At 38.1% G+C, this 72,089-nt stretch overlaps 1 protein-coding gene and 2 long non-coding RNA genes across 4 annotated transcripts; 2 read left to right on the top strand and 1 right to left on the bottom strand.

Annotated features, from left to right (window-relative positions):
• Window positions 1–24,569: 24,569 nt before the first annotated feature.
• LOC143261247 (uncharacterized) lies at window positions 24,570–28,525 on the bottom strand. Its single transcript, XR_013035423.1, has 2 exons — window positions 27,842–28,525; window positions 24,570–27,771 (listed from the first exon to the last, which is right to left on the bottom strand). It is a non-coding gene; the product is annotated as an uncharacterized LOC143261247 (long non-coding RNA).
• A 614-nt stretch (window positions 28,526–29,139) lies between these two features.
• Window positions 29,140–38,312, top strand: LOC143261246 (uncharacterized). Its single transcript, XR_013035422.1, has 2 exons — window positions 29,140–29,476; window positions 35,259–38,312. It is a non-coding gene; the product is annotated as an uncharacterized LOC143261246 (long non-coding RNA).
• An 11,457-nt stretch (window positions 38,313–49,769) lies between these two features.
• LOC143261244 (uncharacterized) lies at window positions 49,770–61,062 on the top strand. Of its 2 annotated transcripts, XM_076527831.1 has the most exons (6): window positions 49,770–57,766; window positions 59,729–60,045; window positions 60,111–60,217; window positions 60,288–60,398; window positions 60,463–60,809; window positions 60,883–61,062. In XM_076527831.1, the coding sequence occupies exon 1, from the start codon at window positions 51,285–51,287 to the stop codon at window positions 53,196–53,198; it is 1,914 nt and encodes a 637-aa protein (XP_076383946.1). In that variant the 5' UTR covers window positions 49,770–51,284; the 3' UTR covers window positions 53,199–57,766; window positions 59,729–60,045; window positions 60,111–60,217; window positions 60,288–60,398; window positions 60,463–60,809; window positions 60,883–61,062. The 2 variants fall into 2 exon arrangements, with proteins under 2 accessions (XP_076383946.1, XP_076383945.1); XM_076527830.1 differs by having other exon boundaries at window positions 49,770–60,045.
• The last annotated feature ends 11,027 nt before the right edge of the window (window positions 61,063–72,089 follow it).

Raw genomic sequence — 72,089 nt, 5'->3', positions numbered from 1 at the left:
ACATTTTTGGGACACCCTGTATAATAAATACATATTTAAATATATATTTACGCGTCTTATTATAATATATATTAATATCTATATAAAATATAAATCACAGGATTATTAAATTTATTAATATATATTTTTAATAGATCAACTATAAATTTAGAAATATTATCTGTCCTCATAGATATATTTAAATGGATCCATTAAACAAATAATTAATATTTAATAAATATCTTTATATATTCATAGATTAATTAACAATTCTACTTCAAAAGAAGTAATCTAAATTTATAAATCTTTACATCTTAACATTATTCTTAAATATAATTAACTTATGATATACTATTAATTATTTAATAACATACAAATATTTAACCAATAAACAACTACTCCAGGTATATCTTCAATTTTTCTTGCAAAAGTTACGAGGCATCCTATTCTATTCTATTCTATTCTATCATCTATTCTATTCATCCTATCCAATTTCTCCAAATCCTATCTTGGTTACTAGGTAGCCATCCGTGCTGAAAGAAGCATCGGCTGGTCCACGCAATCTCCCTTATAAAAAATCCCAATCGCATCGAACCTCTGACCACGCAAAGCTGCCTGGCCCTCGACTCGTAACATAGCAAATGTTCCTGCGTGGTTGCATGCATAGCACTCCTATTATCTCTTTTTACAATTCGCACGTCCAATAATTTCATTTCATTTACCCCCGTTCCTGACGCATTTCAAGCAACTTTAACCAACAAACTGCAGATCTTGTACACTCCCTCTGCTCAACAGAACACTCAACGTTGAAGTTCTTCACGTCATCTAGAGCAACAACCACTACAGGAGCTACAAGCTCAACAAAGTACAACAATCATAACAACGAACTCCTCTTTCCCTCCCTTCCTCCCAACTCTAATAATCTTGAAACCTACTAATTCTCGAGCCTTAACAAATAGTTCACTCCGACTCTCAGCACTTTTCCACGTACAATCCTAATTCAACTTGACTTGACCCCATCACACCCAAAGCAATAAATGATAATACACCACTACTCACTCAATCCAACACCCCCACTTCCTTGTCAAGCAGGACAACATTCCCAAGTCTCCGTCGCCTAATCTAATCGCACCGGATACGCTATTATAAACACTTACATGTATAAAAACGCGTGGACCTCCGAATAAAGCAGTCATTGACGAGTTCGATTCCAACCAAGCCACATCTCGTTCGTCTCATTAAAACCTTCATTATTCGCTCCGTGTTCTGAGCGTTACTTTTGGTATTTTTCGTTCAGACAAGATCTTTCGCGAACTTCAAGTAATAATTCTAAGTTTCGCGATTATTTGAACTTAACCTTCTTCATACGAATCGGTGAATTCGCCTGTACGATAGAAGAGTATAAAGGAGCATATGTCATTTCTTCGAGATCTGATACGGTCCCGTGACATATAATTGGCGATCCTGCGAGGATCCAATCAATTCAAGAGGAGGAAACAGCCTACGGTGCGATCTACGGAACAATTACCGCTGGGACTACGTGTGCCACACTCACTCTGGACGATTGGAACGAGTTATTCAAAGGTAAGGAGTTCACGATATATCGGAACCCTCATCCAATTCTATCCTCAGACGACGAACTATATCACACCACAATGAGCAACCCAAGAGCAAGCTCACCCACGTCAAGCTTGACGAATACCTTAGAATCCATAATGGCTCAATTAAAACGTATCCAAGATACGCAAACTCAAATGCAAGGAGCTCTACGGACACTGCAGGAGAGAATCGAAACCACCGATCGAACATTCGAAGTGCAAACGAGCGAATTTCGACGAGCATTCGCCTCGCTAGGAATCAACGCACTTTCTGATGGAGCAGCCGTCATCGAAGACGATGACGAAGAATATCGCGAGGTACGACCATCCGTACCGTTACCAAAGAACGGACCAGCAACCCAGCAAGAACAAAGCACGTTGAGCAGAGCCAACGAAATACTTCGCACCATCAAGATCCTACGAGGTAAGGACGACATGGGAGTGGAAGAATTTATCAAACAGGTAAAGTTCGCCCGTACCACCTGTAGTGAACCAGTCATCCTGCTAAAACTCATTTTGGCGGAAAAAATTACCGAAAATGCAGAACGATGTATTCGATACCACAATATCGGAACATACGAAGAATTGTACCAAGCTTTAAGAACACAGGTGTCTACACCAGTTACCACCAACGGCTGCCGCAACAAACTGCTTTCCACCAGACAAGGATTCGGAGAATCAGTAACGCAGTACAGTCTAAGATTCCGACAAGCACTGAGCGAACTTCTCTATGCAGTTCAAGCGAAGCATTCTAACGCCACCGCGCGATGCATTGCCATCGCAGAAGAAGAAGAAGAAGCAATCCGCACGTACACTATGAATCTTCAAGAAAAGATCGGAACTATAGTCATAGCGGCCAACCCAAAAACGTTAACCGAAGCACAATCAAAAGCAACCGACATCGAACTTTGGACTCATTAACCGCCCACCTCAACCGACTAGATATATCCCACGACCAAACTTTACCCTGAACAGACAATCGGAAAGATTAGACTAACCACGTACACTTACCTGCGACTTTTGCAAACGAAACGGACATACCAAAGACAACTGCTTTCAGTACAAAAACTTTCAGCAGCGACAGAACGGAAAAATTCCACCGCGCGTGAATCACCTAAACGAAGTAACACAGACCGACACGGTGACAGAAACAAAACAGTACGACGAGATACAGCAAGAATACACTACACACCAGGAAAATTACGACACATACCGAACGACTTCCCACTAATAGAAGACGGAATATTCGGACTGCCATTCCTCGAAAAATATCAGTTCAAAATTACTAACGAATCTCTAACATTAAACGGTACTACCATAAAATTACAGGAAACACCCGAGGAAATAGAGGTACAGCCAGGCAAACATGTACACCACATCAAAATTGTTGACGATCATCCTTGCCGCGTATTGTTCATCAACACTGGTAAGCAACCTTTGACCACGTCTACTATCGAATCAAAAGCTTCAAACTCTAATCGAATACCTCAACTTATCGATAAATTACGGCTTAACCATATCGATAAAAATTACCGCGACACGATCGAAAAAATTATAGCAACATATAACAAAGTTTTTACCTTAGACTCAGATCCCTTATCCTGTGCCTCCCTTACCCAACATGAGATCACTCTAAAAAATCCTCGGCCCATTAACATCAAATCCTACAGACCACCAGAATGCCATAAAACAGAAATCAACCGACAGATTCAGGAAATGTTAGACAAAAATATCATAGAACCGACAGACTCCCCTTTTAACTCTCCGATATGGGTAGTTCCCAAGAAACCAGACGCATCAGGCAAAAAGAAATGGAGAATAGTAATCGACTTTCGCAAGCTAAACGAACAAACCGAACAAAACGCATATCCTCTATCCAACGCCGACGAAATAATTCAGCACCTTGGTAATGCAAAATTCTTTTCCGCACTCGATCTATCCGCTGGATTCCACCAAATTCTTATGAACCCCGACTTGAAAAAGTATACCGCCTTTTCTACATCCGAAGGACATTTCCATTACAATCGTATGCCATTTGGTCTAAAAACGCACCCGCAACCTTCCAACGAATGATGAACACTGCTTTACGTGGACTAATAGACAAACACTGCTTCGTATACATGGACGATATTATTATTTTCGGACAGACGATTGAAGAACACAATAAGAATCTAGCCATCGTATTTCAAAGACTGCAAGACTTAGGACTGAAATTACAGATTGACAAATGCGAATTTCTAAAATCAGAACTCGAATATTTAGGACACATAGTAACTGCAGACAGAGTAAAGCCAAACCCCAATAAAATCAAAGCTATCAAAGATTTCCCTCAACCCATGACACCTACTCAAGTAAAAGCTTTCCTCGGACTAACCGGATACTACAGAAAATTTATTAGAAACTTCGCAAAAATCTCCAAACCCCTCACGATCCTAACGAAAAAGAGTGAACCATTTAGATGGACAATTGATCAGGAAACGGCATTCAAAGACCTCAAACAAAAATTGTGCTCAGCACCAATCCTCAAATATCCCGATTTTTCCAAACCTTTCACCTTAACCACAGACGCCAGTAACGAAGGCATAGGAGCCGCCTTGTCCCAAGACAACCTACCTTGTAATTTCATATCCCGAACACTCAATCCGGCCGAACGAAACTACTCAACAACGGGAAAAGAATTCCTAGCGATCGTATGGGCGACAAAACGTTTACGACAATATTTATTAGGGAGAAAATTTATGATCCAAACAGACCATCAGGCTTTAGTCTGGCTAAAAAACGTAAAGGACCCCTCTTCTAGACTCATGAGATGGAGATTGAGACTCGAAGAGTATGACTTTGAAGTAGAATATAAAAAAGGCAAAGAAAACGTGGTCGCCGATGCTCTATCGCGCTACCCAATATATCCCGTAACCATTAAATCCAACATCCCAGTAAAATTAAACGTAAAGGTCAAAAACCCAGATAATTCCCCAGAAACAATTAACGACATGTTACCCGACATCCTATACGATCTTTATAACGATTGGAAACTTGATCCTACACCGTCCCCTTTATGCTTAAAACCTAATCGAAAATCCTATACCCAACTATCGCCTACATTATTCGGAACGTATAACGAAAAAACATGGGGCTTAGCAGATTACACTTGATAATGCTCATGGAGGACAAAATAGAAAACAAAACCATTGATACAATTAAACGAGAACATACTTGGCCCAACCTAGAAACCGATGTTCAAAATTACATAAAACATTGCGATACCTGTCAACGCAACAAGCTCACGCGTATTAGACCTAGGGAAGAAACTATTATAACCGACACCCCCCTGAATCCCAACAACAAGATAGCAATGGACTTAATCGGACCCCTCCCACTAACGAATAAAGGAAACCAATTTATCCTCTCAATCCAAGACTACCTTACTAAATGCCTAATGCTAATCCCTTTACAAAACCAGAGAACAGAATCTATTATAGATAAACTGATATCCCATTATATTTACATCTTCTCCTCACCGAAACACATCCTCACTGATCAAGGGCAAAACTTTGTTAGTAAACTCATGGAACAATTCGAGAAAATATTCAAAATTCAGCATATTAAAACAACCAGTTTTTACCTGCAAAGCAATGGAGCTCTCGAAAGAACTCACGGCACAGTCAAAGATCTACTGCGGACCAGTATTGACGAAACACGGACCGATTGAGATGAACACCTCAATCTAATTTCAATGGCATTTAATACCTCTGTTCACTCAACCACAGGATACACACCCTTCGAGCTAACATTCGGCCGAAAAGCCAATCTACCCTCCTCGATCGCGTTAACACCCGCCCTATCCCATAACAAATTATTTAAACTTTGGAAGCAACGGCATAACGACTATCTTAATTACGCAAAAATCAATATCGAAGCCACTAAGAAACGCTTCAAACAAGACCAAGTCCGAAAAATCCGAATCCAAAGTTTATATAATATCGACGACTAAGTCCTCTTACACAACGACCACAAGCGAAACAAACTATCCCCAGAATTCCTAGGCCCTTACAAAATACTCGAGGTGCGAAAACCTAATTACCTCATACAAATCTCAGACAATAAAACCCTACTAACACATGGAAACCGATTAAAACCTTACCATTTACCTTCCAGGCTAAAACCCGCGGATTAGAAATCACCAACCTCAATCACTCACAAATCATAGACGAAAATATAGAAACGATCTACATGTACCATAATGAGATAAAGATTAACATGATTATTAACCTATCCGACATTAGCAGCGACCTAGACAAAGCAAATCAACTCACGACCGAAATAAAAAATACATGCAAAGTTTGTAACAATATCAACACGGCTTACCTCATAGAAAAACTGCGCAAGTTAAACATAGAATACAATCGCTTAAGTAACCTTTTACACCTACGCACCAAGCGAGGAATTTTGAACATAATAGGCTCAGCTTCCAAAGCACTTTTTGGAACTCTCGACGAAGATGATTTAATCCTAATAAATCAAAACATTGACAAATTATTCGACGAAAACACAAAACTTTCCAAGATCATACAGAATCAGACTGCTATGTTCAGAACCGTCCTCAATAGTCAAGCACTCCCACACTTTATACAGCGATACGAAGAATTCACTCGCAGCACGCACAATACCGAAAGAACACTTGGGTTACTTTTATTAGCCGAAATTATAGTTACAGACATTAGGGAAAACATCGACAACTTACAAGAAACAATCACTGTAGGAAAACACGACGTTATACGACAAGAAATTATTGACTCAGTACAATTTATGGACGCTTACGAGAAAATCTTAAAAACACATTCAATTATGTCACATATATCACCTAAATTGCATAATTTCCAAACATTGATCGACGTCAGCCAACTCAAAATCTATATAATTAACCGCCAAATTGTCTATTCGGTTATTATACCCATATTAGAAGAGAATGAATGGACACATGCCAAATTGTACACCATCCCTTACAAAAAGGGATCCACCTTCGTAGCACCCCTGCTTAAGCACGAACAGTTACTAAAATCGCGAGGGCAATTCATTCCAGTTGACATCACTTACCTAGACCATTACTGTAGATCCACCAGCCTCGCGAAAATCTGTAAACGTACACAACCCGCACAACACACTAATGCTTTAGAATGCGCAAATTATAACGAATGAACGCTAACCCTCTTCAAAATCCACGAACTTACGTTTTTACCGATGTACGCGCCTAACACATACATTGTCATACCGGAACACACGATCACGATTACCTCACTTTGTAACAGCGAAAAACAATTTGTAATTGACCAACCTGTCAAGATCACCAGCAACGAAGATTGTACCCTTTCAAACAATAATAATGTAATGAAACTTGGAGGTACTACGCATTCAGCCAATATAACAATTAGAAATTATATGCTTGGAACGGATTTGACCAATTTGGATCTAGATAAACTCAAGGCGTTACCAATAGTACCAAAAGTAACTCCAAATTTCAAAGCTTATACCAACAGCCTAGATAACATAGAATCACAACTCATTAGCATCTCACATAAACACAGAATCAAATCAGCCGGGGAAATATCCGTCTCAATCATCACGTACCTTAGTTATGGAACATTGGTTGCTACTGTCCTATTTGCATTATATAAATGTAAACTCTTCTCACTCCTAGGAAAATGCATACCTTCGACCATTTGCGTAAAAATATGCTGTCAGGAGAATGTTCAAACCCATAGACCTCAACAGTTCGAAAACGTACGGTACTCAACCGCCCCGGAAGACAACACTACACAAATCTCGTGGCCTAGCGATCCACCAGCCTATGAATCATACCAATGGACACCACCAACGCTCGGAAAAAGGAAGATTGTTCGATTTCTGGAACCAAATCGAATCTAACAACGGGGGTGTGAAGCAGGGCGACATTCCTAAGTCTCCGACGCCTAATCTAATCGCACCGGATACACTATTATAAACACTTACATGTATAAAAGCGCGTGGACCTCCGAATAAAGCAGTCATTGACGAGTTCGATTCCAACCAAGCCACATCTCGTTCGTCTCATTAAAACCTTCATTATTCGCTCCGTGTTCTGAGTGTTACTTTTCGTATTTTCTACGGAAATACTTAATTACTTTCGTTCAGACAAGATCTTTCGCGAACTTCAAGTAATAATTCTAAGTTTCGCGATTATTTGAACTTAACCTTCTTCATACGAATCGGTGAATTCGCCTGTACGATAGAAGAGTATAAAGGAGCATATGTCATTTCTTCGAGATCTGATATGGTCCCGTGACATCCTCATCACTGACTCACCCTACCCTCTTTTTCTCTCCACACCTATCCTCTACTTATCATATTGTTGCGAATCACTCCGTTTCTCTCGCGTCGTGACATTTTATTTACAATAAAGAATATAAACTATAATACAACTCAATACGATTATATTTCAGATCTTTCAATTTGAAATGTTGCTCGTTCGACGGACCGATTTCGACTCTCCGATTGTTCGTTGGTAACACTCTTCCGTGGCAACCTCTATCTTCTATTATTTTTTAAGGAGTTGTTCACAACAGGGCAGTTTCACATTACAGCGATTTGATTTGGACAAGTCACCGTAACAATATAATCATATTATTTACCATATTATTCAACGGCATCCTCTCAAGCCGGAGTTTTTTTGCAAATTTTCTCCTTCAGTCACTCATTAAAATGAATTTTTTACATCCTGCAACTAACCACAATCACGTAATTCACTTGATAAGTCTGGATTACAGGCAGCAACGGATCCAACATCACAGCATAAACCAAAAAAAAAACACTCGTCAGCGTTTCACCAGGAGCCTAGAAGCAAGGTGCTACTTGCAAAACCGGCTCCCGAAGAACACTACCCCGGTATATAGATTTCGTGGCGAGTTCACGAGTAACATGTAATATGTAATATACACTATATTTCTGAATATTTCTGGACCCAAAGTTTCGGGTTCTGACCAAAACTCAAAGAAAATTTTCGACCCGACTCTAACCTGAAATCTCAGATCCCTGCTTATCTCTAGTGTACAGAAAAGTGAACATTCTGACACCATATAGAGGGTGTCCCAAAATTATGTTACTTGCGGAAAATGGAGGGTTCCTGAAGTAAAATTCGCCCCAGGAGTTCACCCACATTGACTTATTTAATTATATCATCAAAAATAATTTATTTATGATTATAGAGAAATAAGATTTTTGAATATTCTAACAATTTAAATTACTGTCCCAAATAAAATATGTTTTTAATAACTGATGACGTTCGTCAAATTCGAAATTGTCAAGTTTACTGAGAAAGATATTGTCATTCCGAAACTAGTCTCGAACGCATCTCCGAAACTCGATCAAGCCCAAATTATGCAAATGACTTCATTTCACATAAAAACAATGTTAGCGAGAAGGATTTTTTGAAATTGGAATGATACGACCCAAAATATTGCGAGGAATGTATTGCACTGTTATATAAACACTATAAACGTTTACCATTTCTGTCTTTTTTAAAAACGTTTACAAAACCTCCAATAAGAATGAAAAATTTCTTTCCTGACCGAGAGTCTTTTCCGTACTTCAACCTAAACCAATGCAGTGTATCACAATCAGTGTAGGTTCGAAATACACAGCGTTCGTACTCAAACACATAATATACAATGCGATTCCATTTCACAAGAATAACTGCGCTAAATACTGTCCAATATAAATCATAGACCTATTTAAACCAATAACACTACTATGAAAAACCTCAGAAATAAGTTTATTAATTGCATTAACTCTGCAATGCTATAAATGCTTGAGTTTGCTCGAAAAGATTCGACGCACATATTTCTTAACTTTGCAGCTCACTTAATAGACAACAACAAGGTTTTGTCCACGCAAAAGTTGCTACAACTAGACAATCTGCATTATCAATTTCATCGAATGAATGTTCCAACTTGATCATTTTAAACATGGATTTTTATAAATCTAGAGTATTTGATTTAATCGTGTCAGAATAGGAAGCAGACAGTAAATTGATCAACGAACTCAAGAAAGCAATATCTCTAGTGGCAGTAGTATTTGAATGCAGAAATCAATCCTCTGAAGCTGTATTGCTTGTTATCCAAATATGATTGCAAGTTTTTAATTAATGGAAGGCAACAGCATATAATGACGAGTAAATAAAAATTACCGATCCAGATTTCAATGACTCTTGGTACCATTACTGCACAATTTGATTCATAGATAATATACACGGCTTCGCAGAAACACTTCCGGTCCTGTTCACCCCGAGAAGTAAATATTTCAGACTGTTAACCAAATTCAGGAAAGTTTGGTATGAAAGATCCAAAAGCAATTCTCAAAGCCTAGCTTCAAAAGTACGTCGAAATTCAGATCAATGTAGTCTTACTTTTCTTGTTGGTTACTTCCGCAATAGTCATCTGGATATCTGCTGAACACTGACGTGAATCTTGACATGAAAACTGCATCACTCAACTTCCATGTTGACCCAATCGGTTTTTGTTGACGGCAAAAACTGTAAGTCATCAAGCAAGCAAATTCCTGCTTTCTGTATTTCCACTTCAATATTTACTAGGAATCGTGCATTCTTGCTATTTTTCATTATGTGATTAATATTTGTTGCCAGTTTACCAAAAATGTATCCACTGCGCGTTACTTTTCTAGTTATGTACACTATCTGAAATTTTGTAACCCTGAATTAATCAGCACTTATTCCGAAATACTTTGGAAATTGAAGTCGATAGTTGTGAAGTTAACTTATCATTCTTTGAAAATGGCTATATTTGCCTGCAATTAATACTTAGGTAAGTATCGTTGTCGTATCCAGCCATAGTTGCCTTCGACTAATGAAACCAACGACTACTGTTACACTGCTTTTCTTCCTCCGTATTATAACCATTAAAGGAAAACATTTAGTTATTTCGGGCGCGTAGAGTACAAGAAATGTTCTGCAAACTACCAAGAATGCATAGCTCTGCAGTAATAAAAAATGGAGTATTCTCAATCTGAATGTTCCATTTAATGCAACTCTTCATTTGTGGTGAAATTAGATGTTGGCGATTCCGTTGCTGATTCCGAATATTGGAAATTTGTCAAGCAACAACCCGACCCAACTATAAATTTTTCAATACAGATTCAGTAGACTGAAGAAAATGGCCCCGTATCTCCAAAATCAAATCGATCAATTTTAGATCGCCAGTCCATTACCTCCTCTTTACTGGTATCACTTGGATCGATGCATAAGAACTCTAGCCAGACGTTAGTTTTTTTACATTAAGTCGAGCTCAGCTGTTCGAGTTCGACGCCCGTCAAGGTAGACAACCCGTAGTAAACACTTCAAACAATTTTTTTTTTGCACCGTCGCAATGTATTTATCACCTTCCAATAATCCCAATATCAAATCCGTTACCTATTTTTCGTTGTTTCCCATGCAGCGCTCTTCGTTAGGTCATTGCCTTCGTGCAGTGTAACGAACTTTCAGTGCTGCTTAGTTTTCAATATTCACAACGAAATAAATAGGCCCTCACACCGCGAACGTGGCATTAGTTATCAACTACTGTTACGTAGATACATATAGTTGCGCTAGTATATATAACTCTAAGTTCTCTGCTCTTGCAGTCCAGTGTCTGTATACTTTTGTGCTTGCAGACTAGCTTCGCTATAATCAATTGCACTTGCAAATTTCGCTACAGCTTTGTAATCATAAATTGATCGCTTGATCGTATAAATTCGTGATCTTCATGATACATCATTAGATTTTATCATTCTATTGTATATTATGCTGTTCTTTACAAATCTTATTGTTTAAAATATATTTAGTGTTATTACACTAGCGTTTTTTACTATACAGTCCACTATCCAATTCAACCTTCCAACACTACTAGAGTTCCCAACGAAAAGATATATTTGCAACATAAACTCTTATAAGAATAATGAACTAGTAATTTTGAAAATTGTCGAACATTTAACTTATTTTTGCACTTTATGAGCCTTCCTGAGTACTACATATTTCCAAAACTTCATACTCCAGTTACGTAAATACATACAACTGTAAGATGTAGATGGTTCATTCTACTATATATTTCACATAGAACATTATTATGATTCAGATTTTGATAATACTCTACATTCATGTTTAAACCCACGATTTAAAATAATGATGATAAAAGTGATGTCAATTTTGCAGGTTGTCTTCGCTATAGCATGCATGAAAGTAGTATAGTAATACTTTACTATCCACACTTTAATTATGCATGATTCGTACTCAAGCCGCTATCTGCATTATTCAGACTTGACGAGAAGGCGACTATATACAGTGCGGACACGTTGGTCGCAAAAGTCTTCCCGTTAGCTTTAAACGGCTTGGAGTTTATCACGGAATGTAATAGCTTATTAACGAAAAATGAATATAATAAACAATTTATTTTACAAGTATTAGAAGATTATCGGTGACGTCATCCAGATGCCAGCAAATCAATCTGAATAAAAGCCGTATATTGACCAGTATGTAACATTTTATAAGATATTTCAATTAATTTTATTATAACGTATAATTTTAAATTAAGTCACGATAATATTATATACATGTAAGATTACATTTACCTCATATCCGTGTCGGATGCTTATTCCAAGGCGTCGGATCGATATTTTTTGTGAAATGAGCCCAATATTGAGCTTGGAGTCGAAGAGGTGTTTAGATCTAGATTTTCCACGCATTTTGTAGTCCGGTAATTCGACAATTTGTAAAATTGCTTCTGCTATATTTATACCGTAATCAACATAAGTCTCCCTTTTTCAACTGTGAATAGCTTTATGCATAATGTAGGTATTGAACAGAGCCATATCTGACATGCAAAAGAAAAGTTTTCGGTATCCTTCGATGACTTTTTTCATGATTCGGAAACAGGCAAACATCTGATCTTGATGATCAACTGCACCCATAACCTTGTTATATTTCAGGATACATTTAGGCTTCATTACTTTCTGTAATTCTTTGTTTGATTACTCGACCATCTCTGCAGTTTCGTGTTTCATTGATATCATATACACGTCGCGCTTGTCCTTCCACCTCACAGCTATCAAATTATTGCAACATCTTCATATACATTCTCCTTTCTTCAAAATATGCTTTTGATTGGCGTTTGGCATATTTTTCCTGTTCTTGCGCACTGTCTCGATTACGTTAGTCTTTTTCTGATGTAATCTTTTAAAAAAGTTTTGGTGAAGAGTACCAGTTGTCCAGAGACAAAGTATATGGCGGCGCTTGCTCTGGCGGGAGAAATTCCCTTCGAGCTGCAGGCGGCGATGCGCGCCTATATTTATAGGCGCATATGCATCGCTGGCCGGGCTCGGGGGGACCCGCCGGAGCAGGAGGCGGTCCAGTGCTTCGAGCTCCAGGCCCGGGGACTTGCGCTCGCCAGATGGCATGCGGAGATTTGTTCCCATGCCGGCGAGCGCGTCGCTGGGGCTCTCCTGCCGCACTTCACCTCGTGGCGGGAGAGGCGGTTTGGCAGGCTCTCCTACCGTGCAACGCAGGTATTCACCGGGCATGGCTGCTTCGGTGTCTACCTGTGTCGCATCGGTCGGGAAGCGACGACGGTGTGCCACCACTGTGGCGCGGAGGAGGACTCGGCGCAGCATACACTGGAGGTATGCCCCGCCTTTTCAGTGCTGCGCCGAGTCCTAAGAAGGGAAGTTGGTCGCGACCTCGCTCTCTCCAGCTTGGTTGGGGCCATGCTGGAGAGCCCGAGAAAATGGGCGGCAGCCATCGCCTTCTGCGAACAGGTAATGTTGCAGAAGGAGGCTGCCGAGCGGGGTCGCCGTGAGCGGGGGGTGCGGCGTGTGCGCCCACGCCTAGAGCCCCCCCCCCCCGAACAGCTGAGAATAGGCGGGCGGCGGGTGTACCAGATTATGCTGGTTTAATTGCCCGCCGCCCGCCAATCGAAGATGTCCTCCCTACACCGGGAGTGGGGCGACGAACATCGTCGCCCCCGACGGCCGTCGTGCCCAGGGCGGGGGCCCTGGGCACCCTCATTGAAAAGCGCCCGTCGTGACGAGACGATGCGTGGAGCGGTCCCCCGCACCGCCGAACCAAGATTATTCATGGGGGAGGATAAATCTACCCCCGGGACGCGGCCGGCCACCGCCATTCCATCCTGGTGGCCGGCCAGGCGAGGGGGAGCCGCGGTTGTGTTCGTTAAGAGTTCCCGTGGCTCCCCCAGTAATCGCCAGCGCCCTAGGCCGCCGTGGGGGTTTTAGCGGGTCAAACCAGCATTTCCCCCCCGGGCGGGGCGGTGGTGTCTGGCCAGCAGATTTCCCCCACGTTAAAAAAAAAAAAAAAGAAAAAGACAAAGTATATTCCTTGTTTATTATACATTTTGACAGCTCTATCACAACGTTCTCTAACGCACTATCATTTCGATCAATTTTGTACTGGCCAGTATATATTTTAAATCCGTGACAGAAACCGGTACTTGCCTCGTATAATTTGTAAATTTTTAATGCAAATCAGGCTCTTTTGGATGGATTGAATTGTTTGTACGCTAAACGCGCTCTTTATATTTCATTAAGGATTCGTCTATACTGACATATTCATTGGGTGTGTAAATTTCTTTAAATTTTTCATTCCAAAGGTTGATGATAGCTTTTATCTTTCGAAGTCGGTCATTACTATCAGCAGTTTCATTATCAGAGAAATGTAAAAATCTCGAAATTTGCCGAAATCTCTCAAAAGGCATCGTTTGTCTAAATATTGGCGTTTCTACTACAGCTCTTCTAGTTCAATACAGTTAAATATTTGATTTTTTTCACTTGACCCATCAAAATTCACAGTGCATAATGGGCCTTTATTTCATCTAAGATAACAGGATACCAAGTGTCGTCCACATGCCGTCTTTTGGCTCGTCGTGAATTGTCTGATGTGCGAAGCGATTTGTTTTCATGGTCAGCATTTCCCAAAACTTGTTATCAAATGTAATAAAAAATAGGTCTAACATTGTTGGATTCTCGCTTAAATTATTTAAAATAGACGCTTTTATTCCATGATGTTCAGAATACTTCCAAACTATTGGTGTGTTTTTTACTTTCTGGCAAATCCATGATTGTCGTACCTTTCTCTTCACTACTCCTAACTATAATCAAACACCTTACACGCTTTGTGATTGGCACAAACACGTTACTATCATTGGATTCGTTATCATTGCTTTTATCTAACACTTTTGTATTTTGCATTTTGTAGGGATTTCTTAAATTTTAATAACTAAACTGCTTTGTAACAACAATTATAAGAATCGCGACTAACTCTCGTGGCATACTGATAGGAACTAACATTCATTTACTAGCTGTTCGCGAGCCTGGCTCGTGATATTCATTTTTGATAAGCGATGGTAATATACAACGAATTTGTACAAGAAAACTGTTGTGAAAAAGACCAAGAATCTTTTTTCAGGTTTAACGTCGCATCGACCTTCATGTCATTAGCAACGGTTTATTGTCCTGTTTCTTGTTTTTATTTCCTGGTAGATGTTGGTTTCCTTTAGGAATTTTACGACGGGTAGTATCTTGTATTTTTGTCTTGATATTTCGTATTTTCTGCATTCGAAAAGGATGTGGTTGGTCGACATAGTTTGGTTGCACGTGTTGCAAAAGGGTGGTTCTGTTCGTTTGATTAATATTTTTTTAATGTTATTGGAGCAGGAATCTTGAAATTTAAGTCGCTAATTTTATTGGGTTGATATGGCTTCCTTCTGATGTTATAGATAGCGGTCTCTTATTCTCCTCTTTGTTTGTGTTGAATTCTTCTGTCTCTATTTCCATTGTATTTGTCCTGCCTTCTTGATATTCGACAATACGTTGACCGATATGAATATATCATTGATGATTGATACTTTAATGCGGGGGGAGGGGATTTATATTCGGATCGGTTTGAGAACCGTTTTCGTTCGTGTTTGTATTGTTAGGACATTGCTTATAGCTTGATTGATTACAATTGAAGCAGATCTGTTTCTCTGAAGTGGTGAATATTCAGAGCCTTGTTATAAACAAGTTCGTAGACGTGTCTGCTTCTGAAACTTAACATGTGTGCAAAATCTGGGTCTGTACTGCTTTCAAGTACAGTGATTCACATTAATATTCGGTCACGATATTATTAGAAAAATTATTACTCTCTTTTATTATTTATGATAGTATTATTGAATCAATAGTTTTCTCATACAATAAAGCACTTCTTATAGTAAGTAGAAACATAAATTTTGTTTATTTATTGCGCATATTCTTTTGTATACTAAGCAAATCTGTTTGTCAGTAGAGGCAAAAATTCTGTGTAGGGTATCGTCAAAATTAATTAAGAATGTGCTTGGAAATTTGTTTAGGACGTCGATATCGACGTATACTTGACGTCTAAAGCTGCACAAATTCAGGGTCAGATATCTCTGCTCTCAGGTCGGTTATTCTAGAGCAGAGTTTGATGTTATTGGTTCTAAATGCATTTTCAATTACTGAATTTGGGATGATCGATGCTACATTTGACAGCTCGATACGTTGGGTCGGCAAAATCATAGGTTGGACTTCAATATTTGTGTTGCTGATGGTAATTGATTTGAATTTTGCTGTTATGTTGCTGACAGTTTCTTTGTTATCTAGGTATGTGCATACCCTACCGTTTGAAATTCTCGATATGTATTTGATAGATCTGGGGCCTATTATCTTTCCTATGGCTAATGCATAGTCCCTGACGGTAATACCATCTACAGCATGCAGTATTATGGCTTGGTCCTTGGTTGGGGCGTATTCTCGTTTGGCATTTTCGTAGGAGGTGACTGATATAGTTTTGTTGTTGGCTCGGTTTCTTGGACTATTGAGGAGTTGGAAAGGATTCCTGTAGTCAGGATCTCATCCCAGATCTGGTCGCTCTACATTTGTATCATGATACTGTAGGAAATGAATCGGCAAATTTATTATTCTGAGTCGAAGTTTTAAATTGTTTATTTCACAAAGGCTCGGCTCGAATAAACATCGTAATGTATTAAACAATCTTCTTATCGATCGCATCCCACAGCTAACACGATTCATTCTACAGTTCGGCCAATCCTGAACTGTAGAGTGACCATCCATGGTCACCAAAGAATCCCAACTTTATTCTCAAGAGTTAGATCTTAAAAAATATACAATTCATATTACACAAAACGTAAATAAGAAATAATAAAAATAAGTCTTACGGAATGCAACAAATACCCATACATTCACACACAAACTTAAACTTATTCACAATGCGGTATCGTTTCAGTTTTCGAACAATCTGACACAATGTTTCATTTCAAACTCTGTCAAATTTCGAATCACTTCTTCAGATCTTGTCGATCTACAAGCAAACAGTCTAACGAATTTGGTAAACCCATCCACTACTGCCAAAACATATTTAAAACCTTCTCCACACTTCTCCGTAATGATCCACATGAATTGTCTGAAATGGTAGGTCACCTTCAGGTAAACTATGCAAAAACCTCTCCTGTCTACCACTAATTAGCTAAAATTATATTGTTTAATCTTTTGTCGCATTTGCGGAAACCAGTATATTTGTCTTATGTCATCGATGACTTTGTCAATACCTACATGCCCCAAATTGTCATGATCCTAATAATTTATATATATTTATATATTATTTAATTTATATATATTTATATAATTGTCATTAGCCTAATAATATTATTTTCTAAACACGCGGGTACGTAAAATAACAATTTATCATTATTAATTTTTCTATTTTCCTATAAAATAACCGTCCCTTAATTCATAATGTTTTTCCTCGCTTGTTTCCAATTTATTTCTTAATCCACGAATCGTATGATCTTGATATTGTTTAATTGACAATGTCTCTTCTAAAGTATTAGGTTCCAATACTGCGTCAAGATATCTTAGCTCGCAACTCATTTGAGTCGCTCGAACGTCCCGGTGAAATGTCGGGTCGCACATTGTTGTTGTTAATCCTGAGCTCCTTAAACCAGTGGTACACGCAAACGTTCTTGAGTAATATCCTATCACTAAACTTGTTCGACCACGGACCGTAAGTCCACAATGTTGAATCCTTCGGCGATGATGGATCGTGCACGTGATTTCTTCTGCATCCCTGCCTCGATGATGAAATGCTTTCTGACAATGAATATGGGTTTGAGATTTTTCGGGCATTTCTTGCATAATCTTCATTTCGTCGACTCGTGCGTTGCGCATCATTTTTGTTCCTACAGCTTGTTTACTTCTGAAAAAATACAAACATGCAAAATATATAAACATGTGCTAGAAAAGAACTATGTATTGCGTAGCAGTTTTTAAAAAATGCGGATCTATCAGGGACGGTGGTGGATTGTTGTTATACTAATTTACCGCGAACTAATTCGTAGCACACGATCCATTTTTTTATTCGATTGGATTTCACACCTCGTACCCAATTCATAATCGATTCGATTTCATCAAAATTCAATTCATGGCCGATATAGGTGTATTCTATTATTATCACTTTTCTTTTACTCATTATATCATTACCAAGCGTATTCAGTTAATAGTACATATATTTATTAAAAGGACAACCAATAGTAGTAGTAGTAGTAATAGTTGTAATCTAAAATTGTTGAAAAAGTAACTGTAGCCTTGGACAAAAATTAATTTATAGTTTACTTGGGACTGAAGTTCGAAATTATCAGATTTCATTGCACCGGTGTCTTAAGCGCGCACAGGCGGTAATATAAACTGTAACTTGTAAATACACACCGCGATACACACATTATCGCCGGTGTCGTTAGAGCATACCAACGGTAGCATACAATGTAAAACGCGATGAATGACCGTCTTTAATTGGTGGAGAAGATCACATCAAAAAGATATATACGCGGACGATATTCAGTCGCAGTCTGTTAGTTGAATTTGGGCGCTCAGTCGTTCGTGCATAACGTACATATATCTTCTTGAAAATGAAAATTATAATAAAAGTTTTAGTAAAACTTTGTACAGTTTACTTTGTACGTTGTACAGTTTATTTGATAAATAATCCAAGCCATAATCCCAATAAAAATAAATAATTAAATAATGAATTTTTAAAAACAAAGTTACAATTTTCTTCCTCTGTCATAATTGTTCGTCATCCTTATTATACAATAAATAATCATCTTTTCAAAAAATTTGTGTTTCCTCCTCTAACATAGCCCTGCTTCATCCTTTTCATGTGTTATTCATTTCTGTTCGGGGCTGGAACTATCCCAAAATGGGAGACTGTTAGTCGGAATGGTTGAACCTAAATAAACGATTAAATACATGTAAACACGTCGAGTCTTTATTACAGAATCGCAGACGCGATCAACAAATAAATGGTTTTAAGTATACTTGATGAGAAAAATTCTCGGTCTACGTGGATGGCACAAGGTGGAAAAGAACAATTGATCCCAAATGGTAGTCGCTACTTTAGCATAAACGAAGTACATATAGGGGAGGGGGAGGATACTGGCCTAATTATTGGCACACGTGTATTGTGCTGTGATCAGCGAATTATGCCGAATCGCGACGTCGCTATTGTCACAAGGAAATTATCCGCGTATATTTTTAAAAATAAAAATACAGCACTTAAATAGGAACTTCGATTTAATTTATAAGACGGTTTTATTCAGTAATTTACGTATATTAGCCGTGGCGTAATAGTACAGAGCTGATAAGTAAGGTAAGGAATGTATTATGCTTGATTACCAATGAACGACTGTATTATTACTCTTTTATACCTTTTGTCATTGTGGCGTACGTGATCGAATGCATGTACAATTATAACGGCGTACATGGTAGCGCAGGTAAAAGGGATCGGATGTCCGAAAGATAGGCTGATCGAATGCGTCTCAGGTGGGCTCGCCTGGCACTCTACCCGAACGAATTTTCCTGCGTCATGAATCGAATTCCCGAATATCGTGCATTATGTCGGGTGGTCTGCCTAGGAGCCTGTAAAATCCCGGAGTTGGCCTCATTTTCCAGCTTAACCACCGGTCAAAACGGGGACAACGTCAAAGCATTTTTGTTTCATATTTAAAGTGCCTTATCATTTCGTCCACACAAAATTTCACTATTTTGCATAAATAACAAATGAATCGAACGATTTATTTCATTTCTGCATGTATTACGTCAAAAATACTACCATATTTTGACGTGTATTCATTTTCCATGTATATGAACAAATAGATGTTCATCCTCAAAAACATTGAGGTTCCTTATCATTTTGTCCGCCAGAGTATTTGTAGGATTGGGATGGGCGTATTCGAAGTATGACTTTAATGACGAAATAATTTAATAAAAATGTAAAAATGTAAAGATATAAAAATGGTACAATGGTCATGTGTACATTCACGATCGAAACTGATACATACCTGCGGTGTCTCCGCGATCTTCTTTTATTTCTTCCTGGACACGTTCCTGGAATGCTGGAGAATGATTGCGACGTTCTGTTTCTTTCGGTTCAATATTTCGGAAGCTCTCGATCCTCCGGGATGCTTCGTTGCAGCATCGGTATCGCCGGTCTCGTTAGCCAATATCAGCCGATTACGATGCATCTGAAACAATAGTGTAGGAATGCCCGTAAGGATGCCAAATGAAAGGTAACGTAACGACCTTTGAGATCCATTTATACAAACGTCACCGCGGGTACATCGTAAAACTCACACCAACAGATCAGTACGGTCCACAGACATAGCCTCACCGTAAGACGGCCGGACTGACGGAGAAGTGTTGTTCTGAACTACATCTGACCGTTACCAGACCGGATGACGAGGTCCTAACCTCGCTATTAAACTAAAAGAAGAATGGATTCTACTCAGCTACATCGGAAGCTAGGCTTCCGAATACGTGCGTTGTGATTACAGAGCCCTCTTATGACAAACTGCGTATTGCATTTAACGTTAATTTCTTGGTCTGTGAAATGTATGGACACTGCACGTAATTTTCTTTCCTTTTTTAAAATAATATTGCAAGTACTGAAACATGTATAATAAGTTATGATACCTAAAGCTCATACAATTTTCGAAGTTTAGTATTTACCTAGAACTGATTGCATCAAATTAGATCTAATTAGATCAGTGCACAGAAATCGACACACGGTAACTAGATGAGTGATCAGAAATTGGCACATGGTAATTAGAAAAGGCTCAGTTACTGACACATAGTAATTAACTTTTCATTTTTTAAGAGCGCAGTAATTCGATCGAAAACTGATTTTTATATTAGATTTTGTTAATTATTTTGTGTTCTTTATATATTTTGGTTATCATAAAATTTGTATTTATATTATATAATAGACATCAATGTTAGAGGTGTGCGAGTACGGATCAGGACGGGATCTTGAAACTTTCGGGTTTTCCGAAAATGTTTAGGACTTCTTAAAATACTGGGAGCGCGTCTTTTTTTTAATACGGTCCTAGTTAAAGATTTTTGATTTCCATTGTTGCAGTTTATTTTGCAAAATTTTATATTTTTTAACAAACCAGAAAAGTAAGATATGTATAGTTTGATTTAAAATCCTCTACGTATGACAGTATGTAATAGAGCTTGGTTCTCTCGATTGCAACGATATTTCCAATTGTTGAAAACATCTTTTCGCTAGTCAATTTTGTACTAGGTACGGCGATGTGTCGTTTTGTAATAATTGGTAGCATAGAAAATCGAATGTTTTCAGGAATCTTGAATATTGTCGTCCCGATCTCGTCCCGACCCGATACACATCTTCTCATCCCGTTCCAAGCATCGGGTTTCGGGAAATCCCGAGTTCACGCACACCTCTAATCAACATATATTTTAAATATTTTAAGAATTGCGATATGAGTTAAAAAAACCATTTAATTTGTCGAAAACTTAGGACGACACTTTAATGAACACAGTAAATAACCCATTTACCTTAGTAAATAAATATAGAAAAGAAAGAATATTGCACCGAGTGGCAGACCAAAAAAATTAACAGTACAAAAACATGAAATTCTTAGGATTATTAAAAAGAAGCCAGATATAAGTGCGTCTGAGATTGTATCAAAAGTCCAGGAACGAAATAAAAATCAAATGCATACAAGAACGATTCAAATTACATTGGGCAGGATTTAAAAGCAAAATTGTGAGGAAGCAACCGTACATCAGTGAAGTGAATAAAACAAAGAGAGTGGAATTTGCGAAGCAAATCTCTCTCTGAGTCGGAGAATTAGTGTTTATAGACGTAATAAAATGGGTAAACACTTGAATTTTGACATATGAAAAGAAAATTAGCAAAAAAGTGCGGGTTAATTAGGAATGGGAATGACATACTATTTTTAATGGGATAACGATTCGAAACTTGCGGCTGATATGGTACGTCAATGACTTTTATGTAATACTATATGACTCCTATCGAGATCCATCCATGTAAATCAGGGATTGAAATTATCGAGCATGCAGCATTATTAGTAGGCGTAGCCTCGCGCTACACTTGCGTCTACTTGAACATACTCGAACGACAGTGCTCGATAAGACATTCTGCAAGTCAGACGTTTGTTTCATGTCACCACACTTCTATATATGTATTTGTTGTTTGTAAGGAATTTATATGTTACGACCAACCTATTCACGAAAAAGCCTACGCAAGGAGTGAGGACAAGCGACGCATGTGCGAGAGTCCCGCACAGCGACGTGGCGCGTCTAGCGGGTGAAAAAGTTATAATGTTCAAAATTATTAATGTTATTAATGTTTCAAAATTATAACGTAATTGTATAGCTTTGGAAGTTGAGTTGAGAAAGTTGAGGAACCAACCTACAGTGGATTTTCCTTAGATGGAAAAGTACTTGAGCGATTTATGGAATGCTTTTTAGAAATTGCGGTCTTTCGCGGACAATTCATCAAATCCTTATCGGTTAAGGATAAGGATCTGGCGAACATTTGAATTTCTCAAGGAATTATAATTACAAAGTAATTCAATTACAATGTAATTCGAAATTGAGATCGCCATTTAATTAAAATACAAGGTGATTTGTAATTCAATAGGAGTATAATTACAAAATACTAAGTATTTCAATTACATTAATTACGAATTACAATGTACTTAATAAATAAATTAAAATATTATTAATAACTACGACGTAATTATTATTTATTGGACACGGTGTACCGCATGAATAATAAATACTTAACAATTAAATGATAATTAATAAGTAACAATTGAAATCGTATTCGTAATTAATAAACATATTTTATTATTTCAAATAATTTGTTTATATCTATATAAATAATAAGTAATTATTTTTCTCTTTCATTTAAACTTTCAAACAACAAATAATTATACATACATATATATTATATTGTATTTCAATTACACTCGTGATTAAAATAATTCGTAATTGAATCAACATTCTAAATACATTCGAGAGGCCAATCATTCCCACGTTATCGCGACTGTGAACACTCTCCACTCATACAGGATTGTATACGCCTATCTTGAAATGTGATTGGTTTCTTGAAAATTCGTTCAATTCCTTCTTGAGTGGTACCACTTATTACGTTTGCATAGGTCATTTTGCTTATGTTTGCATAAGTGCATGGTAGTTCTAGGTAGTTTTTCACTTACTACTGAGGGGGGTTGGGGGCTCCCCTTGACATGCCGAAAAAATTCAAAGTCGAACGAGTCACATGGATCGTAATCTAATCCGGGCTTGAATATGGGACAACAGGTACAAAATACATAATGCACAGATGAAACATCCTTCTTTTTGTTTATTTTTAAATAAAATTTGCATAAATGTGTTTGTAAGATTTTTCTGATTAAAATAAGAACAAACATAGTATGTATAAATCGACTCATCTCAATACTAATTTTTTACCTTAAATTACAAAAACAAAAATGTTTATGTTGTCGTTTTATTGGTTGGAATAAAAAAAATTAAGTAAATATTAATATGAAAAGTATATTTATATTTTTTATAAAATTTGTAATTTTATAAGATATAATCTTACAAAAATTATATTGTATTTGATCTTAATTTATAATCACAAAAACCTCACAATTACAGTGGGAAAAATTTTACAATTACCGTTAAGAAAAAATAAGAAATAAAAAAGTGTCGTATTACATAATAATTATATCCATCCTTTATTTGCTGTCTACTTTTGCGTTTGTCGAAGTTGTATTAATATTTTTATTAATAATAAGGTAAAATAACTGGAAAATGATTAAATTAATCGATTAATCATAAACACGTCATTCGGTGCAAACCGAGCCGCATTAGAGAGCAGACGAAAAATACGTCGACGTAGTATGCAGTGATTTAACCTAAAAATTTTTAACTTCTTAACAACAGATTGCTAACCTCAAAAAATATGTAATTAAATATAATTACTTAAAACAGTTTCAAAGTTTTGTTCATACTTACCAACTGATGAACGATGGCATTTTAAAATTTTGAGAAAGATTTGATCCATTTTGTATAACAGGCCATATGTTAGAGAATTTTTTCAGATTTTTCGATCGTAAAATGTGATCACAAAAAAATAGAGAACGAAAAAACAAAACGGAAAGTTGCAAATTTTTCGGAAATGACAAATCTTGTCTTCGCCATTTTAATTCTATCGGAGGATATTGCCGAAAGCAGCAATCTCTGATGTTGTCAGCAATCTTTGCCAGATTTTTTGTGGGAGTGAAACAATGTTATAAAAAATAGAAACCAAACTTTCGATTATTTAACTAGGAACACGAAATTCAAGATATGAAACTATGATATGCGTGATATACAAAATCTTCGTTATGATTACAACGTCGTTGGTTGATGGAACGAGCGAGATACGAGTCTTTTGAACGTTGTGCGAGCGCCGATGAGGCTAATTTTGTTCATAAGTATTGCTCTTTCTCAATTTTTTTCAAAATTGAGTTCTTAATGTTTTAAATATATTTCGGATAAAGATATAGGCAAAAGTAATTTTTGAGCATTTTTTATTCCATCGTTTACCCGAATGTATATACTTCTTATTACAGTTTTATTTCACATTCTTTATATTAAATAGATACATGTGACTCCCATTAATATTCGGACACGATATTATTAGAAAAATTATTACTCCCTTTTATTGTTTATGGTAGTATTATTGAATCGTTTCCTCATATAATAAAGCACTTCTTAAAGTAAGTAGAAAAATAAATTTTGTTTATTTATTGCACATGTTCTTTTGTATAATAAGCGATAAACAAGATTGTGACAGAATTTAACGTCGCAAAAATATTCGGACACAACATCTTAGATGCCAGAGTAAAATATTGTATTACATTGACGACGCCGCTAACACATATTGTTTATAAATAAATAAAAATTCGTTGTAAGAACTCGGTACCACAGAAATTATTGGTGATATCAGACGCTTTACTTGTGAAAATGGAATGAAAAGGAAGAAATACGTCTTTTGAAATCCGACAATTGGTTATTTATCACAAGGGAATGGGATCTTTTAACAATAAAGCAGAATTAATGGAAACAATCACGAAAATATGATCAGAAATTCCGACTGAATTTATGCCACACAGATGCAATGCAGTCCTCAAATCCAAGGGTTATCCAACATCTTATTAGACTGTTATGTGAAAACTACAGTCAATGATACATCGCTGTTTTTCATTAAAAGTGATTATATAACTTAAGCGGCGTATGTTTCTATGCATTCATAGGTACCGAACAATTCTATCAGAAGCTTATACTATTTCTTTCGTCCTTTCCTAATTCGATGGGATCTCGATGTTGCGGGCCATCCTTGTCCTGCTCGCCTCTAGCGTACACATGTTCGTATCTATTGTCTCGAGTCGTCTGTAAGTCATTCCTCTGACGGCTTGATTCTTATCGTCGGAGACCCTAAACGAGAAAGCCACTTGAAGGTGCCATAAAATAGTATTCCCTGCAATTGCTGTCAAGGACGGAAGGACTGTCCTGAAACTATACTTATCGTAAACGAGAATTTCGAAGCATTGCACAGCATATGGTGTATCTCGACGTATTTCGTTTCTTTTTTATGAAACCATTTCTAAATAAACCATAGACCTTTCCTAATATATTAAAGAATTTTGTCAGCTTCTTTTTTGAAGAAAATTGTGGTTCAAAATAATGAGGAAGAAAAATAATTGATATGTTTCTTTTTCGCAGGAATAGAGAAAAGACTGTTCCTCAATACATAATCTATTGCAATCAGTGTTTTAAATTTTTCAGATTTTCTGGTAGGGTTTGATCGTATATTTATTAGTCTACTTGGACTAAATGATATTAACGAAACTAAGGGAATCGTGAAAATAATATAAAATTTCGAGTTACTGCAGTAGCTGTGTGTGTGTGCAATGTAATTTAAGTTATAATTTTTTCCATAATTTAAATATTTAATCTTTTTAACTTACTTCTAATAAACGAATTTTATTATGTCTGACGGTGCATTATTTTTTTATACAATATTAATCGATCTCGTAGTAATATGACTGAAACTTTTGGATCGATTAAATATATGTACTACTCGATTAAAATTTATATATATTTAACATTTTCAACTATTTCATCATAAACACTGTACGATATTTTTGCAATATAATTTATGCTGAAATTCATTTGCATCTTGTAATTGCGAAACAAATGACAACCCAGCAGAGTTGTACATTATTTAGATAATAAATTATAGAAACGTTACGAACAAAAGATACTTCTTCATCTTTATGCAATATTGGAGGGTCCTAATAAAATAAGTATCTTTATTCGACGTGTTTGAAATAAATAATTTTATTAGTCGATAATTTGTCCGACAAATAAAAATGCCACTTAATTATCAACACGTAACTACATTGTTCCAGAATAAAAACAAATCAATATTCATAGAATCGTTTTTCAAATAAAGATAGGAAAGTGTCGAATATGTGGATGCTTGGTCTCAAGTCTCCGATTATATGCTTCCTAGTTTTCATTTCGGGATAATACAGTATCTAACAAAAAGATAGCATACTTTAAAACTAATGTAATTTTTATTTATGTAACATTACAACTAAAATACTGTTTCTATATAAATTTGCAAAATACCACTATAAACATAGTCAAATGAAATAAAATTGCATTTCGCAAGTGTAAACAATTTTATTTGAAAAAAGAGAATTTTTATGGAAATACAGTCGGACAAAATGTTAGCACACTTAACTAAAAGTTATGTATGTCAATAAATCAAGGAATAATATTGAGTGCCTAATGTTTTGTGGCTCCATCTTTCCACATTTATTAACAGTCGTCATTATCTACGAAGTTTCTTTATTAGTTGTTTGCTCTAATTGCTTCTTATCATCTTAAATACATTTTTGTCATTCGGCAATGTTTTCACGTTATCTGCCATTTGCATAATGCATGGTTATGACTTTCGCAACAATTTTCAACGATGTGACCTTGCTGATCAATCCACGAGAAAAAAATTCGCGGCATCACCCTGTTGAAAAATATGTACAGGATATTCCTGAAACTATCTACAAGCGGGCACCGGGTTATTCTTCATAAAAAAGAAATAAAAATGATATAGAGTGACTTCTTTTTTCTTTAGGATTTCGTTTTCGAGAAAACCAAGTTTTAAACCTTGCTTTGTACATACGCTTGTCCGGCTATAAGCGATGTACATCGCTTAGCAAATTTTCAATCTCGATTTTCTCGAAAACTAAATCCTAAACAAAAAAATATTATTCTACACTTTTTTCATGTTTTTTTTATTCGGAATTACGTGGTGCCGCAACATAATTCTTAGTGAAATATGCCATCATTTTTTTCTAAGTAAAATTGTTTAAACTGGCGTAACGTAATTTTATTTCATTTGTGTATGTTCATAACAGTAATTTACAAATCTGTATAGTATTAGAATCTTGGTTATTACCTTAAATAAATCTAAATTACGTTAATTTTAAAGTGTACTATCTATATTCGTCCGGCACTGTAGCCCGTTGAGTTTCTTCTTCTTTGAGCTTCTTCACATGTCGCGAAGTAAAGATATTTTTCTACCAGAAAGTATCAGTGCACATTTCATTTTACATCCATTTCCAATACATACATTTTTTATTCAAAGCGTATTTATTCGTGGCGTTGAATATAATTTTCATCTTTTATCTTTATCTTTATACGAAGGCTACGAATAGATTTACGGATAACTTTTGCCAGAATTTTGAAGATTCAAACTTTTACAATCTTGAATATACCTTCATAAAGCAGGGATTGAAAACAATTATGACATCAGTTTCAGTTCGGGAAAGAATTATGGAGAATCCAAAAATTCTCATCAAACAGTTTCCATTGTTTAATGATGGAAATAAACAAAAATCAATACCGCGTATCCAATTAAATAATGATATTTTATTCGAAGTATGCACACGTGCTATTTTATGTCCTTTATATCCGTTTATGTAACTGCGACAAGCTGACTAGAACGCGCTGTTTGACCGATCAACTGAAACAAAAATCTCAACGCACACAAAATAACTGCCGAGGAGCGACGATGTCTCTGGACACCAAGGAGAACTGTAATAGTTGAATGCCGACATTTAAAATCGATATTATGTATATAGGTCCATAACTGTTAATTTTCAGTTCTCTATGATAGCCAGATAGGATTAGTGTGTCCATTACTTACTGTGCCCATTAAAGTGGCGTCCGAAGTTTTCGATAAATTATATGGTTTTCTTTATCTATGGTGTACTTCGTAAAAAACATTTAAAATATATATTGATGTCTTTTACATAAATACGAATTTTATTATAATTGAAATATATAGGGAACACAAAATATTTAACAAAATATAAATAGTAGTTTTCGATCGAGTTACTGTGCCTAGTAAGAATGAAAAGTTTACTACTGCGTGCTATTTACTGAGCCTTTTCTAGTTATCATCTGCACACTCATCTAATTACTATGTGTCAATCTCTGTGCACTGATCTAATCACTGTAAAGAGTGCTAGGTAAATACTAAACTTCGAAAATTTTATGAGCTTTGGGTATCATAATTTATTACACATGTTCAGTACAATCACGTATAGCGTATACACATTTCGCGGACAAAAAAAGTAATCTTAAATGTAACACGTAGTTTGCTATAAGAGGGCTCAGTCTAGACTGTTTTTCTGCAATTTGGTAGAGTTTTTTGAATATAATAATTTATTTTTTTGTTTTGGAAAGCATGATTTTTGTATTTTTTTATCTTTATTTGCAAAGTGATTCGTAAGTTTTTTAACAAAATCAGGAAAGAAGGAAATTCTGCGACTGGAAGAAAAACACTGCATGTCACATATTTTCACTTTCGAGATGTTTGTCCTTTAAAGTTCTGGCCACCAATTCCTTTCTTGGTTTTCCATTTATTGAGCTCATCGTATTTGCATAAACTGAAATTTCTTGAAATTGTAACATGTTGTGGTATTCTCTACAGTCACTGAATTATGCCGCGAGATCTAGGACGCTCGGAGCGTGGGCTGAGTCGAATGGTGGCGGCCCTGAGCAACGGCGGGTGCGCGTAGGGTTTGTGCGTCGTGCCGAGCCGTGAGTCTGGGGAGTGGGGAATGCCTCGCTTCTGGCTGAGGAAGCGATCTGCCGAGAACGAGGATCATTGTCGCGTAGACCGTAGCATTGGGTGTTTGGAAGAAATAATTGTAACTGTGATAATTCGAGCCGAGATTAATTCATATGGAATGAAGGAAGATAGCCGCTAAAGACCATAGGGCAGCAGGCGAAATAATAAAGGACAGTGCTGGCAACAACTGGCAGCGACCGTTCCAAAGATATGTCAAGACTAGTGACCGGCCGGGAGCCGCATTCGTAACTGGGAATTTCTGATCGGTTTTTCGGTAAGTCTCATTATCAGTAAGAATTTCTTCATTTACATTTCGATGGCTCGGACACCTTCTCTCGGCTGGCCTAATTATTCGCCAGTGCGAATTATTACACGCACGTGCGTTACGCATATGGCGTCTCGAGGAAGCTTGCGAAACTGGAAGCACTTGTTTTCCACGTGGGAAATCGGTTCTTGCGGATATATGGCGTCGCGGCCATATTTTAGGTAGAATATCACTGTGACACGATCTTAGGGACTATTTGCGACCGTCTCGAATATTTTATAGCGACTCCTATTAATATTCGGACTACTTTTAAAACGCCATAACTTGCTTAGAACTGGACTGAACAACTTGAATTTTGTTATTGCTTAGAATGATTAAAGAAAATAATATATGACGAAATATATATAACGAAGATTTAAGAAATGCATTTCGTACATCTCGGTAATTTATATGCATGTTGAAAATTTCAGCGGAATCGGTTGACTTTGGTATAAGCGGTAAACAATTAAAGATCGCAAAAATCGCAGTTTTGTCCTGATTTTTAATATTTCTGTCCAATAATTGTGAGAAAGTTGCTGTTTTAAAATTTGTTTAATGCTCGTAACTATGACCTTGCGTTAACTGATTTCGATGAAATTTTCGGCATGCATGTAACTTATCGAGATCTACTATACGTATTTTTTTTAATTTTCGTTATAGACTTAGAAAAGTTAAAAAACGAGAGTTTTTTAGTTTGTAACTGGTAGGTTTATTTTAAGTGCTCACCTTTTCCCACCTCTTCATACACTGCGTTCCACTCTCTTTTCTTACGATGTTTCTAATATATTTTCTTTGCAATATGTAAGCTTATTTTCTAATAAAATGTCGCTTTATGGGCATGTCTTGTATTTATTTCTTTATTTCTAGATATCTGAAACTGTTTCTTAAATTGTTTAACGTAAGTATTGTATAACATACTGTGTAGCGTACCTGATTATACATTCACTTCAGGTTGATCCTCTATAACTTGAGATATTATTTTATTGTCGTTAAGAATATGAAATCCTTTATCATTTCCATATTTTTAATCACATTTTCTATATCGCACTCTACGCAGTGCGAAATGCACCTTGCGACATTATGCATATAACTTTGTGATTACGGTTTGTTCGCTATCTGATCTTTCATGCAAAGATGAATTACTTTCACCCACTTTTAGAAGCTGTTATTCATTTTTATTCCTCTATTCGTGTTTGCTGCATCATCTTCTTTGCATTTTAATATGTTATCTTTATAATTTTTTTATGATATATACAGTAAATCTACCAATGTTATATTTACGAGACAAGGAATTAATTGTTTCTGAAGCGTCTATTAATTTCAAATTTTTCTTCAATACAAAGCACCACTCTTTTTCTCTTTTCGTTTGATTTGTGTGAAGACGTAATGAGAATATAGTTTCTGGACGAATCACATAGATACAAGTAACTGAATTAAATCATTACTTATCTTACATTCTATGCAGGAAGACTATGCTAGAATTTCTAACTAAGAAACAAAAACAGTGTTTTGTATAATGGGTATGTCGCGTAGACTGGAGTTGGATAAGAGGAGCATCGTTCCTGACATCCAATTGTTGGTAACGGGTTACTATGTTGGATAAACATAGTCCAGATAAACGGTGTTTTACTAGTTCTTGTACTAGTTCTTCTATCATTAGTATTTATTTAAGATCGATGTCGTTTTTAAATCTCTATTTTATACGATTTTATGATTTGTTTATAGTATGTATTTCTTTTTTTGTTGCAACTTGAATGTCCAAATTATATATAATATATATTATATATTATCAAATATTTCAAGATTTAATGAAAAGTATTTATTTAATATAATGTTTTACAAGTACTGTATAAATAAGGATTCGGACCTTATTTAAGGTCCTATGCATATAAACTGTGAATCGTTTAATAGAGTTCGATGATGTACCTGCGCTGTTGTCTGTTTTTGAGTTGAAGTAAATTACCTCTCAGATGTTACACCAACAGAACTTTTATGATTTTCATTATTTTTATCGGTTTCTTTGCTTTTGTTACATGCTCCACTGCCATTAGCTTTATCTGTTTTTTCTGCTTCTTCTTCAACGCTACTACTATTGTCAATAACTATTATCTTGTCATTATTAAAGGGTTTTACCGGTCTATTAGCGAATAATGTTTGCATCTATAAAATAGCATGCGATTATCCAATCTGTCAAATGTAATAGTATATTATCATTTTTAAATGAGTTTGTTTGCAAGTATACATATACTTCTGTCTTTTCTTTTTGTGCTTCCTCCTTTCTCTTATCACAATAATTTTTAATTTCTTTCCTGATATTTCCAATATCTGCAGTTGTTCCACTAGTTTCCAAACATGGCACAAGTTCTTTTATTTCACGGCTATATGTAAAGAATTAATAGTAACAATACAATCGAGCTTATAATGGCAAATCAATATTTTGAAATATTACATTGTATATGCTTTACCTGTGTAGGTTATTAAAAGCGTTAGTCTTATTTTTGTTAACAAATTTACCTAATGCTTTATTTAGATCATTCACTGTTAGTATTGTTCATAGGTTTTTATTTTCATCCAAACTGAAGTGTCTTCTTAGTTTTGCTTGTATATGGTTTCCACAAAACCTTAATTCTCCTAATTAAAAAACCAAACAAATTTTACCTTCGAGCACCTTGTAGAATATCGCAATCTTTGTTTACCTCAGTATAGCCCATAATGTCAGCCGTATCCTGGAGTTAATCACTAATACCGTCAAAATCAAACGACGATCGCTTCTTACCGGAACTTCTTGTTTTACAGAATATTTAATAATATTTATTTGACAGCACACACTTAAAAAAGTCACGAAGATAATTATATGTATGTATTCGTGTCTGTGTATGTACAACGATGTTGTTGTGATCTAAAGTATTTATTTAAATATAATGTTTTACTATATAAACAAGGATTCGGACCTGAACAAACTAATTTGGATCGTTGGTTTCCAAACAATTCTTTGCAAATATTATCTTTCATTTCTTTTTTAATTTATACTTTTTTAATTATAATCCTATTCTACTGTTATTATTATTATCATTATGTATATGTATTTTTAAGACTATTATATTCTTACAATAAGTGGTCTAATTTCCTCCCTATCCGCCTATCTTATCCGTTATGTTTTTGTCCGTGATTACTTATCCAACCCTTTTTCTCGACACTGTTTCCTCTGGTTCGGTTTGGATTTCTTGGTTTTTGGTCTTTTCGACCCTGGTCTGGGTAGCTCTTCCCGTGCATGTTTTTCTTTATCCCGATTTGAAATTTTTAGAAAAATACATCTTCCTGTCATGGTTATGTTAAATATGTTATGTTAAATTATGTTCAATTAAATAATCTTAGCAGACCTCCGTTTGCGTAGATGCCTCAGTGAACATTCTGGTAATAAATGTTGGTTGTTCAAACTACTACGTTCAATTGGCTCTAACTATTTATGACGATGATTTATGGATTATATGTGTTTTTCTTTTTATATATGTGCGTGTGTTGCTATTAACGGTCATGATGCTACCACTGAGTGACCACATCAATGGCCTTGCAATTTTTTAATTGCTGTAATGTCTCTAGTTACATTTCGAAATATATATTCTTCGATGCATTCTCGGCATCGACTAGCGTTTGATGTTTCCAGGATTACAGAACCATATCCTTCACAATGACAATCTGCCTCACTTATGTGGTTTCCTGCGATGGTATGCCAGCAGCCTTCAGGAAATAATTCTCTTTCTTCTGCTGCCACTCGAGACCAACATTTTTCACACAATTTGTATTCTTCAGCTTCAAACACGAGTTGCATTTTCCTTATACATTGGCATATTAAGAGATCCTCGTGCACCTCTGGATAACACTGTCCGACACGATTTTTGGGTTCCTATAGCCACTATGAAATTCTTGTAGAGCTTCACTCCCTGAACAAGAATCCGAAAACCGAATTCCTCCATCACCCTCAGTTTTTTAAATAAACGAACTTTTGTAAAAACCCAAAATTTTCGACAAAAATGAGGTATTGCATGGAAAGTACAAACGTTAGAAAGTTCTAATTGGTGTTAAAAGATAAAGGAGAGCTTCCCGAATATAGTGGCATGCAATTTATTAATTGTTTCTGGTCCTAAATAGCAATAAATTAATGTCAAAGTTTAAAAAAGTGTCGACGTGAGCAGTTTCTGCGCAATATTTTTGTATTTTTACGAAAAGTTTTTTGTTCGGCACGAAGACTCTACCCAGGATCGGTTCTGTAGACATTTCTGAAGAAGAAACGGCCCGATGAAAGTGTTGGAACGATATACATTTCGAGTAGATCGAGAAATTGTTCGATGGCAACATGTACACGACGTTTTGCCGCCATGAGCTTCGCTGCTCACTTCTCTCTGTCCGACAGGGCCGAAGCTACGCGTAATCAACACCGATGGAGGGATCCAATGGGGCACCCACTTTTCGTAAATAATATTTGAATTTTTTTTAGTACTTCAATGTTCTGTTTCTTTTTTACATATTTCTGTGGATAATAATCACCAAACTGTGATATATTTCACACAAAAAATCACACCAGAGTATTTGGAGTTGGTAACGAAAGTGTTCTAACACTAGTATAATTTTGGCTTCTACGCCATATAATTTAATAAATATTTAAATATATATTTAACGATATGTTTCAAGAAGTTTAACGTTTTGAAAATGATTATTTATTCATGATCGAATTATCGTTATAATTCAAATGATAACTGTATACATGATATACTTGTAATTCGAACAAATTCAGAATAAAATGAATATTTCTTGTTCATTATTTTTCTTTTATTATTTCTCCATTTTTAATTTATGATTCACAGTTTGGTGATTATTATCCATAAAAATATGTAAAAGAAGACAGCACATTGAAGTACTAAACAAAATGGCACGCCCCACACGCTAAGTGGGTGCCCCATTGGATCCCTCCATCGGTGTTGATTACCCATAGCCTCGGCCCTGTCGGACAGAGAGAAGTGAGCAGCGAAGCTCATGGCGGCAAAACGTCGTGTACATGTTGCCATCGAACAATTTCTCGATCTACTCGAAATGTATATCGTTCCAACACTTTCATCGGGCCGTTTCTTCTTCAGAAATGTCTACAGAATCCGATCCTGGGTAGAGTTTTCGTGCCGAACAAAAAACTTTTCATAAAAATACAAAAATATTGCGCAGAAACTGCTCACGTCGACACTTTTTTAAACTTTGACATTAATTTATTGCTATTTAGGACCAGAAACAATTAATAAATTGCATGCCACTATATTCGGGAAGCTCTCCTTTATCTTTTAACATCAATTAGAACTTTCTAACGTTTGTACTTTCCATGCAATACCTCATTTTTGTCGAAAATTTTGGGTTTTTACAAAAGTTCGTTTATTTAAAAAACTGAGGGTGATGGAGGAATTTAGTTTTCGGATTCTTGTTCAGGGAGTGAAGCTCTACAAGAATTTCATAGTGACTATAGGAACCCAGAAAAAAAGTTTGATTTTGTCGGGCAGTGTAATCAGCGGGATTTACTTCATCCTGAAAGTGATTCCAATTTTTAATTTGTGTCGGACGAACTATCGAAGACGAAGGAGTGTTTTAATTTATTCTGATGTTTCGCGATTAGGTGTCCGGTCGCATCTGTTTTTAAGATTGCATTATTTATATCCGACATCTACTATCTCGTATGGCCCGATGTAACGTGGATCGAATTTACTTGTTTCAGATTCTTTTTACACATGGACGTATTACTCCACCATAAGCTATGTCGGATTAGCTCACTTATCGTAATATAGCTTGTTACGTAATCAAATAAGATCCAAAAGTCGGCCTATTCTTTTCGGAGGGGAACGCACTACTGGCTGTTTCGTGGTTTTCCCGAAGATTAATTCGTAGGGTGTGAAATTCGTAGCTTCGTGAACGGAGGTATTTATATGAAATCATGGCAAATGGTAAGTAGAGGTCCCATTCTTCATATGACTCGATGTGTTGTTTTAGATATTCTGTTAATACAATATATGGCTCCTTTTTAACGACCCATCTCGGCAACATGTAGCATTAGTTTCCCAAGAAACTAATGCTTACATCTATCGAAATGGATTTTGCTGTCCCACGTATTGCAATGAAATGACTCGCGGACGCGTCAGCTATTATCATGGCTTTAATATCTGATAAAGCAACTGCTAACCAATACTTTTTTAAATTTTCTCGCATAGTTAAAATGTAGCGATTTCCATTGATTGTTTTTGGAAGTAGTCCAAATGTGTCGATGGCAAGTTCGTCAAAAGGTTCCAGAGATATTGATATTTTTCTTTTAACCCTTTCGGTACGGAGGACCTGGCCGCGGTTATACATTCGTGGAACGAGGAAGTTTTCCGCGAGAGTGGTTGCACTGTCCGACAGCGTAAGTCGCGAAAACATGTTTTGCGGCATTCATAGAAATCTCGAGCGTGATTGACACTAAACTTTTCATTCCGACCGCGACATCGGTGACTGACGCGGAATTTAACGTGTTTGAAAAACATTTCTAAAATGTTTACACTGCTTTGTCGTAACTTAAACCAATCCTCGGCAGAAAACCGATTTCGACGGAATCTTATCTCGCGGGTCAGACGGAAGGACGGACAAAACAGGCATGGCGCTTAACGTTTTAAAATCATATCTTTTTCTTTACAGTACATTAATTAAAGTAAATGGCATTGATATAAATAATATGGTCCAATATCACAAAATTAAAATAAAGAACAAAACTAATAGTGTAACATAATAAATAATAAAACTAATAGTGAAATATAATCAACGACAAAATTAATAGTGTAACTTGGTGTGTTAGTTTTCGAAACAAGGGGAAACGCGCAAGCCCACATTACATTGTTCGCACTGATACTTGGATTCACGTCTCACACCACCGACTGATATATCGAAGGAAAATGTCCCCCTGTGAGCCTTGTGGGATAATTACTTCTTGACTTGCTGCACCGATGATATTCATGATTCTTGTGTGTTATTTTTCTAATATTTCCTTAATCAACTGAAGGTGAAATTTCGCCATTGAGATTTGTTTTTTTGTGGTGTGCTTATATAGGCAGTATGCGTTCCACACGCAAATGTCGATCAAGTGGAAAAAGAGAGTATTTGCGATACCACTTTAAACTTTTGCGAGTTGCATCGATAGTAATTATCACCATATCTGATTTATCGATTGTACCCATTGAAGAGTTATAATCTATTACGCATTTGGGCTTTAGAATAATTTCATTTTTTCTTGACTTCTTAGGTACTTCTGCAAATTCTGCGGTATGGATAGTGTGAGAAGCATATCAAATTTCTTTCTATCAAACCATTTCATTGCAAACAGATTTTCAGATGAGCGGAATACTGCCTCTTCTTTTTTCAATTTATCAGTTATTTTAAGCATCTCTTTCCGTCTTCTTTGCACAGTGCCACAAGCGTTCGTACTTTTTTCGTGGAGTAGGTTGAACAATATGGGACTGGAAAACCAGTTGTCCAGATAAATAGTATGGCCTTTGTTTAGAAAAGGTTGCAAAAGCGACATTACAATGTTCCCTGGCTTTCCAATATATTGATATTCGGTAGCTACAGTAGCACTAGCCCCACAATAAATGATTATATCTTGGATATAATCCGTCTTGCAGTCACAAAGTAGGAATGATTTTGTATCAAACCTACTCCTTTTCGAGGGAATATATTGTTTAAACGAGAGACGGCCTTTGTAGAGGAGTAGACTTTCGTCTATACATAACCGCTGGTATGGCTGAAATGCATTGATAAAAAGATGTTCGTAGCATTTCCACTACTTCATTTATTTTGTGTAAACGATCGGCAGTGTGGCCGACTATGTCCGTAAAATGCAACATTTTCAATAATGAAAAGTAGCGATCTCTACTCATAATTTTACTGAAAATATCGCTTCGGAGAATCTTATCTTTAGACCAATATTCATTTAAGGATAACTTTTTGGTTCGCGTCATTAATAACGACGCAGCAATAAAACAGTATAATACATTCACTTCCATCCCTTCTGAAGCGTTCAAGTGATCTCTTTTGAGCTGTCGACACCGGTAATAGTTTGTTTTTTTCACAATAAATTTAACTAAATCTTTAGAAAAAAGCAGTCTGAAGCAACCCAAAATTCTCGACGAACGATTTAAATTGTTCCCTACTACTCCCGAAGGATGTGGCGTAAAATCATGAATTTTTGGACTAAGCTTCTTTGATGTCCATTTGATGCTAGAAGGAGTATCAATTCGTACTTCAGGCTCTTCTGCTTCTTCAGATACCGAGGTGCTAAGTACACGTGCTCGATTGTTCCTCGTTTTGCGAAATGCTAAATTATATTGATTTTCTTCATCAGAATCTCTTTTGGAATCAATGATTTCCTTTATTCATTGTTCTCTTTTCAAGCGTTTTACACTCATCCTGAAGGGAACTAAATTCAAATTGTAAGTTATACATAAAAAAAATTAACGATATAAGCAAACATTCCAATTTGTTTTTCGTAGCTTATCTATATATTATAAAACATATATAATTAAGGCACGCTGTTGACTGTTACTAATTATATATTATAATGGAACGATTAGAACAGCCGGGAATTTTAAACACAGGATAGTAAAGTAATGTGTACTATAGAGAGTAATCATACCCACATAACTTTCCGTTGGTGCTGTTCACGGTGTCCACATAAAGTGCCCACATAACTTTCCGTGGATGCCGCCAATAGGCGGCGGTAGTACCGAAAGGGTTAATTGATTTAAGGTTTCCGTTACACCCTTGTGACCTGCGATTAATCTACTGCAAGCTTCTTCTATTAATTTTCATCGAATTTCATCTGCTGGTGTGACAATGTTATTCGTGTTCGTAGGTTGTGGCAAAACTGGGCTAATATCTGGTTCGTCTCCATCAGTTGAACTGCTGTTCTCCTGGGATTTAGATTCGCAATCAGGTATAGACTAAGTTATACTTGGTTCACTGATCTTGGCAGGTGAGATTATTGGTAGATGTAATGGCGTAGATGAGGCTCCTGGGAGATTGTAGATGTGTGGTGTTTGCATCATTGTTTCTTCTAATCTTGGCTTCGCTGTTATCACAGTTTCATCTATTGAATTGCGTTTGCAAAAGATGCTTGGGTCGTCGATTTGGTTATTTGGCTATTTGGGCGTTTGGCTCTCATCGAGAGTGTGGGTTGTGGATGTCTTAAATGAATTTAACACTGTCTTAAATTCCCACGTTTTCGACGTTATGTTCGACGTTCTTTTCCTGTGGCTGAATAATTATTCTTGAGCGAATTTAAAGTACGTGAAAGATAAGCTATGAAAAATATGTCAGGAATGTTCTTCGTATGTCACACTTCTAGTGAGCATTTTCTATGACTTCAATCAACTTTCTACTTGACATTATTAAAACCCCAGAGTAACCATGAGAAGAAAATAAAATAAAACATTTGTCTACAAACTCCTATTAAAATTTGGACGAAACACGCAATAGAAATTACAAAAATATTAGTTTGCATAATTGCCTAAGTATTCTCCATGTTTTTTATTATGTTGACTTATATGACTAGACATTTTCGGAATAATAGAGAATGTTACCTTTCATCTTTTGTAATACACTGGTTTATATACACTTGACTAAACCAATTTCACACTAACCGATGATTTTCGAAAAAGGATTTCATAATTTTGGTATTTTAAATAATGTTGTACACATAATAAATCATCTCATAGGTGTACTTTAAAAGTAGCTGAAAAAATTCTTTTTAATGATAATATAATAATTTAAATCTCTCTCTGTAGTTTCGGGAAAATACTCTTTATATTATACTATGTTGTAATACCACATAGTGTTTGTTTTAATTAGTTTTATTTAATCTGATCTTATTTTTATTAATAAATATTTAGCGTTATTTATGAAACTTACATTTGTAGGATAGTAATGGATAAATGCCAGCTGAAAACGTGATCATTTTTTTATATCATTATACTCGAGGTAGGAAAGTTAATTCTTAATTCTATCAATTCAAATGAATTCTGCAGTATTTATGGAGTATTTTTTGTTTCCAATAGATCATTTTGGACATATGTTGCACAATGTAGTCATCGAGACGAGTTTTTCTATTTTTTCGATCGGATGTACAATTTACACGTTTTTGTCCCGATGTCGCGTTCAGTGATGGTTCGTGAAAGAAATTATTCGTAATAAGACTTAATTCTGTTTGTACTATGCACAGTATTGAACTATAAGAATTATACATATATCTGTTTGAACTGTTCAAACGAACACGGTAACATACAGTGTATTTGTATGTATGATAATAAGTTTGCTCGAAAAAATTTGAACGCAAATTGTTATATTAAGTTTAATGTACAATTCATAACTCCTACTATCGTATAGTTTAAAGCTAACGAGAAGACTTTTGCGACGAACATGCCCGCACTGTTTATAGTCATCTCCTCGTCAAATCTGAATAGTGCATATAGCGGCATGAGTACGAATCATGCATAATTAAAGTGTGGATAGTAAAGTATTATTATACTACTTTCATGCTTACTATAGCGAAGACAACCTGCAAAATTGACATCAATTTTTTCATCACTTTTTTAAATCGTGGGTTTAAACATCAATGTAGAGTATTATCAGAATCTGAATCATAATGTTTTATGTGAAATATTATATAATAGAATGAACCATCTACATCTCACAGTTGTATGTATTTACGTAACCGGAGGATGAAGTTTTGGAAATATGTAGTACCCGGGAAGGCTCATAAAGTGCAGAAATAAGTTAAATGTTCGACAATTTCCAAAATTACTAGTTTGTTATTCTTCTCAAATTTCCAAATATGTTGCAAATGTATCTTTTCGTTGGGAAGGATGAATTGGAGGAAGGATTGGAAGGATGAATTGGATAGTGGACTGTATGGTAAAAAACGCTGGTGTAATAACGCTAAATATGTTTTAACCAATAAGATTCGTCCAGAGGAGGTTATAGATGATATACAATAGAATGATGAAATGTGATGATGTGTCGTGAAGGTCATAAATGATACGATTAAGCGATCAATTTATGGCTATAAAGCTGTATCGAAATTTGCAAGCGCAATCGATTGTAGCGAAGCTAGGCTGCAAGCGCAAAAGTATTACAAGCGTAATATGAATTGCGCGCACAAGAGCAGAGAAGAATTACAAGCGTAACTATATGTATCTACGTAACAGTAGCTGATAACTGAGATGACAAATGAAAACTAGCCACGGTCGCGGTGTGAGGGCCTATTTATTTCGTTGTGAATATTGAAAACTAAGCAGCACTGAATGTTCGTTACAGTGCACGAGGGCAATGTCCTAACGAACAACGTTACATGGGAAACGACGGAAAATAAATAATGGTCGCGCTAGAATTCTTATGTGATTTTAGACACACGGGGCTATTTGTTTCAGCGTACTGGATCTGTATTGGAAAATTTATAGTTGGGTCGGGTTGTTGCTTGACAAATTTCCAATATTCGGAATCAGCAACGGAATCGCCAACATCTAATTTCACCACAAATGAAGAGTTGCATTAAATGGAACATTCAGATTGAGAATACTCCATTTTTTGTTACTGCAGAGCTGTGCATTCTTGGTAGTTTGCAGGAGATTTCTTGTACTCTACGCGCCCGAAATAACTAAATGTGTTTCTGTAATGGTTATAATATATGGAGGAAGAAAAGCAGTACAACGCCCACTCTTATGTTATTCATCGAAACCAAATTATTCGAAATGCATTAATGATACTACTGCAGCTTGGTTTCAGTAGTCGAAGACAACTATGGCTGGGCTATTAATTATCTCATATCTTTCGATATTAATTATAGGTAAATATAGCCATTTTCAAAGCATGGTCACAACTATCAACCTCAATTTCCAAAGTATTTCGAAATTTGGTTCCAAAATTTCAAATAGTGTGATATACATAACCAGAAATGTAACCTGCAGTGGATACATTCTCAATAAACCGGCAACAAATATTAATCACATAATGAAAAATACCAAGATTGCACGATTCCTACTAAACATTCAAGTGGAAATATAGAAAGCAGGAATTTGTTTGCTTGAAGATTTACGGCTTTAATCGTCAGCAAAAACCGATTGGATCAATATGGAGATTGAGTGATGCAGTTTTCATGCCAAGATTCACGTCAGTGTTCAGCAGATATCTCGAAGACTGGTTCTTCTGCTTGAGACTTTGTATGGCGCGATTGCGGAAGTAATCAACAAGAAAAGGAAGACTACATTGATCTGAATTTCGATGTACTTTTGGGGCAAGGATTTCAGATTTGATATTGGATCTTTCATACCGAACTTTCCTGGATTTGGTTAACAGTCTGAAACATTTACTTCTCGGGGTGAACAGGATCGGAAGTGATTGTGCGAAGTCGTGTATATTATCTATGAATCAAATTGTGCAGTAATGGCACTAAAAGTCATGTAGAAGCAAACTTGAAATCTGAATCGGTAATTTTTATTTACACGTCATTATTTGCTGTTGCTTTCCATTAGTTAAAAACTTGCAACCATATTTGGATAACAAGCAATACAGCTTCAGAGGATTGATTGCCTTGCTACTTATTTCTACATTCAAATCCTACTGCCACTAGAGATATTGCTTTCTTGAGTACGTTGATCAATTTACTGTCTGCTTCCGATTCTGACACGATTAAATCAAATACTCTAGATTTATAAAAATCCATGTTTATATGATCAATTTGGAATATTCATTCGATGAAATTGATAATGCAGATTTTCTAGTTGTAGCAAATTTTGCGAGGATATAACCTTGTTGTTGTCTATTAAGTAAGCTGCAAAGTTAAAAAGTAGGTATGTCGAATCTTTTCGAGCAAACTCAAGTATTTATAGTATTACAGAGTTAATGCAATTAATAAACTTATTTCTGAGGTTTTTCATAGTAGTGTTATTGGTTTAAACAGGTCTGTGATTTATATCGGACAGTATTTATCGCAGTTATTCTTGTGAAATGAAATCGCGTTGTATATTATGTGCTTGAATACGAACGCTGTGTATTTCGAACCTGCAATTTGGTACTATCACTGATTGTGAGACACTGCATTGGTTTAGGTTGAAGTACGGAAAAGACTCGGTCAGGAAAGTAATTTTTCATTCTTATTGGAGGTTTTTTGTAAACGTTTTTAAAAAAGACAGAAATGGTAAATGTTTATTGTTTACATAACAGTGCAATAGATTTCTCGCAATATTTTGGGTCGTAACATTCCAATTTCAAAAAATCCTTCTCGCTAACATTGTTTCTATGTGAAATGAAGTTATTTGCATAATTTGGGCTTGATCGAGTTTCGGAAATGCGTTCGAGACTAGTTTCGGAATGACAATATTTTTTAAGTAATTTTGACATTTTCGAATTTTGTGAACCTCATAGATTATTTAAAACATTATATTTTATTTAGGACAGTAATTTAAATAGTTAGAATGTTCAAAAATCTTATTTCTCTTTAATCAAAAATAATAAATTATCTTTGATATAATTAATCAAGTTAATGCGAATGAACTCCTGGGGCGAATTTTACTTCTCTATTATATCGTATTCTATAGATGCTATTTTTATCGTTGCTATATAGGATGCTCTTTTCTACTGGTACGTTTCGAAATGTGGTTCTGATGTTTTCATGACACTCAACAACTATCTGCTACCATCACGGAAGTTGTCGAGTCGTCTCATCGGATACAGATAACGGCTTTGATTGTGGTAGGCTTCAGCGAGGTTCGTCGTGATTTGGTAGAATGACATCATCCATTGGTTCGTTGAATTCCAAGAAATTTCTGAGAATTTACCTTGTCTTGGTACTGGAATTTTAAAGTCTAATGAACATTCGTTGATACGTAATACATATGTGGCATTATTGTTAATTGTACCATTATTTGTTAATTAAATTTAGATCTTACATGTGCAATTTTCAATTTGTTAGTGTGTACTATACGTAGATTACGTCCAATTAGTATTTCTATTCGGCAATAGAAATACTAATTTTCCTATTTTAGACTCTCTTTCATAAGTTAAATTAAATCTAATGGTTCATAAACTTCTTTAATTTGCAAATTTGAATTTTGTCGTCGTTTTCTATTTAACATTTCACCATAATTTTTAGGATTAGAATTTATTATATTGAGGAGGTGGGATCGGCGACGGGAAGAGAGAATTGAACCCGGTTACAATTAGACTATCTTTATTTACAATCGGAACTAAACTCGCGACGCTCGCGTACCGTTCCCGACGAGGGTTCTTACTGAACTAACCATTCGCTCACCGATGCATCCCATCCAGATCATTCTTTCTCATTCTCACGGTTCGCTTTCACTCTGTCCTGGCTAGACGCATTCATTCTACGCGACACTCAAACCAATCGTCTAGACATTCGCTCGACGCTAACGCACAGCATGCAGCCCGGCCCATTCGTCCAAACATTCTTACGCCTTAAAACTAAACACATGGCGGAGACGTGGCGCCGGCTTGTCGCCGCCACATCACCCCCCCGCCAGTGATTGACTCGATCACGAAACTTGCAATCGGTCCGGGAAACGCACTCTTCTTCCGGACCGTGTGGTGCGTAAACCCGCACCTGGTGGTACTACTATGGGGGGCGGCACCGCCGGACCCCGAGATGGTGGCGATGGTTGGGGCGGCTGCCCCGTAAACTCGCTCGGAGTGGGTGGTGATGGTGGTGTTGGTGGCCCCTCGGACTCTCCAGGTAACGCTGGCTGTGTTGCCCCTGGTATCGTCGGCGGTGCTGGATCTGTAGCCAGCAAGTACGCCGGCTTTAGGCGATCTATGGTCACTGTAACCGCCTTGTCCCGGATACTGAGGGAGTAAGTCCGGTCCCCTCGCTCGAGGACCCTGTATGGGCCGTCGTATGGCGGCTGGAGGATTCCTCGCACGGCGTCGTTCCGCACGAACACATGCTCTGCCGTGGCGAGGTCCTTGAAAACGAAAACTCGTTTCGTCGAGTGATTGCTGCCAGGCGTTGGGGCGAGGGTCGCGAAATGCTTTCGTAATCCCGCGACAAAATCCCCTGGCAGCGGCAGCGACTCCGCTCTCTGTGGGACCAGGAATTCCCCTGGTAGGCGCAGTGTCTCGCCGTAGACCAGCTCAGCTGCGGTGGATTGTAAGTCCTCCCTCCAGGCTGCGCGGATGCCCAGCAAGATGGTGGGAAGAACCTTTGTCCAGCTGACGTTTTGCTGGCAACGGATTGCTGCCTTAAATTGGCGGTGGAATCTCTCCACCATTCCGTTTGCCGCCGGGTGATAGGCCGTTGTCCGCCAGTGGGCTGCACCTGTTAGCTGCGACAATGCCTGAAACAAGCGCGACTCGAATTGTCGACCCTGGTCGGTCGTCACGCGCAACGGGGTTCCGAACCGTGAAATCCAACCCTCGTAAAAGGCGCGTGCCACGGTCGAAGCTTCTTGATCCCGAATTGGGAAAGCCTCGGGCCAGCGCGTAAAACGGTCGACGCAGGTTAAACAGTACCTGAACCCCTCTGAGACCGGAAGGACTACAATGTCTATGTGCACGTGCTCGAATCTTCCGGTCGGCGCGTCGAAACTTCCCGGCGGCGCGAAAACGTGCTTGTTTATTTTGGCGCGCTGGCACGGAACGCAACCGCGAGCCCAACTCCGGCAATCGGCTTTAACGGACGGCCACACATATCGTTCCGTCACGAGTCTCACCGTTGCTTTAACACCTGGATGCGCCAAGCGGTGCATCGAGTCGAATGCGGCTCGCCTGAATTGTCCCGTGACGAAAGGTCGCGCAATCCCGGTAGACACGTCACAGATCACTTCAGTGTTCGAATCGGGCGGGCGTATCCGTTTTAGACGTAAATTGTTTTTTATTTTCCCGCTCATGTACGCCTGAAGTTCCGCGTCGCGCTGCTGAGACTCCGCCAAATCGGTGTAGCTGAAAGACTCTACCACTTCTTCCAACCTGGATAGCGCGTCGGCGACGACGTTGTCCTTCCCGGCGATGTGGCGGATGTCGGTGGTGAACTGCCCGATGAAATCCAGGTATCTAAATTGCCTGGGAGAACATTTCTCGGGCTTTTGTTGGAAGGCGAAGGTCAACGGTTTGTGGTCCGTGTAGATGGTGAATGTTCGCCCCTCCACCATGTGTCGGAAATGCTTGATTGCCGAGTAAATGGCCAACATTTCCCGGTCGTACGCGCCGTAATTCCGCTCGGCAGCGCTGAGCTTCCTGGAGAAGAAAGCCACCGGCTGCCAATCCTTTCCGACCCGCTGCTGCAGTGCCGCACCTGCAGCAAAATCGGACGCGTCGCAGAACAAGGCGAGTGGCGCGTCGTCCCTCGGATGCGACAATAACGCCGCCTGCCTCAAACTGTCCTTCGCCTCGGCGAAAGCCGCGGTAGCTTCCTCGGTCCACGCCAACTTGGCGTTACCCTTGATGCCGTCGTGCAGTAGGTTATTGAGGGGCGCTTGTACCTGCGCAGCCCTGGGCATGAAACGCCTATAGAAATTTAGCATACCCAGGAACTGCCTCAGCCGTTTTGCGGTGGTCGGTTGGGGGTAGTTGGTGATCGCCTCCACCTTTGATTCCAACGGGCTGGTGCCTTTGGACGATACGGTGAACCCCAGGAATTTAACCTGCGCCTGGCCGAAAATGCATTTCGTCTCGTTGACGGTCACGCCGTACTTGTCGAGGCGTGAAAAAACTTCCTCCAAGTGGCGCAAGTGCTGCTCTTCTGTCGACGATGCCACCAGTATGTCGTCGATGTACGCGTACACAAAATCCAAGCCGCGCAGCACCTCGTCGATGAAACGTTGAAACGTTTGTGCCGCGTTTCGCAATCCGAACGACATACAGGGGAACTCGAATAGTCCGAAAGGGGTGGTTATCGCGGTTTTGGCGATGTCCTCTGTGGCCACTGGAATCTGGTTATACGCGCGCGCCAGATCTATTGTGGAGAACACCGTCTTCCCGTGAAGCGCGTGAGAAAAGTCCTCGATGTGCTTCACGGGGTACCTATCCGGCACCGTGCGCGCATTTAAAGCTCGGTAATCCCCGCACGGTCGCCAAGCGTCCTGTTCTTTTTTGGGCACCATATGGAGAGGCGATGACCACGCACTTTCCGACGGTCGCGCGATGCCGAGACGCATCATCGTCTCGAATTCTTGTCGCGCGTGCCTCAAACGATCCGGCGCGAGACGCCGGGGCCTACAAGCCACAGGCGGACCCGGCGTTGTGCGGATGTAGTGCACCGTTTCATGTTGCACTTGCACGGGTGTCCCCACTGGTCGCGTAATGTTCGGGAAACGTTGCAGCAATTCGTGGAATTTCGAATCACCGAAAATTGTCTTCACCGAGGGCGCCGATGGCCCGCACTCGCGCACTGAGCGTCCTGGCACCGTCATCGACGTCACCTGGTCTAAAAGTTTGCACTTTCCGACGTCCACCAATAGTTCGTAATGCGCGAGGAAATCCACGCCTATAATCGGCTTTGACACGTCGGCCACCACGAAACGCCATACGAAAACGCGATGGAGCCCGAAATCGAGGCTCAGCGTAACCGTCCCGTACGTGGCAATTTCCGACCCGTTCGCCGCATATAAAACGTAAGATGCGCGTTCGCGGAACCCGCGAGTTTTCGATCGAGGAAAAACGCAGAGATCGGCACCGGTGTCGATTAAAAACTGCGTTCTCGTTACTCGATCGGTGACGAACAAACGGCGCGATGGTGGGCAGTGGTCGCTGGCCGTCATTAACGACTGCCCATCTCGTTTCCCGACGCGGACCAATTGCATGGGTGTTCGCAACGGAACGCGTTCGCGCCGAACTTGTAGTGGTAAAAACACTTCCCGCCTCGTAGCGCGGTTCGTCGTTCTCGGGATAGCGATCGCGCTCGGCCCGGGGTGGATGGTCGCCGTTGGGAAAAACGCGGACCGGGGTTTATCTCGCGACGAATTGCTGCGAGCTCCTGCCGAAACGTCGCCGTGAGCTGTGCCATCTTCGAGCACAGTTGTTCCTCAACTTCGCACATATCCCTCGACGGCCGTGCGACGGGACCCGCAGAGGCCTCGGCTACCCGCGTGCGTGGGCCCATCGTGTCAGCGATGGTGTCGGCCAAGTCGGCCACTCGGTCGAGCTCGACGTCTCGCTGCGTCGCCAGGATGACCTGCATGCTCGCGGGGAGCCGGCCCAACCACAAGGTACGCAGTATCTCCTCCGACACGGCTGTTCCTCCCAAGGTCCGCAGGTGGCGTAAGAACTGCGACGGTTTGCGGTCGCCCATCTCCTCGTGCTCGAGGAGACGCCGAGTCTTCTGCTCCTGCGACGCCCCGATCCGCCTTATCAGCTCTGTCTTGAGCCTAGTGAACGGCTCAGCCGGGGGATTCAAGATGATTTCGCGGACCTCGGCCGCGTATTCTGGTTTGAGCGCGCCCAGGACGTACCCGAACTTCGTCTTTTCGGTCGTAACGCCGCTCGTCTCGAAGCTCGCCTCGACCATCGCGAACCACAGCTCGGGGTCGGTCGGCGAAAATTCCGGTATTTTCACCGCGACGCGGCTGACTGTCGATACGGGCGGGGATGCCATCGTACCGAATAAACGTGCGAATGTCCGTGTTCTCTTCCGAAAACTCCCGATCCACTGCCACGAAACCACGAACGAAATGCGACTGCAAAATTCGTGTCGTTCGCTTCCTTTAGATCACGTCGGGGTCACCAATGAGGAGGTGGGATCGGCGACGGGAAGAGAGAATTGAACCCGGTTACAATTAGACTATCTTTATTTACAATCGGAACTAAACTCGCGACGCTCGCGTACCGTTCCCGACGAGGGTTCTTACTGAACTAACCATTCGCTCACCGATGCATCCCATCCAGATCATTCTTTCTCATTCTCACGGTTCGCTTTCACTCTGTCCTGGCTAGACGCATTCATTCTACGCGACACTCAAACCAATCGTCTAGACATTCGCTCGACGCTAACGCACAGCATGCAGCCCGGCCCATTCGTCCAAACATTCTTACGCCTTAAAACTAAACACATGGCGGAGACGTGGCGCCGGCTTGTCGCCGCCACAATATCGTTCGTCGATAATTGTTCGACAGGGATTTCAGGTTGTGACGGTGCTTCTTGAGCTTCGGGAGTTGGGATGCGTAGATTATCTTCTCTTTGAAACAAGGACGTTTCTTCCATCCTTGTCCTTTTTCGTACTGGATCGAATATTGGCGAGATCTTTGACGAGACAGAAGATGCAATCCTTTTTCCTAATGACGGGTTGTATCTTGAATATCTATCCTTCGTTGTCTCTAGGTCGATGTAGTCGTCTTCTTTTTCCTAATTACGTCTTGGATCCAAGAGTCTTCTGCTGTTGTCGATGGTATAGTTCCCTTTTTATTTTCTACAATCGTCGGTTGTATAGGTAAGCACATTTTTGGTGGATTTCTAGATAGAGCATCTGCATTAACGTTGGCTTTGCCCCTTTATATTCTATCTCGTACTCATATTCCGCTAATTTCAACTTCCATTTCCACAATCTGGATATAGGATCTTTAATCGAGTGTAGCCATATTAAAGGTTTATGATCTGTGATGATTCTAAATTTTTGTCCTTACAAATATGGTCGAAAATATGAAGTACAATACACAATAGCTAAGCATTCTTTCTCTATGGTAGAGTATTTTTGAGAGGCGTATGCAATATTTATATAGGCAAGTCCTTTCTAACAGGTTCTTGACTAAGTATCCTTTTAGATAGCAGCTGCTGTGGGTGAAGTAGATTGTTTTCTTTTTTTTTGAGGATCTGATTACAGGTAGTAGAGGATTCAGTATAAAGTCTTTGCAGGAAAGTTGCAAGCAATATGCGCAACAAGTTAATCAGTCGAAGAAAGGCTCATGTTTGGGTAATGCTGTAAAAGAAGAATATGAAAACTTTGTGAATATATTCCACACATTGAATTTACTGCAGAAGACATTGGAAATATGGGTTCCGGTCCAGAAATAAGAAATCTAAAGTTGAAAAATGTTCTATGCGGAAGTCCTGAAATTTTAGGAAAAATGATATATGAAAAGTATGGCGCAAAAATTAGGTAAGGTAGATGATCCAGGTGGTAATATTATTTATATGATGAATTACAGAAATCATTTTGTACCACTTCTTAGTAATATTGAAAAAGATATAAAGAGAAGCATGAAAGTTTCTAGAGAGGAAGCTCGTGGTAATGTGATAGATTCATACTCGAACAATATTTCCAAATCTTACATTTCTATGCAACTACGAGATATTAAAAATAACTCACACAAACAAAGTGGTCATTCAAGGAGTACAAGTAAGGAAAATCGTGAAATTGGTGCAAGCTCTAGAAAACGTAAACATACTGTTACGGACAAAGATAGTAAGGTACCAAAAAGTGGGCACATTGATATAAATGATACTAGCAATGAGGATTCGGAATTTCTTAATGATTTACAAGATGGATCTAGACGGGATGGATTGAGTAATGCTTATCAACGTATACCTCATCAATTGATTGGACTTATGTATCAATTAGACTTGTCGATTCTTTGCTTACTAAGGAAGTCCATATATAAACATAAATATCCTTCATCATCTAGAAATTGAAAATGTAGACAAATATTATACAGATAATAATATTAGTTATGCCAGATTATTTACTAAAGAAAATCGAAGTTTCTCCATGAATAATTACCTTAATAGTTTTGTTAAACATCTAATCTCTAAGACAGATGATTTATCAAATGATATAGAATACCTTGTTATCTATACTAATTCAAGCTTGAATCTTGCGAAAGGAAACAGATTAAAAAGGGGACGATTTAAAAACTTTTATCCGTTTAAATTTGATAGCATGGAAGAACGTGATGTCATATTAAGAGACTTTTTCTTTACAAATGATAATATACAAGGGCGTGGTTTTTATCAATTTGCGCGAGATAAAATAATAAGAGATGAACTTTTAAAGCGATTAGAATTTTCGTCTGCTATGCAGACAGTAATAAAAGATAGGAAATATTCCCGGAAAGAAATAAAAGAAGCATCTTTGGATAAATTAGTATTTGCAGTTAATCAACCTAATAGAGAAGAATTGAACAGCATTATCAAAAGTGAAATGGGAAGAAATAGTAAAGTTCACGACGGTTATGTAGCATTACAAAAAATTGTGTTACGTGATTTAATAGCTTCAGAAAAAGATGGAAAACTTGGAAGTTATATATCTGAAATTACATATGGATCCAATTTATTAATGTCCTTCTTACACAATATGTTCTTGCGTAAAAACATGTTTCTCATCAATTTTGAGGAAAGAAACTATGGCATATCTGTTGACGTCACTATCAATTATAAAGATAGCATTACTTGTATAAAGCCTCACAATACAAATAATAGTATTGGTTATTATCAGTTATTTCCTTCTAAACGGCAGGAGAAAAAGAATACATTTTCTGTGAATAAGTGCTTCGCTCTTTTCATTGAAAAATTAGAAAAGGATGAAAATATAAAATATTTTGTCATCTATACTAATGCAGACCTAAATCTTACAGAAGAAAAGAAATTCAAATATGAACGATCTAAAAATTTCTATCCTTTACAATTTAATATAACATAAATATTAAAAAAAAAGGATATAAGATTTTAAAAGATTGTTTTTGTATAAATGAGAATGGTCTTTATCAATTTTCGCAAAAAGAAATGACAAGGCTTTTAAATTTGTTAAAGCTGCCACCTTTTTGGCAGAAAGAAAAAGAAGAAGGAAGACTTTCTGGCGAGAGTGAAAAAGAAATAAAAGAGAAATTTTTAGATAGACTAATATTTGCAGTTAATCAGTGTGACAAGGAAGCATTGAACAGTGTTATTAGAAATGGGATAGATGAGGGTAATGTTCCATATAATTGCGAAGAATTACATGAAATAGCGTTACGTTGGTTAGAATCTCACGAATTTGGCCCTATTACTAAGGGAATAATGGAAAAGTTTTTGGGAGATATAAAATATAATAGGTCTAGTTATCAGGAAATTGTAGAAAATATTGATGAAGAAATCAAATTTGCCAGAAGTGTAGTTGGCAGAGAAGGAATATCTGCATTTTATCAATTTTTAAGTTTCTTAATTAAGGGAGAAGGGAAAATATGTCGGGAGGTACTAAAGAAGGAAAGAATAAATTTAGCTACTATGTCGAGTATTTTGCATGTGACAGGAGCTAACGCTGCAAAAGCCTTTAAAGACTTACATATCCTTTGGTTTGATGAAGAAGGAAGTAAAACACAATGTTTAAAAACTCTGGAGAAAGAAGGAATAAATCTAACTAATATTTCCAGTATTTTGAATGTAGCAGGAGCTAATGCTGCAAAAGCTTTTAAAGGCTTATATGATCTTTGGTTTAATGAAGAAGGAGGTAAAACACAATATTTAAAAACGTTAGAAAAGGAAGGGATACGTCTATCTAATATTTCCAGTATTTTACATGGAGCAAGAGCTAAAGCTCCTGAAACTTTTACAAATTTATATGATCTTTGGTTTGATAAGGAAGGAAACAAAAGACTATATATAAAAACTTTAGAAAACGAGAAGATAAATCTGTCTAATATGTCCAGTATTTTGAATGGTGCAGGAGCTAACGCTGCAGAAGCTTTTAAAGATTTATATGACTCTTGGTTTGATGCAAGAGGAAATCAAACACAGCGTTTAAAACATTTTATTGAAGGCGAAGATGAGGGAAGTAACTTTACGTTGCATAACTTGTCTAGCATATTAAGTAGAGAAGGAGGCAAGGCTAAAGGTGCTTTTCAAGAGTTGCACAGCGTTTGTTTTAATAGCAAAGGACAAAGAACAGAGCTTTTAGAGGACTTCTACAACGCAGGTTTTAGACCAAGTAACTTATCCTCTATACTATGTGGAACAGGAGCTCATGCTTCTTTTACTTTGAAACAACTGCATAATATTTCTTTTAATAAGAAAAGAAAGAAAACACAGCTTTTAAAGGATTTTTACAATGTGGGTTTTAGGCCGTGCGATTTATGTGGTATATTGAGTGCAGCAGCGAATAGTTTAAAAGAATTTCATGATATTTGTTTTATAAACGAAACAAAAGAGTATTTGAATCGTTTCTTAATTGAGATGAAAGGTTTTACACCAAAAAATTTATCTAAAATATTGCATGGAGCAGCAACTAAGATTTGTTCTGCTTTAAAAGATTTTCATGATATCTGTTTTGATGGGAATGGAAACAAAACACAACTTTTAAATGATTTCCATAAAGCAGGCTTTATGCCATGCAATTTATCTAACATATTATCCATGACAGGAGATAATGCTACTTCCATTTTAAGAAATTTCCATAAATCTTGTTTTAATAAAGAAAATTGTTTAAATCATTTCTTAGCTGAGAAAGAGCTTTTTATGCCAAAGGATTTATCTAAGATTTTATATGCAGGAGGACTTGGTACTTGCCATACTTTTGAAAAGTTGCATGATCTTTGCTTTGATAAGGTAGGAAATAAAACAGATTATTTAAATAATCTTATAAAAAATAACTCGCCGAATGCGATACTTAATATACTATATAAAAAAGTAAAAAAAATTAAAAAAGCTCCTTTGCTTTCTTAGTAGAAACGGGCCAAAGGCAATATTGGGATAGTTCACAACAAAATGATCCTAAGAGAAAAACCCGTAAGTGTACTAGTAATCAGAGTAAGAGCAAAGGAGGTAGTAAAAATAGCAACAAGCTCTCTGGGATCTTCTAGATAAAAGAGGAGTTAGCGTGACATCTAGAGAATATCTTGATAGCCCGAGAAATAGCAAGAACATAGAAGAAGTGGTACAAGTAACCAATGTAATTCCTTTTATAGTTCGAAAACGTGAAATTGAAGAAGCACAGCAAACATGCAGGCCGTAGCAATCTTTGCCAAAACAATTGGTTAAAGGAGCAATTAATTTTATAATCCACGAGCTCGCTCTTGATTTTTCTGCTTGTGAAAACACCTGAAATTCATCTAAATCATTTAATAGTGGAAACAGTTATTTCTTCCTTGAGCCTTTTTGACCTTATAAAAACATAAAGTTAATTATTGTCGATGAAGAGCATGATTCGTCTTTTAAATAAGAACAGGAAATTATATACATACAATGCTCGAGATATGGCGATAATTTTAGCCAAATTTGAAAATATTCCGATCATTTTATCATCGACTTCTCCACTGTTTGAAAGGATCCATCATGTTAATAACGGGAATTGCAATCACGTGATGTTAACTAAGCGATTTGATGATGCAAATGGAACAGGCTATTAACGATACCTACAAGGAAGGGCTTTCTCCCACAATAATATGTTAATTTTGTTATATAGAAGAGGATAATTTATTTTTGTTAATTTTTTAAAGATTATTTGAGTAGTCTCACCGAAATATTTGTTTATAATAATAGATTTTAATTGTTAATTCGTCCACTGATAAGTTAAGATAGAGTTTGAATAAAGTTTATATATTGGGAAAAATAACGCTTTTTTTCCACCTTCACCGACGCGAACCCCAGTGTTACATTTTTCTAAACTGCAGAGGAAAGACGCAACTAGCAAGCAATTCGTAAAATTGTAGATATGAAATTCGGCAGGGAGCGAACAGCTCGCTTTGCCAGTCCAGTTCTCTATAAGCGCATTTCCTCTCTGTCCGACTACCTTGCGCTCTATACGTGTATTTTCGATTGGTCTGGTTCCCTAACGTCTAATACGTCCATTTTAAGTCTGAACGTCTTACGAGCTCAAATAGACTTCTTTAAGACATCATATTTCAGACGTTGAAACGACGCCCGAAACAAGATTATTTAAACAAGATTTTACAAGATTTTTTCCCTCGTAATAAGACTTAATTCTGTTTGTACTATACACAGTATTGTACTATAAGAAAATTATACATATTTCTGTTTGAATCGTTCAAACGAACACGGTAACAGAAAGTGTATTTGTATGTATTATTTATAATAAGTTTGCTCGACAAAATTTGAATGCAAATTGTTATATTAAGTTTAATGTACTACGCTACAATTCATAACTTCTACTAACGTATAGTTTAAAGCTAACGAGGAGACTTTTGCGACGAACGTGTCCGCACGGTGTATAGTCGCCTTCTCGTCAAGTCTGAATAATGCATATAGCGGCTTGAGTACGAATCATGCATAATTAAAGTGTGGAGTCGTATAAGTGTGGATAAAGTATTACTATACTACTTTCATGCATGCTATAGCGAAGACAACCTGCAAAATTGACATCACTTTTTTCGTCACTATTTTAAATCGTGGGTTTAAACATGAATGTAGAGTATTATCAAAATCTGAATCATAATAATGTTCTATGTGAAATATATAATAGAATGAACCATCTACATCTTACAGTTGTATGTATTTACGTAACCGGAGTATGAAGTTTTGAAAATATGTAGTACTCAGGAAGGCTTATAAAGTGCAAAAATAAGTTAAATGTTCGACAATCTTCAAAATTACTAGTTCGTTATTTTTATAAGAGTTTATGTTGCAAATATATCTTTTCGTTGGGAACTCTAGTAGTGTTGGAAGGATGAATTGGATAGTAGACTGTATAGTAAAAAACGCTAGTGTAATAACACTAAATATATTTTAACCAATAAGATTTGTACAGAGCAGCATAATATACAATAGAATGATAAAATCTAATGATGTATCATGAAGGTCACGAATTTATACGATCAAGCGATCAATTTATGATTACAAAGCTGTAGCGAAATTTGCAAGTGCAATTGATTATAGCGAAGCTAGGCTGCAAGCACGAAAGTATACAGACACTGGACTGCAAGAGCAGAGAACTTAGAGTTATATATATATATATACTAGCGCAACTATATGTATTTATATATATATACGTAACAGTAGTTGATAACTAATGCCACGTTCGCGGTGTGAGGGCCTATTTATTTCGTTGTGAATATTGAAAACTAAGCAGCACTGAAAGTTCGTTACATTGCACGAAGGCAATGACCTAACGAAGAGCGTTGCATGGGAAACAACGAAAAATAGGTAACGGATTTGATATTGGGATTATTGGAAGGTGATAAATACATTGCGACGTTGCAAAAAAAAGACTGTTTGAAGTGTTTACTACGGGTTGTCTACCTTGACGGGCGTCGAACTCGAACAGCTGAGCTCGACTTAATGTAAAAAAACTAACGTCGGGCTAGAGTTCTTATGCATCGATCCAAGTGATACGAGTAAAGAGGAGGTAATGTACTGGCGATCTAAAATTGTTCGATTTGATTTTAGAGATACGGGGCCATTTTTTTCAGTGTACTGAATCTGTATTGGAAAATTTATAGTTGGATCGGGTTGTTGCTTGACAAATTTCCAATATTCGGAATCAGCAACGGAATCGCCAACATCTAATTTCACCACAAATGAAGAGTTGCATTAAATGGAACATTCAGATTGAGAATACTCCATTTTTTATTACTGCAGAGCTGTGCATTCTTGGTAGTTTGCAGAACATTTCTTGTACTCTACGCGCCCGAAATAACTAAATGTTTTTCTGAAATGGTTATAATATGGAGGAAGAAAAGCAGTGTAACAGAGTAGTCGTTGGTTTCAGTAGTTGAAGACAACTATGGCTGGATACGACAACGATACTTACCTAAGTATTAATTACAGGCAAACTTATTTCTGAGGTTTTTCATAGTAGTGTTATTGGCTTAAATAGGTCTATGATTTATATTGGACAGTATTCATCGCAGTTATTCTTGTGAAATGGAATCGCGTTGTATATTATGTGCTTGAATACGAACGCTGTGTATTTCGAACCTGCAATTTGGTACTATCACTGATTGTGAGACACTGCATTGGTTTAGGTTGAAGTACGGAAAAGACTCGGTCAGGAAAGAAATTTTTCATTCTTATTGGAGGTTTTGTAAACGTTTTTAAAAAAGACAGAAATGGTAAATGTTTATATTGTTTATATAACAGTGCAATACATTCCTCGCAATATTTTGGGTCGTAACATTCCAATTTCAAAAAATCCTTCTCGCTAACATTGTTTTTATGTGAATTGAAGTCATTTGCATAATTTGGGCTTGTGATCGAGTTTCGGAGATGCGTTCGAGACTAGTTTCGGAATGACAATATATTTTTCAGTAAACTTGACAATTTCGAATTTGACGAACGTCATCAATTATTAAAAACATATTTTATTTGGGACAGTAATTTAAATTGTTCGAATATTCAAAAATCTTATTTCTCTATAATCATAAATAAATTATTTTTGATGATATAATTAAATAAGTCAATGCGGGAGAACTCCTGGGGCGAATTTTACTTCTGTATTCTATCGTATTCTGTAGATGCTATTTTTATCGCTGGTATACAGGGTTTCTCAAAATAATATTACTTGAATTGACCTCAGGAACCCTCCATTTCCGCAAGTAACATAATTTTGGAACACCCTCTATATGGTGTCAGAATGTTCACTTTACTGTACACTAGAGGTAAGCAGGGATCTGAGATTTCAGGTTAGAATCGGGTCGAAAATTTTCTATGAGTTGGGGTCAGAACCCGAAACTTGGGGTGCGGTCCCCCGCAGCGCCGAAGCAAGATGATTCATGGGGGGAGTATAAATCTCCCCCCCCCCGGGACGCGGCTGGCCACCGCCATTCCATCCTGGTGGCCGGCCAGGCGAAGGGGAGTCGCGGTTGTGTTCTTTGAGAGTTCCCGTGGCTCTCCCGCTAATCGCCAGCGTCCTAGGCCGCCGAAAAAGAGGTAACCAGGAATCTGAGATTTCAGGTTAGAGTCGGGTCGAAAATTTTCTTTGAGTTTGGATCAGAACCCGAAACTTTGGGTCCCGAAATGTTCAAAAATATAGTGTATATTACATATTACATGTTACTCGTGAACTCGCCGCGAAATCTATATAGCGGGGCGGTGTCCTTCGGGAGCTGGTTTTGCAAGTAGCACCTTGCTTCTGGCTCCTGGTGAAACGCTGACGAGTGTATTTTGTTTGTTTATGCTGGGATGTTGGATCCGTTGCAGCCTGTATTCCAGACTTATCAAGTGAATTATGTGATTGTGGTTACCTGCAGGATGTAAAAAATTCATTTTAATGAGTGACTGAAGGAGAAGAATTTGCAAAAGAACTCCGGCTTGAGAGGATGCCGTTGAATAATATGGTAAATAATATGATTATATTGTTACGGTGACTTGTCCAAAACAAGTCGCTGTAATGTGAAACTGCCCTGTTGTGAACAACTCCTTAAAAAATAATAGAAGATAGGGGTTGCCACGGAAGAGTGTTACCAACGGACAATCGGAGAGTCGAAATCGGTCCGTCGAACGAGCAACATTTCAAATTGAAAGATCTGAAATATAATCGTATTGAGTTGTATTATAGTTTATGTTCTTTATTGTAAATAAAATGCCGCGATGCGAGAGAAACGGAGTGATTCGCAACAATATGATAAGTAGAGGATAGGTGTGGAGAGGAAAGGAGGGTAGGGTGAGTCAGTGATGAGGAAGTGGGGGTGTTAGATTGAGTGAGTAGTGGTGTATTGCCATTTATTGCTTTGGGTGTGTTGGGGTCAAGTCATGTTGAATTAGGATTCTACGTGGAAAAGTGCTGAGAGTCGGAGTTAACTATTTGTTAAGGCTCGAGAATTAGTAGGTTTCAAGATTATTGGAGTTAGGAGGAAGGGAGGGAAAGAGGAGTTCGTTGTTATGATTGTTGTACTTTGTTGAGCTTGTAGCTCCTGTAGTGGTTGTTGCTCTAGATGACGTGAAGAACTTCAACGTTGAGTGTTCTGTTGAGCAGAGGGAGTGTACAAGATCTGTGTGTATGGGCTATAATTGCCGCAGTTTGTTGGTTAAAGTTGCTTGAGATGCGTCAGGAACGGGGGTAAATGAAATGTAATTATTGGACGTGCGAATTGTAAAAAGAGATAATAGGAGTGCAATGCATGCAACCGCGCAGGAACATTTGCTATGTTACGAGTCGAGGGCCAGGCAGCTTTGCGTGGTCAGAGGTTCGATGCGATTGGGATTTTTTATAAGGGAGATTGCGTGGAGTAGGTATAGGAGTTGCGTTCTGCAATCAATGGCGAGGGGAAGGCTGAGCCGGGGGGGTAAAGGGAAGGAAGCATCATCGTGAGCGGCACGCGTCGTGTGGAGGGGGGAAGTTACCGATAAGGAGTTTTGCGGTTTTGCATCCGGAGAGGCTCTCGGACGCCTTACCCGGAAGTTGCTTATCTTGCGAAGCGATATCGGGGATTTTGGTTTCGTTTATTAGATTTCTTAAAGTATGGTTTTTTTATCTCGGTATAATATTGTAGCGAGCGAGCGAGAGAGAGAGAGAGGGGAGGATGCAGCGGTTGTTCTCGCTCTTGCAAAAGCGATGCATGATTTTTCTCGCGCGTGCGTTAGGCGCGACGCATTTATAGAAGTTTGTGGTTTTGTATCCGGAGAGACTCGCGGATGCTTTACCCGTGATTTTGGTCTCGTTGAGATTTCTTAAAGTAAGTTTTTTTTATCTCGGTATAATATTATAGAGAGCGAGAGAGGGGAGTATGCAGCGGTTGTTCTCTTTTGCATCAGTTTTTCTCTTATGGACGATATGGACGGAGAGAGAGAGATGTATTTTTTGCCTTGCAACGGTTTGTTGCCACATCCTTTCCATGATTAGTGATTTTGGAAGTCTCCTTATCCGGTTTTTCTTTGCAGTAACGATGTGGATAGAGAGAGATGTATTTTTTCTGCTTTATCGTTTTTGGAGAGAGAGATGTATTATAACGATGTGAGAGAAGTGCATGTATGCATGCTAATAAATAGGTTGTCGAAACACGACGTGCGTTAAACGGCTACCATACTGTGTGCACATTGTGACGACCAAGTTTTTTAAAGAGAAGTGTGTATATATCTTGAAAGATGTTCGGGATCGATTTCATTATAGACATGGATGGGTTTAGTTTTGAAAAAAAATTTATTTGCAAAGAACTTGCCATAATTAATGTTCATTCCGGGGAAAGTAATTTGTTTGAGTTTAAGTTAGATTACAATTATAATGATTTAACGATGGCAGATCGAAAAAGTGCATGGTATGCAACAAACTTCCTGCACGGAATACCATTTAAAAATTTTAGTGGCAAGATTAATTATCGGAACGAGGATATTGGAAACATCATAAAAAAATTCATACGGCCATATAAAGAACCCATAATTGGATACAAAGGAGGGAACATCGAACGAGACATTTCATTAAAAACTGGTATAAAATCTAGAAACCTGGAGGATTTCGGTTGCCCAAAGTACGATATTTTAATAACTGACCCGTCATATGGAAAATTCAATAGTCCGTGCAGGCTACATTGCTGGATACCAAAAAAAGGATTCAATAAAAAATATCATTGTTGTTTGAGTGAGGTTCGCGTTTTTAGAGAATGGCTGCTTAAATTAAAAGGTAATTTTTTCTTTTTATTTATTTACAAATGATTTTCATTGTCTTTCTACTACATCTTCTTTTAGAGAGGGAAGATGTATTATCGGCGTCGAGGGTGGTGACGCCAAACGACGAATAAAAAATGTAATACAAAGTTTAAGGAAGAGGCAGTTTGCGATCACCATGAGAAGAGGTATGTGGAATAATTGTTATTTAAAAAATTAAAAATTAATTTTTAATAATGATTATTTTTTAATTAACAGCGTCTTCTTGAAGAGGAGGAGGAGGAGGAGGAGGCTTACGTTTGTCATCAACGGCTCAGTATTACTGTGCCCTCAGCGAGGAGCGCGTCTTTTGGAAGTAGTTCATGGAAGGTAACGTATTTTTTCCTTTTTTTTAGTTACTATTATTTTTTCATTTCCATGGTACTTTTTGTAGAAAGAGATAATGATGGACTATCGACGCGAGGAGGATAGACTTCGAAGTTTCGAATTCTGGCCAATTGAATATATTCAACCGGAGGAACTTGCAGCCGCAGGATTTTACTATCTGGGTCAAGACGATTTTGTCGCATGTTTTGCATGCGACATCGAATTGCATCGGTGGCAACACAACGACAGGGCTATGTCGGAGCATCACTTCTGGTCGAGGAATTGTCCATATGTACTGGGGGAAAATTGCGGCAACGTGCCGATCGATGCTCATCCCACAATCATTTCAATATCACCATCAAGAAGCGGTGTGGACGAGTGCGGAATCTATGATTATACCATGGACGAGAAGAGGTATATATGTATAACAAATGTTATTTTAAAAGAAATTAAAATTTATTTTTTAATAATGATTTTTCTAATTAAGAGCGTCATCCTGAAGAGGAGGAGGAGGAGGAGAAGGAGGAGGAGGAAGCTTGCGATTGTCATCAACGACGCGTTGGTGAAAGAAGAGGAAGATTATATATTGATGTCGATCATGTTTCAAAATTTTAGTAAAAAGGATTTTAATAAAAAGGATTTTAATAAAAAGGATTTATTTAACATACATTAATATACATTTTTTTAAAATACCCACAATCCTATCCAAAATTTCCCTAAAAATTATAGTTATTTCTTATTGTAGCTATTCGGTTAGCGGTTTGTTCAGGGGAAAGAGAGAACATCTTTTATGATAGGGCATGTACATTTTTCAAAAAATCATATTAGTTTACAATATTATTTTTCGCATTTATATAATTTTTCTAACAATGCTCGTCAACGGGTTGTATTCCACGATGCAGTCGTGTATCATCAAGCAGTATGCAGCCGTCGAAGGTAGGACATCCTTTCGACATTCGAATTCGATTCGCACATCGATGGTCGCATTTTTCAGCGCTTCGTTTTGTCGCGAGCAATCGATGACTACGAACGGTCCATACAGTAGAAAGTCGATTGTATTCAGTAACACCTCACCGTCGTTTTCATAATAGGACTCTTGAAATTTCGCGTACATGTCATAGAGCAACGCGTATTTATCCTTTTCGAAATCGATGTTTAAATCGTCGTAGGGATACATTTCCGAGTTCAAGTAAAGTCGAATATTAGATAAGAAGCAGGAATCGAATTGGGTAGCGTTTTTCTTTAAATCATTTTTCCTTTTGGTTTGTAACGCGAATATCACGTATCGCGGTTTTTCCATTTGCGGAGCCGTTTTTATCGCCCACGTGTGCTTCGTGGTTGTTTGCAGCATCGGATATTTGTACAGTTACACACAACTTGTGTATTTCATCCAAAGCGACGTGCGGCATTCTCCATTGAATTTTATACAAATCCAGGACAGGTTTCGCATTGTCGGACCAGCTTCGTAACGCGTTAGCGTCGTTGCGCGCGCGAATCAAAATCAATTCGTGCCGAGCATTTATTACAACGCGTTTGTAATCTTCGCAGAAGCCTAGCAATGTGTTCATAGGCACGCAAAAGTTGAAATTTCGAAAATTCGTAGGCGTTGCGATGAGATTTTCCCTCCGTTGATCATCGTTCCTGTACATCCAGCCTGCGTTGGACAGCGCGTTGTTCTTCGTAATGTTCAGACTCGCATAATTCTTCAAGGTCGTCGTTGTACCGGGATTTCTGGACCGATCGATTTCCACTCCGTTCAGTTCGTAACGTATTTCGTCGAACATATACGCCACCGCATTGTTGTCTAGAGCTACTGTGTCGTTGGCCAATTCTCCCGGTAGGCTGAGTCTTCCCTCCACGTATAGGAAGCTTTTACACGGAAGAGTGTACAAGTCTTGATGTTGAATGGGTATTCTTATCTCATCGCTGTTTCCAAACGTAGTGTTGGCGTACGGATTGTAGGTGTGCAGTTCGATCTTAGTTATTCGATTGTCGAAGATCGGTGCTTCGGAGATGTTAAAAATGTCGTACGACATGATGCGGGGGCGTGCGATTACTTGTTAACGACAAATCCCAACGATTGTAGATATTTAACGTTTCGTGCAGTTAATTTCCTCGTCTTCTTCTCCTTATTATTATTGTTATTATTATTATTTTGGAACGATACACCGTCTTTGAAGCTTGGCGTATTATTGTGAATTAGCATGACGTTTCTTTACCGAGGTTATGAGATGGTTCGACGAACGTGCAATCGTATCGTGATTTCTTCGTTTCGAAAATCAATTAAACGTCCCGACTGGTCCACAATGCGAATCGTTAAATCATCCATTGACCGTGTGACGATCGGAAGGTAAATGACTCGTGCCGGCGTTTCCCATATTTTATACCCTGGCGACACGTTGGGCGGGAATACGTGTATCGTGTGAACCAGTTTCCCGTTATCGTACGAACCGGTGGTTACGTTGCATTCTATTCGAATAATATTCGTATTAATGATATTCACGGGGGTGTCCGATATATGCCATGTGTTTGGTGATAAAACACGATTCATAGAGAATCCTAGAATAGGACCCACGTTATTAGGCTTTGTAAAATTTATCTTATATGCGCTTTTAATTTCGCTTTTCATAGTATTGTTGTTCGCTCGCAAGATCAGCGGGTATTCCGGATCGTTCTTATCTTTGGCTGCAGGATACCGCATGCTTATCTCGCGCCTCAAGTAAGCGTTGATCGCCTCCAGTTCGTACGAACCATCTGGGATGCTTATCTCTTCATCTTTGTCGTCGAAATAAAATTTATTGTTTCCAATATTCGAACTGATGTTTGGTATTGTGTAATAAGTTTGTAAATCGAGCAGACCCAGTTCGTAGTTGGCATTGCTCAGATCTATAGGCGGGAAGTACTTGGACGATAAGACGTTACTTCTTCCCGATAACGTGAACGTGTAGGACATTCTTGCAGCGGCGGTAGAATGATTAAAAATGCTATGTCAGAGATTCTCGCAAAAATTTTACACATAATTGTCCACATACGCTTTCGTTGTAATTTTGATAATTCTTGCGATTGTATGAGATTACCACGTTCGGTCCGAAGTATCGAATTAATTCGATTGGTGGTTGAAGATTTCTAAAACTATCGAAGTAGCTGATTCGCGACTTGTGCTTTATATATGCAACCCAGTGTGTTCCTGGACCATGACTGCTATCCAGATTGACTATTCCTCGTTCATTTATCCATATCTTTTTTGGCAATTCATCGAGCATGAAAACTCCGTGAAAATGTGGTAATTTTCTACAGACAATTTTCAATTCAAGATCCGTCGTTGAGTTATCTTATTTTTCCTTTCGTTTTTTTTTCTTTATTCCTTTCCCACGCTTGTACGGTGCAAGATACACTCCACGGCCCTCCATGGCACGATTGTGTCGTTCCAATTCTTCCAATTGTTTCTTCGCAGCTTTCGCCTCGTTTATCGTTTTAGCCACTGCAGCAGCACCGCCTGACAATGCTCCCAAAGCTCCCAAAGCAGGAAACAGCAGCGGTAGAAAACCACCTCGTTTGGCAATTGGTAGAATTCTTCGAATATTGTAGCTACTGTCGTTCTTCTTCTTCTTCTTTCCTTTGACCGCTCGTTGACGCTTCTTCCTTATCTGACCCATACCTAATCTTGTCAGGGAATGTCTTTTACCAGTCTGTAGCGGTATACAGAGCTGTTTCTTACCAGTCTGTAGCGGTATACAGAGCTGTTTCTTGCCAGTCTGTAGCGGTATATGAAGCTGTTATGTCAAAAATTCTTTGATTGATAATGAACAAAAAAAAATGTACGTGCGTTAGTTACATGGAGATGTGCTCTATCATTTGAATACGAGAAGACTGATATCTATGATGCTTGAGTTCTCGTATAAATACCTTATCGTTCGAGAAGAAAATTTAGCATAACAAAAGACAGTCGAGAGAGAGCATGCGTTTCGTACGACAGTCCTTGAATATCCGGGTTCCGACCTACCGCACGTTCGACGACCATGATGAGATAATTCGGAAGCATGGGCCATTGCTACAGAGTACTATACGATGCGTGATAAGCGGCCCGTCGGGATGTGGTAAAACGAACGTCATGATTAGCCTGTTGGAAAGTCCGAATGGACTGCGATTCGCAAATGTGTATGTGTATTCGAAATCGTTACGTCAGCCAAAATATCAATACTTGAACAACTTGTTCTCGCACGTGGGCAAGGACGTAGGTTACTTTGCCTATTCGGACAACGCGGACGTGATTCCCCCGGCGGATGCTCGACCGAATTCGATATTTATCTTCGACGACGTTGCTTGTGATGAACAGGACGTTATGAGAGAATATTTCGCGATGGGCAGACATTCGCACGTCGATTGTTTCTATCTGTCGCAATCATACGCGAGAATACCCAAACATTTGATGCGCGACAATGCCAATCTATTGATTATATTCAATCAAGATGCCATGAATCTGCGACACGTTCATCAGGATCATGTGAATACCGATATGTCGTTCGAAAGTTTCAACGCAGTTTGTTCAAGGTGTTGGCGAAACAAGTATGAATTCCTTGTAATCGACAAAGACAGCCCTGTGAACTGAGGACGTTACAGACGCGGATTTAACGAATTCGTCGTGCTGTGATCCAGCTCATTTGGACGGTAAGAGGTGTCGGTGTCACATCGTGCTCCCACTCGATATGCGTCCGTCAAAGAAAAACCTGCGAGCTGCCATCGTTAAGGAAATAGCTAAGACCAGTGACGTCATACGTAAAAAGAGTTTAGCCTTGAAAGTTGGGAAAATGGATGTACAGTCCAACATTGAGACGAATTTACGTCCGATCGTGGAACCGTTGAAACAGCTGGTTCAAAATACAGCTACGGAAGCGAAAGATAATACATCAAATGCTGACCGATCGTTGAATTTGCAAACACAGCAGTCGCTGTTCTCTGTGAAGAAGAAGAAGAAAGTGGAGAGAGAATTTATTAAGAAAAAGAGGACACACGATGAAGCGGCATTAACTCCAAGGATGCATTTGAAAAAGAAGAAGAATAAAGTATATTCCTCCATCGGTGTCAGCGATGACGTCGACGACGACGACGACGACGACGACAACGATACGGACGGCAATATGATGCTCGAACCAACACCTTCAATGCATCAGGAGGTAGCTCTCGAATCATCTCCAACGGCTGCAACATTGTTGGAATCATCGGTGCGAAATATTTTCAGAAGTCCTGAAAAGCATGGCGACGAATACGAGCATTTGTTCAGTAATCTTGGACCTTTAGCGAGCGAATACTTGAGAAATTTCTTTAGCGGGCCGCCGAAAAGTCTGGACAATGTGTACGGAGTGTATTTTCATAATAACAAACTCATGCTTGGAAACGTTACGTTCGACGTGGAAAGCAACGATGATATTGTTATTAATAAAATTAGGTACAGAGGAACTCCAGGTCTCCACGAATTGATATTCAAAAGAATACCCAACGAGAACCTGTACACCGAGAATGATAAGGAAATTTATAGAAACATTCTCATCGCTACGCATGCGCACCGACGTGGTAATCAGATAATGGGAAACAAGGGCTACAAGTACAAAACTATTATAGGACCAATGTTCTCAGCGTTACGTGGAAAAGGTATAAATATTCCAACGATGATGATGCGTGTAACCAACAATCCGGTCGATTATGTGCATTGGGATGACCCAAATGAGCTGGTAGATCGTTTGAAATTGTTGATTGCATCGAAAAATGCTGGCCATACCAACCACAACAATGAAATAACATCCATAATCGAAGAACTTTGCGAAGCTGGATTGATTATAAATTAAATTGCTCGAATATTTATTACGTTAGTGACGAATGAAATGCCTGTTGGTAAATTTATCAAATGGTTCGATAAAATGAGTATCCGTTGGAATTGCTGCGAAACCAATCAAACGTTATCCGTAGATGAAAATTGGGAGGACAGATTTAAAAATATTGAGTTCAGACTCGACGATATTTGTCGATAAATACAACAGATCGAGCAACAGCAAGATCTACTCGAGTTGTTGGTGTTAAAGAAGAAGAAGAAGAAGAACAAAGGAGAAGAAAACAACTAAACCGAGAAACGAAAAAAATGTCTATTAATAAATTTGGTACGTTGTATAAACATAGTACGCCTGAGTCGAAAATATTGGCAGATATTTCAACTTTTTATTCGATATGTAACAATTATGTACACGACAATGCCATATGCTCGATCGGCAATTTGTACGATGCGCGAGGCGCTAAGATCGCTCGTGTCGCAAATCCTACGACGAACGATGACGCGGCCACCAAACTGTACGTCGATCGCGTTTCAAAGATAGGCGACGATACAGTCACGTCATCGCTTCACGAGTACATGCAGAATAATGCGATGTGCTTCTCAACGGAATCGTACACAGCTCGAAACAAGAGGATCAAACATTTGGCGGAACCGCTTCAAAACGATGACGCGGCCACTAGATCGTACGTTGACGATGTATCGAAAAAAGGCGACGACGAGCTTCGTAGAAAAATAACAGCTAACGAAAAAATGACGAAGGGTGTCGAACAGACCGGTGTAAAATACAAGTCCGAACTCATGGATAAAATAACGGCTAATGAAAAAATGACGAAGGGTGTCGAACAGGCCGGTGTAAAATACAAGTCTGAACTCATGGATAAAATAACGGCTAACGAAAAGTTGGCGAAGGATGTCAAAGAGACTAGTGCGAAGTGGAAATCCGAACTCGTGGGTAAAATAACGGCTAACGAAAAGTTGGCGAAGGATGCTAAACAGACTAGTGCGAAGTGGAAATCCGAACTCGTGGGTAAAATAACGGCTACCGAAAAGTTGGCGATGGATGCTAAACAGACTAGTGCGAAGTGGAAATCCGAACTCGTGGGTAAAATAACGGCTAACGAAAAGTTGGCGAAGGATGCCAAAGAGACTAGTGCGAAATGGAAATCCGAACTCATGGATAAAATAACGGCTAACGAGAAACTAACGAAAGATATGGAGCAGACTAATGAAAAATGGAGGAATAAAGTGCTGGCTAAAATATATAATTTTCAATACGACAGTGATCAGAAAATTAAATCAATTGATTCAGATAACGATGAAATTAATGTGAAAATTGATAACGTATTTTCGGTATTGGAGCAAAAGGTTGAAGCGTTAAAACAGAATATGAAAGATGGAACGGACAGCTCAATCGGTAACCAACTACAAATATTTGAGGAAAGTTTTCGTGGTAAAATGAAGAAATTAGTTGCCGAGGAATGCCTCAAGTTCTATAAATAACATGCTTTTGCAACGATTGCATCATTTTTGCTGGTGATTACGGTGGTAAAACATCGATTGTCGAAAGAAATTGGAGCAGCAGCAGCAGCAGCAACGATGCGTAACAGCAGCAGCAGCAAGAAATCATCGTCTCGTGATTCGCTAAAGCAGACTATTCAAGACATCGTTGCGAATATAGATACGAAACATGAACATCACAAGGACAATTCAATCAACACGAAGAGTTTCAATAGATTTATGTTCGATCTGATAAATACGATAAGAAAATACGTTCTACACGTATCGGACGAGAATGACGAGTTCGATGCATTGGGTCTACCTACAGAAGGTATAAAAGTTCCTATTAACACGAAGAAGTATGTCGACAACGTTATCAACGAGAGGGCGGTAATTTTGAACAGTGACAACGAATTTTTCGATGCAAAATCTCGAATTATTCGATATTTGGCAACTCCGGTTTTCGCCAGCGACTCAACAACAAAAAGTTACGTTGACGACGCGATCGATTCGTTGAAAAAAACATTTACGTACGACCTGTATGAAACTATTGACGATGTTCACTCGATGAAACGCGCGGTCGAAACTCTCCAAAAATTCGTGACAAACGACGAATCCAATCACGAGAATTTGAAGAAACATGTTGAGACGTCCATCGAGCAGAATAATAAAAGTATCAATGAAAAGCTATGTCAAAGATTCGTCGAGCTCGAGGATAAGTCGTTCGAAACAATGAAAGCTGAGGGTATCGTGGATCGAGAAAAATTGAATGCCGTTGTGAAATTTGCTGACAACATCGAGCACAAACTTGCAAGTGTGGAACACAAAGTTAACAGCAACTGGCCGAAAAAGATTGATAACCTTGAAAATCACATATTAAATAAAATCCACATCTTGGAGGAAATTACGAGCACTGGCAAAGCGAATCAGGGAAAGTTGGCGCAACTTGAATTACTCGTAGACGAACTGCAAAATAAATTTACAGTAGGCGGTTTTGAAACTGGCAAGGAATTGGATGAGAGGTTCGAAAGGCTTAATACTGCTATGTACAAGAGATTACTCGAGCTGACTGGAGAGGGGAACATAGTCGCGAAATTCGAACAGTTACATAAATCTTTATTAGAGAAATTTACCGAAATATACGGACAAATGCGACGTATCGAAGAACAGCAGCAACACAGTGTGCGCGTCGCTTTCGAGGAATTGGATTCTCGTATGAGACTTCGTTTCAGAGACTTGTTGACTGTAGCGGTAGCAGCAACCACAGAAGAGATTCCGATAACGCAAAAAGCGTCAATAGCTGAAAAGTCCATCGATAACGCAAAAGAGGACGCGACAGCGGTCGAAAAGACTCCGAGAACACAAGGATAATTAAATTAGCGTATCTTAATTTCAAGCGACCGCGGATTCATCGATAATGCAAAAGAGAGCGCGGCAGCGGTCAACGCAAGGATAATTAAATTAGCGTATCTTAATTTCGAGCGACCGCAGACTGACAAGGCGAAATCATGAGCGGCGATAAAGTGAACTTGGTGAATGAACTGCATGCTCCGGCGAGACGTTACTTCCGGCGGAGGCGAGTGGTTACGCGAGGACTCGACGATGTCTGGCAAGCTGATATCGTTGAAGTTCAACCGTACGCAAGAGAGAATCGAGGACATCGATATATTCTTACGATAATCGATACATTCAGCAAGTATGCCTGGGCCGTTCCTTTGAAAAGCAAAAATGCTGACGATGTGTGCAAAGTTTTCGCGTCGGTGTTGAAAAAAGATGGCCGAATACCGAACAATTTGCAAACCGATTGGGGAGAGAATTCTACAATAAAGATTTTCAAGAATATCTGAAGAAACGTAACATCAACCACTATTCCACATTCAGCACTATGAAAGCGTCCATAGTCGAACGATTCAATCGTACATTGAAGAACAACATGTGGAAATTTTTCTCGTTGAGCGGAAAATATCGTTGGATCGACGAGCTACCCACGTTGATCAAGGACTACAATAATCAAAAACATCGCACCATTCGTATGCGACCTGCAAACGTGAATCATAAAAATGAGAAGTATCTTTTATCTACCGTGTACAGCAACGTCAAGATCGCCGGTCCTGCGAAATTCAAAGTTGGCGACTATGTGCGCATCAGCAAGTTCAAAACCGTATTCGACAAAGGATACACGCCGAACTGGTCAACGGAAGTATTTAAGATCGCGACGGTGAAACGAACGAACCCCGTCACGTATCTTTTGGTTCATTTGCAGAAGAAACCTATCGCTGGAGGATTTTACGAATACGAGATACGCGCTACCAATTCGCAATCGATCAGACAATTTCGTTCGAACAATTCGTTTGTAAAAATTACGGTCGCATAATTCTGCTCGTTATTGGAGTTTTTTACAATGTCAACGAGCTTCGCGAATCTATCTTGAATTTCTGGAATATTTTCTAATAACCATGAATACATATGATCCATACATAACTCTAATTTGTACAAATTATCCATCGTCTCTTTCGTAACATAAATCGATGCTTGAGAATCGAACAACTTGATTAGACTCATTCCATTAAAATTAACAATTTGTAACGATAAAGTCTCATCAATTTGTTTTTCCTTCTTGTCCGCGTCGAAGTAATTGTGAATATAATCTCTAGTTTTCACCAGCAGTTTTCACGTAGCCATTGAAAAAGAAATCTCTGTTCCACGATTGTCCCCCAAGACAAACTCGACGCGCAAATTTTTATCCACGCGTACACAAATTTCAAGGAACTTGAAATAATTGCCGGCTATGGAGTATCTTCTACCCAAGATTCGTGCGTTGCGCGGTATCTGCAACTGCTTCTGCTGCGACTGGGGTTGCGACTGTTGAAACGACCGTTTCATCGAAATGGAGTATCTATAAAAGAAGTAACATACAATATTTTTTTTCTTCTTTCATAAAAGGAACATTTTATTCCCTTCAAACTTTCTTTTACTTACCCATAATTTTTATAATCGTTGTGAGATCCATTTTTATGTAAAAAATTATTGGTTTGATTTGACATTGTGAATATTATAATACTCAAGAACAACTGCGCTATAAGAAAGTAATCTGTAGAACGCACTAGTCGCTGTACGCAATGTCAAAAGCTTATATATACAATTCCCCTACCATTTTTCCCCCTTCTTACACGCAAGATAACAATACAAGGAGCGTATACGCCCCTTTTCCGCTTACAAATAAAAGTGAACACGCGCGCGCAACACGGGATTCGAAACATCGATGAAATTATATAACCGCTTTTATTTTTTCTAACTCCCCCCCCCCCACTCCCTCTCCCTCCTGCCTCCCCCTCTCCCCCTTTCGCGATTTTATAATGTCCCCCAGGAAGGGTTTCGATCGAATTGTTTAAAATGTATCGTTTATCATCGTATGGACTCAATGCTAATTTACTCTGTGATACTGAATACACTTGATGTTGTATAGACATTATCAATTTAACGCAAACTGAATTTTCTAAATGATCGTGAAGGCATGCTAAATAGTCGTCGAAAGTTATATTTTTAATCGTCACGTTAGTCTTAATTCCTTTAATCTTTTTTACATCGTCTTTGTCTTGTACCCGAATAGCATACATTTTCGAGCGAAGATCCACAAACTCTGTCATGATTTTACCTCAGTTCTCGTCCTTCATTAATCCTAATACTTTATTATTCGCGATCGGAACGCCGTACACGTTATTTCTGTCATAATTGGAAGTATCGTATCGGTGAATGTCACGTTTTATCATCTCGTACGCGTCGTCGCAAATAATCTGATAAATTAAACTGTCCGTGTCCGTGTACAAAATCCTGCATCTTTCTTGAAAATTTGGAAGCAAGTAGCCATAATGAAAATCATACAAATGTAATTTAGATATGTCCAACACTGGCATGCCTATGTAAATAGGTTTATAAAATTTAATAGAAAGCTGGTTCATTTGAACTGCGACAAAATCCTCGGAGAATACAGTACAGCCATGGAAATTTGGTCGAGCTATTAAACGCTCAGCACCGTATCGACCGCTCCATCGCGAGAGCAACTTTACGTTTACATGATTTCGAACGTTTTCCATCGTTTTTCCAAACACTGCATTGTTCATCAGTTTGAACAGATTCTTCGAGAAGTCATTGTTTGCGTTGGCGCGCAACCTCGTATTTAAATCTATGTAACAGCGTAACCAACATGATTGTTCAAACTTCTGTATCCGATGCATTTTCATTAATTTTAAATTATACCTCAAACATTGCTGAAGGTATCGATAATGGAGAACGTAACGATTCTTATCGCTAAGCGTTGTCAACAGTTTCTTTTGCAACGTCCCAACCTCGTGAATCGGGCAAAATGGAAGATC

The sequence above is a fragment of the Megalopta genalis genome, unplaced genomic scaffold (assembly GCF_051020955.1).
Source record: "Megalopta genalis isolate 19385.01 unplaced genomic scaffold, iyMegGena1_principal scaffold0043, whole genome shotgun sequence".
Taxonomy (NCBI): Eukaryota; Metazoa; Arthropoda; class Insecta; order Hymenoptera; family Halictidae; genus Megalopta; species Megalopta genalis.
This window is presented reverse-complemented; position numbering and strand designations above follow the sequence as displayed.

What these genes read in the sequence shown, in the direction of transcription:
- LOC143261244 (XM_076527831.1), top strand. Translation starts at nt 51,285, where the DNA reads ATGACAAGGCTTTTAAATTTGTTAAAGCTGCCACCTTTTTGGCAGAAA.